The 70,682-nt window shown below is 49.1% G+C and overlaps 2 protein-coding genes and 1 pseudogene across 7 annotated transcripts; 1 reads left to right on the plus strand and 2 right to left on the minus strand.

The window, feature by feature from the left end:
- Window positions 1-921: 921 nt before the first annotated feature.
- On the minus strand, window positions 922-15,294 carry ZIM2 (zinc finger imprinted 2). Its single transcript, XM_087826972.1, has 7 exons — window positions 15,234-15,294; window positions 12,801-13,281; window positions 11,112-11,215; window positions 10,214-10,261; window positions 8,785-8,911; window positions 7,703-7,792; window positions 922-5,396 (listed from the first exon to the last, which is right to left on the minus strand). The coding sequence occupies exons 2-7, from the start codon at window positions 13,165-13,167 to the stop codon at window positions 4,435-4,437; spliced, it is 1,698 nt and encodes a 565-aa protein (XP_087683098.1). The 5' UTR covers window positions 13,168-13,281; window positions 15,234-15,294; the 3' UTR covers window positions 922-4,434.
- A 3,988-nt stretch (window positions 15,295-19,282) lies between these two features.
- Window positions 19,283-43,590, minus strand: PEG3 (paternally expressed 3). Of its 6 annotated transcripts, none has more exons than XM_087826957.1 (10): window positions 43,532-43,590; window positions 39,690-39,776; window positions 36,299-36,375; window positions 33,987-34,447; window positions 33,330-33,413; window positions 32,284-32,541; window positions 32,106-32,200; window positions 28,354-28,456; window positions 27,478-27,567; window positions 19,283-27,142 (listed from the first exon to the last, which is right to left on the minus strand). In XM_087826957.1, exons 4-10 carry the CDS (start codon window positions 34,360-34,362, stop codon window positions 22,728-22,730), a joined length of 5,421 nt encoding a protein of 1,806 aa, XP_087683083.1. In that variant the 5' UTR covers window positions 34,363-34,447; window positions 36,299-36,375; window positions 39,690-39,776; window positions 43,532-43,590; the 3' UTR covers window positions 19,283-22,727. The 6 variants fall into 6 exon arrangements, with proteins under 6 accessions (XP_087683083.1, XP_087683084.1, XP_087683085.1 ...); XM_087826958.1 differs by having other exon boundaries at window positions 43,472-43,549; XM_087826959.1 differs by lacking the exon at window positions 43,532-43,590 and adding an exon at window positions 39,865-40,897.
- A 20,368-nt stretch (window positions 43,591-63,958) lies between these two features.
- On the plus strand, window positions 63,959-64,603 carry LOC148091146 (10 kDa heat shock protein, mitochondrial pseudogene; annotated as a pseudogene).
- Window positions 64,604-70,682: the final 6,079 nt, after the last annotated feature.

A 70,682-nucleotide genomic window follows, 5' to 3' on the forward strand; every position in this document is an offset into this window, starting at 1 on the left:
AGGCAGCCGATCAGTGACTCTCTCATCACTGATGTTTCTCTCTCTCTCCCTTCCTCTCTCTGAAATCAATAAAGATATATTTAAAAAGTAAATGAAAAGTATGAACAGGGTGGGAACCAGGTGGAGGGGGGAAAAGGGGGGGACATCTGTAATATTCTCAACAATAAATATTTTTTTAAAAAGAAAAGTATACGAAAACATAGCATGAGTGCTTACTCTGTACTAGGCACTGTCGACTCTTCCACACAGATGCGCTCCAGGCCTTTCAGCAGTTCAGGGGGACACTGCTACCTCATTTCCTAGAAACCAAGGTCTAACCAACTTCTAAAAAGGGGCTGAGACTTGGTCTCAGGTCGGCCTGGCCCACACCCTCCCTTCTGCCTGTGAGCATGACTACATTTCTGGGCTTGGACTCAGTGTCTGAGACTACTGGGAAGTTTATTAGCCTTCTTTGCCTCCTAAAATTTCCACATGCTTACTAGTACTTGTTTAGTGAGGACCAGAAACCTATTAAAACTATGTTAAAATCAGGGTTCTAACAAACTACTTCATCAGCGGCTCTTTCCACGCCTGACTTCAGTCCTGGATTCACAGTGCAAGTTCTGTAAGAAGCGCTGGTGAGGAGAGCTGATAGCTTGATTGTTCCCTAGAGAGAAAATCAGCACAACTTTTAGACCTCGCTGGGATGAGGTCAAGAGTGTTTCCAAGGTCTTCAAGATACACATACTTCTTGGCCCAGAAATTCCACTGCTGGGATTTCCCTTAGGAAACACAATCATATGCAAAGACATTAGAGCAAATTGATAAGGGGAATGCTAAGGCCCAAGAGAGCAGGTGTAAACATACATGTAAGAGATAAATTAATAGCAACCTGTTTCCAAACCTCGAAGACTAGTGAAATAAAACACATCTACACACCTGAAAGATGAAAACTGAGGGGCATATTTATTGATATGAGAAGATATTCATGATATATTAGAATAAAAACAACTTTCAGAACAGCGTTAATGGTATGATATTATTTTATAAAAACATCTTTATCTTATTTACAAATCTATATTGATCTATGCAGAGGAAAAAATGGACAACTTTATACTCCTTTTAGCAGCAAGTGTATCTGGGACAGGGAAATACAAACATTCAAAGAAAAAACACATTTTCTAACCTTCAAGGAGTATGTATTACTTGCAGAATCACACAAAAATGCTTAAAACATGAGTATTTCTAAAGAAAAAAACCCCTGACTATAAGAGCAGTGCCCAAACTGTCAGGTATGTTAGGATCTGGGTTGGAAAGCAAGCAAGTGGAAAAGCATTATCGTGGGGAGTCTGCTGGAGCAGCAGCAAGAAAACAACGAAGCTGAAAGTCAAAGTAACAGGCCGGGTGTCCACCTCACAGTCAACTCAAGTGTAAAGTGTCGAGGCAGCATCTCCCACGTGTTCCAAACAGTCCAGGAGTGACAGGCGGAGTTAACTAACTATCCCTGTTGTCACTGCTGTCACTTGTCACATGAAAGAAGCATCAGAGTAAAGTTAGTCAAGGCCGATGTCTCCTGACTTTCTCCAGTTCAGGCTCAAGACACCTGAAGCCCTGGCCTAGTGTCCTCACACATACCCCTCAAGGAGTCTCTACCGCCTCTTAATTCAAGTGTCTGAAGACTGGCTGGAGTGATGGAGGAAGGAAGAGAAAGTCTAGACGAGGTAATGAAGAAGGGACTACAGCAGCTGGCCCAGGAAGAATCCAGGGATGGTGGGCACTGAAACCTCATTGCCTGGGACAGGCGCAGTGGCCTAGACGATGACCTAAAAGGCTGGGCCTCTGGGAAACGCCAACCCTGTGTTCCTCCTGATGGGATAGGACATAAAACACACAAAACTACCTATGAGGTGCTCTTGCCAAAAAGTTAAAGATAAATCTAAGTCTCCAGAGTTTAGAGCTACCTTCCATGGACAGAAAATACAGTAGAGAGAGGAACAAGCTTAAGGGCACCACAGAGAGCAAACAGATTTAGAACGGGGGACATTCTACAGGAATACTGGCCCGGTTCCTTCCAGTACTTGTATAATCACACAAAGCTTTGAAGGAAAAAATTGTGAGTGCTGGAATGACGGTTGCCATGGCTGGGGGAAGGGGGAAACGAGTTCTTGTTTAATGGATGGAAAGGTTTAATGCTGCAAGATAAAAAATTCCTGGGAGCCTGGCCGGGTGTGGCTCAGCAGTTGAGCATCGACCTAGAATCCAGGAGATCGCAGTTCGATCCCCGGTCAGGGCACATGCCCAGGTTGCGAGCTTGATCCAGTCCAGGGCGTGCAGGACGACTCTCTCATCGATGTTTCTCTCTCTCTCCCTCTCCCTTCCTCTCTCTGAAATCAATAAAGATATAGTTAAAAAAAAAAAAAAAGTCCTGGGGATCTGTTGCACAATGTGACTACACTTAACACTACTTAAAATGGTAAATATTTTTTGATAAATTTTATATATGTTTTCTCCACAATTTAAAATAAACTTATTTTAAAATGAGTACTTCTAAACTTAAAAATATTTAACTTGGATATTAGAAAAGTACCAAAACAGACATATCTGGAACTGGGTGTGAAGAGGAGGGAAGTGTATCTCTGCGTTATCCTTGGGGTCACACGAGGCATTAAAAAAAGTGAGAGATTGCTTTAGATTAACAGAGACTCAAGAGATCAGACAGGCAAATGCAATCTGTGCACCACGTTTGGATCTGGATTCAAACGAGCCAACTGCCAAAAAAAATCACCTCGGAGATCAGGGAAACCTGATTATGGCCTTGGTAAAACCTTTGAGGTGATTTAAAATTTTTTCTGTCTAAGCAGATGTCGTGAAATTTAAGAAAACAGAGATAAGGAAATTGAAAGAAAATGTAACGACCTAGAATGGAGATTTAGCAAAAATGGAGAAGGGAGAAATGAAATGACTGAGATGAATGAGGGCCTGAGTAAACCTAGGACCCTGCGGAAAGAAGTAGGCTTCACAAGGCAGTGATGAGGTAGAAACCATCCTGACGGCAGGAAGATGGGCTGTGTAGTGAGCACTCATCTGGCTGGGCGGTTCCGACAAGTCGTGTTTGTTCTTAATTTCATGACTTTGGAGCTGCCCATCGTAGGTCAGCCTCAGAAATGGTTGAATGAGAAGCAGGGCAGTGACGGCAACAGCAACAACCCGCCCTCCCGGGCACGGCATCAGTCAGGGACTCCAGGTCCAAGGTGTTTACCAAGTGTCTATGTACCTGGCCACCACGCAAGGCAGTGACGGAGAGCTTTCCACATTACAGCAACATGCTACGAAAGAGATTTTTAGTGCAACTGAGGGCTCCTATACCCAGCACAGGATTAGGATTTGTGGCGAGGTTGGTCATGCTGATGATGCCAGAGCCCAAGAAAGCAAAAATACTGCTTTCAAATGGGAATTTTAAAAAGGAGAGGAAAGGAAAGACCCCCTCAAAACAGACAATACAAGAAAACAAAACAAAATGAACTGTGATCAGTAACAGATTTACGATCGACAAGATCATGTTTAGCAAAAATATACTTCCCTGAATTAGTGTCTCAAAAAGTCATCATCTACACCTAAATCGTGGGAGAAATGGCTATCAGCATTTCACCCTAAGAAAGCTTTCAGACCTATGTGGTCAGTATAGTGCTGTACCTTCTATTTAGAGAGGATATGGCAGGAATAATAATAATAAAAACCTGGGTTGAGCATCAAGATATAAGTATCTCATGGAACCTCAAAAAAAAACAACAAAAAACCCAAAACCAACCAAACTATGACCCAGGTCAAGTCAACTGACAACTTGGGAGTTTCAGGTTTGCTTTATCTGTAAAACGGAATAAATACCCTCACTAGGGACACAGAACATTCCTTAAAAGATCAAATAAAATAATACACATGGCAATGTTTTGTATATTATGAGGTACTGTGTAAATATATTACCAATTGCACCAGTGGGTGAATCCATACAGGTACACCTCAAAAATCTTTCTACCGTGCCCTGTGCCGATACATCTGTATGGTGAAAATGTATGTAAACTTCTATAAAAATTCAGGCAACAGATTCCCTGTCTGGAGCCCAGCTGCTGGTCACAAGTGTTTTTTTGGTCAGAATGTCGGCTTCAAGGCTCCCTATTCTAGGAATACTGCCCGAGAAGGGTGAAATTAGCTTCTTTCCTATGCAACACAAATATTCTTTGTGAGTTTTTTGGCCTGTGTGACTACTGATGCATGTGTTGAAGTTCCTTGTGCAAAAAGATGGTTGTACATTCTTGCAACCGCTCCCTGTCTTTTGGGCACACGACGGTGAATTTTCGAGTTGTTCTCAAAATGTGAGGGCTGGCAGAAGGCGTTCTCATTCAGAGGGCCTCTCTCCAGGATGAAGCCAGAGATGCTGGGAATGTTCTGAGGGTTTTTTCAATAGCAGTTGCACTCACCGGGCTTCTCCAGAGAATGGGTCTGATAGTGCTGCGTGAGTTGTGAGGGTCGGCTGAAGCATCTCCCACACAGCCGGCACTGGAAAGGCCTCTCCAGAGCGTGGATCCGATAGTGTGAGATGAGATGCGAGCTCTGACTGAAGGCTCTGCTGCAGTCGCAGCACTGGTGGGCTCTCTCCCCAACATAGTCGTGCCTCTGCTGATATCGAATCAGATGCGTCCTGTTGCTGGGCAACACAGGTGGAAGGGCCTTAGCAGCCTCGTGGGCTTGGAGATGCTGAAAAAGATGCACATCCTGGACAAAAGCTCTGCCGCACTGGACACACTCATAGTAGCCCTCCTGACTGTGGATCCTCTCAGGGACACTTGGGTGCTCGGTGAATGACTTTCCAGGCGACTCGTCATCGGAAGGTGACCCCAGACGTCTGGTGAGTCCCGGCAGGAGGCAGAGGGCTTCTGCGCATTGCTTACCTTTAAAGGATTTCTTCCTAGTATGGATCTGCTCGTGCCTCTTACGGGCCGCTTGGGTACAAAAGGTTCTTTGGCAAAATTCACATCTGTTAATTCTGGTTTCTTGGAGGGAAGGTTTGCTGACTATCGGCGGGGGACTGGTGCAAGCCCCAGGAGCAGCATGATCCTGGGGAGCCATTCCTAGAGGCCCCTCTGATTGTTCAGGAAGATTTGAACTTCTCTCAAATTCATCACTGTTGAGGCTTCCTTCCTGAGCGAGGGTCTTGGGCTCACTCTCTGTTACAGGGCTCAGAGGTTTCTCCTTGTTGACCCGACTTGAATCCAGTGGGCCATCAGAAGGCTCTACCGTGTGTCCCACGTGCCAGAAGTTACCTCCTTCCAGATCCTCCACTCCTGCCCCCAAGGATGGTTTTTCTACAGGCGGGCTTTGCTTTGGAGTTAGATCTTTGGTTTCAGGTCCTTTCTCCCAATCTAAAAGAAATGCAGAAGTTCCTCTACTCTTGTTACTCACAGAGACACATTATTATAGCAGAAACAGGAGAAAGGGACCAAAAATAACAGGACCGATCTCATGGAGATTGGGAGGGATTTAAATGTTTTGCTAAAAGTTTGGGTTTTCTTTTGAGGAATTAAGAAGCCGGTCAAAAGTTCGTGCTTTATAAAGGCAACTCCCTGGGTGGGAAAGAGACTGAAGCCAAGGAAACCAAGTGTAAGATTGTAGGCCAGAAGAGACAATAATGAACACAGTGCTTGCATCCTGGCGGACACTCAAAATCCCTGAGCAGAGTGCAGGTGAAACAGCCGAGCAAGGAAACAGACCTAGGAGTCATCAGGAGAAGAGGGTAACGGACCCACCAGAGTGGATTCAATTTTTGGAAATGGTCTTTGAAGAAGTACTTACTGACTCCTGTTTCCTTTCCTGCTGTACGACCAACGTCTCAGCACGTTCCGCCAGGTCCCCTCTCAGAGAACACTGCAGTCCCGAGCACTTGGCGACCACCACTGCAGCCTCCATCCACTCTGGCCTGCCAGGCCTCAGCAGCCTCCCTACTGGTTCCTCTGCTGGTCTCTCTACAGCCCGTTTTCCTTAGAACAGCCAGAGGGAGCTTTCTAGAGCAGAGGTGCCCAACAGGATGCCCTGCAGTAATGTAAATGGTCTATATCTTTGCTGTCAGATACAGTAGCTACTGGTCACATGTAGCTAATGAGCACCTGAAATGTGGCTGCTGTAATTTTAAATTTTATGTAATTTTGATTACTGTAAATTTAAGTAGCTTCATGTGGCTAGCAGCTGCCACACTGGACAGCACAGTTCTAAGGTGTCATTAATACCTCATTTCCTGGCTTGAAACCTCCGAATACCTTTTCCACATCTAACTTGGGATGAAACCCACATTCCTTAATACATCCCCACGAGGGCTGGCCCGTATCTCTCTGCAACCTCCTCCCCTATCCCCTCCACTTCACTCAGGCATGTCACTCTCCTTCCTGTTTCTGGAAGACCCAAGCTCCTTCCAACCTCAGGGCCTCTGTATACGCTGTTGCCCCTGATGGGGCCTGGCGCACCACAGCAGCTCAATAAATACTGTGGAATGACGGAAAGAATCAGAGAATGAATGAACAAATTAAAGACGCAAAGACAAGGAAGGAAACAAGAGGCAGGTAGAGGAGTCCCCTATGTCGTCTCTGAATTTTGTCTGGAGGGAAGGGACACCCACTTCTCCGCCCAAACAGGAAAAGGCAGGAGGGCTGTGTCGATTAGCACGACACTGGGCACACCTACAGGTTCAGTAATGGGTTGTGGCCCAAAATGAGGGGGGTGTGTTAACAGCTTCTAGGACAGAAGCTTCCTGGTTCTTAAGAATGCTTCTTGGTTGGACACGCCTCCCAGGACAGGAACGAAAGAGCACTTCTAGGACTCGTTGGCAAAGTGAAAAAACAAAATGAAACTATGTCTGATAACACCACGGAGCAAGCCCCTAAGTCCAACCATCCCTGAAGCCCAATCAATGACCAGTACTGAAGCTAATAACCCCTCGATGACTTATGCCAGTTTGGGTGTGGTTTTCTGTTAGCCACTGAATGATCCTGGCTGACACACATTCACAGGAGAGCATTTTGTAAAGATGGAAAATGTTATCACACTGTAGCCATAGGGCTTGGAGAAGGTAAGGTCTAGAAAGTTCTTCTCCTTGAGCCACAGAAGGATGTCAGTGGGGATGTTGGGGGTAGTTAGTTGTACAGTGAGTGAGAGGGAGAGAGAGAGCAATGGCAGAGGTAGGGGATGGAAACCAGGCTGTGGGGTTAAGGAGGGAAGCCGGAGGAAGCCTCTGGGTGTTAACAAGCCTGAGGAGCTGGCATGAGAGAAAACAGGAGACAGCTGGAAAGACAAGTGGAATCAGCCCATGGTTTCCTGCTCATGTCGCTGAAAGAGGAAAAACCTGAGATTTCTAGCTGCAAGAGCAAAGGCACAGATGAGTGGAGAGTTTGGGGCACTAGAGAAAAGGAAACTGGCCTCCTTGGAGCTGGGCAGGAGTGGAACTTGAACTGTAGGAAGAGATGAGCTTCAGAGATGAGATGAAAGGAAGCACTGAGCACGAATGAGGTGGCGACTCCTCTTGAGCCTGAGGTGAGAGCACCTACCAGCTTTTTCCCTGACCTGAGTGGGCTTTGCAGACTGTTCCCTGACCAACAGCTCCCAGCCCCATACCAGACTGACTGGGTGGGGTGGTTGTCCCGTGATTTCAGTCTCCACAGGCTTACCCCTCCCTACTCACCTTGACCTGTCTTTGTATCACCATCTGCCTCCATCTCGCATGACTCCTTTTCCAGCTGTGATATAATGTCGGGTTTAGAGAACTGGTACCCTGTTAAAGAAAAAGACTCGTGACTTGGGGGTTCTGTCCTGAACACACGGCACCTCCCAGGCTGGGCTCTAAAGGCTGATAGTAAGGGAGATGCTAATTAACACAGAAGAGGCCCAGCCGGTGTGGCTCAGTGGTTGAGCGTTGTCCCATGCACCAAGATGTCACTGGTTCAATTCCCAATTAGGGCACCTGCCTGGGTTTCAGGCTCAATCTGCAGTCGGGGGCATGCAAGAGGCAGCCAATCAGTGACAACTCTCTCATCATTGATGTTTCTCTCTCTCTCTCTCTCTCTCTCTCTCTCTCCCCCTTCCTCTCTCTGAAATCAATAAAGATATATTAAAAAATAAAAGAAAAATGAAGCCTGTTTCTAACCAGTTTGCCCCCAGGAGGCCTTTGGCAATGTCTGCAGACATTTTTGTTTTCACAACTTTGGTGGGGAAAAGGGGTGCTACTGGTAGAGGCCAGGGATGCTGCTAATGTCCTGCAGTGCACAGGACGCCCCTACAACACAGAATGACCTGGCCCAAATGTCAATAGTGCTGAGGTTGAGAAACTCTGCTCTAAAGTGAAAACTGAAGAGGGGGCCTGAGGGCAGTGATCCAGGCTCTCTACTTCAGCACAGGATCTGATGTTGGAACTGCTGAAAAGGGAACAACATAGGGCTGTTTTCCCCCTGTGACAACCTTCATTCTATGACTCCGTTTCCTCATCTGTAAAATGGCCATAATGATAATGATAACAAGTGTATTTCCTCATAGGACTAGTATAAGAATTAAAGAAGTTAAGACATATAAGTTCCTATAAAGACTAATACCTGACACATAGTAACTGCCCAAAAAGTGCTAGCTATATTATGAGTGACAGTGAATTTGATAATAAAATATTGTCTCTGATCTGGGTTGAGACTCACTGACACGGTGAATCACTGTGACTCATGAGAGGACAGAAAAGAGTTGTAAACCATGCTGACTGCCACAGGGAGGCAGGCTTACCTAAGGAGACCAGGCTCCTGTAGTTCTCCAGCATCACCTCCCGGTGCAGGTTCCTCTGAGCAGCGCTCAGGGAGGTTAATTCCTCCAGGCTAAAGTCCACAAACACATCCTGGAAAGTCACAAACTCCTGAAACAACAAACACAATCACAAATGCTCAAAACCCAGAAATTACCCCAGGGGGGAAGGAGCCTGGCAAGAGACAACTGAACGTGAAGCTCATGTGCAGACCAGGAGGATGCTTCTAATCTGAGTATTCTAACTGGGGGTTACAGCGACCTGGCAATGTACCTCTGTCTTGTCCGAGAGAAGGGAAACATTTCTGAGACAGTTCCTGCTGCCAGTTACTACAAATTTGGGTTGGAGGAATGCCTCAGCCTCAGGACTCAGAGAGCTGGGTTGAAATCCTGGCTCTGGTTCACTTATAAGCTTTGTGAGTGTGGGTTAGGTGAAGCCTCAGTGACTCATCCGTAAAACACAAAGAGCTCAGGCCCTGGCCAGGTAGTTCAGTTAGTTAGAGCGTCATCCCAATGCAGTTGAGGTTATGGGTTCGATGTCAGGTCAGGGCGCATATAAGAATCAACCAATGGCCCTGGTGAGTGTGGTTCAGTGGTTAGAACGTCAGCTGGTGCACTGAAGGGTCTCGGGTTCAATCCCTGGCCTGGGTCAGGAAGCAACCAATTGATGTTTGTCTCTCTCTCTCTCCTCTCTCTCTCCCCCCCTCCCCCCACTCTCTAAATATCAATGGAAAAAATATCCTTGGGTGAGGGTTAACAACAACAACAAAAGATGTTAAGGAAATATAATTGGTAAACCACTCTGGACCCAGAAATTCTATTCCTAGGTATATTTGCTCACGTGTACTCAGAGACAGAGATGTTTATAATAGTGCTATTTGTAACATCCAAAACCTGGAAACAATCCAAACGTCTGTTTATAGTAGAAGAGATAAATATATTTTGGTACAGTCACACAACAGAATATCCCAGCAACACAAACTAATTAACTACAGTTCCACACAACAATCTGGGTAACCTAAGGTTGAACTTAAAAAGCAGGTATTAGAAGACTACATAAGACTATGACACCTGTTTTATTAATATTCACAGTTTGTGTTTTCAGGGAAACATGCAAATTAATGAACATGAAACTAGAGATCATGAACTGGCTGCCAAGCTCCTACAGAGGGGTTTATTTGGCTCACATGGGTATTTTAGTCATTTTTAAAAATTCATTGTTAGCTACCAACACAAAAAAATTGGTAGATTTAATATTATTTACTGGAGTTTTGGCTTCTCTTTAAAAAGTCGGAAGACCCACATTCTCACATGGCACCATGAACTGCAGCTCAATCATAGCTGCCCTCAGGTGGGGCAGGCACTCCCCGATTTCTCATAATCCACCCATTTATAAATTCCTCATTTATATTACCTGGGCAGTTCCTGTGGGCACCTCCACTTGGGATACTTGAGATGGACTCTGCAGGAACAAAGTGCTACTTTCAGAAGCATATCTTCCAGAACAATGTTTCTCTACCTTTTTCCCCTCTACCTCCCCATCAGGGAGCCATCTTAGACAATTTTTTGCTAATCACGCCCCCATGACTTATTTATGGTTCTAAAGGAAGAGCAATGTATTAATTTCATTGATTGTCTTTGAGGTTTCAAACTACAATTGAACAAGAACATTAAGGAGTGCATTTTTGAAAAAAAGAAAACCCCACAACAGCATCATATCCCCATACTAACTGCCATTTGTTGTGTATGTAAAAAGGAGCAGAATAGTGCAAGCCATAAAGGTTGCTTTGAATAAGCCAACACCAAAGATAAAACAAAATACTAAACAAACAAAAACATTAATTCAAGTAGAAAGAGGCCTTGGCCGGGTAGCCCAGTTGGATAGAGAGTCATCCCGATACAGGAGGTTGTGGGTTCGATCCCTGGTCAGGGCACATAAAAAAGTTAACCAATGAATGCTTATATAAATGGAACAACAAATCGATGTCTCTCTCTCTTTCTCTTCCTCTCTCCTTCCCTCCCTTCCCCTCTCTCTCTAAAATCAATAAGTAAAAAATTAAAAGAGAGGTAAAAAAATGTTAAAGATATACTATGTGGGATAGTGGTAAGTACAACAGAGAAAAATAAAGCCACAAAGGGGGATACAGGAGTCAGAAGAAAATTTTACACAGGTAAGCCAGGAAAAGGCACAGTTACGTGATAGTTATATGAAAACTTAAAGAGGATGTGGCTGATTAGATAGGGAAGGTTTGGAAACCAGGAAGGTGAGATCCCCCTCTTGGAGAACCAAGTCAGGGAAAAGCCTGACTCACCTGGCATCCAGCAGAGGGCAAATTGTCCAACGTGTTTGGTTCCACCTCTGGATGTTCTTTGGTGTTCCTCCCGTCTGCAAGGACAGAGCTCTGAGCAGGGAAACCTAGAAGAGAGAAAGAAATTACTCTGAAATTGAGTCTAGTCTGACAGCAACCACTGACAGAGAGAGGGGACTGCCACTCCCACAGCACCCTATCCTGCCATGGGAGGTTAGTGGCAGTCCTGGACTTATATATAAGAGAAAGACCATAGGAATTTCTCAGCTCAATATAGCAAGTTCTTAAAAAGCTGTCCAGTCACTTCCCAGCTCTAAACCCTTCAATGACTCCCCACTGCCTTCCAACTACAGTGGAAGTTCCCTCTATATCAGTGGTTCCCAGTCTCACTATACACTCAGAATCACCAGGGAACTCATTTCTCAAATAGGCATGAAGAACAATGGCAGCTCTTACTATTACACTTCCCCTACATCTTTTTAATTCCCTTATCTAGAAGACAGCTCACACCTTCCCGACAGAAACCTGAACCCTAAAGGCCTTTCTTGCCTGGATCGTCTTTCCAAGTGCACCTTGCATTAATGTTTCTTTCTCCTAGGAAGCTCTCTTTCCTTTCCCCAGAATTCCAGCTCCATCAATAACCCTGTCTTTGGCCAAGTTTTTAATCTCTCTGGGACAATATTCCCTGTGTCCACCAGAGGCAGTGAAACACTGTGATTAAAAGTGCAGATGCAGGAGCCTGCAGGAATCCTGACTGCCAATGACTAATCCTGGGGCCATGAGCAAGTTACTCAGCCTCTTTGTGCTTCTGTCTCCTTGTCTATAGAGCAAGAGTAATACCTATACCAAGAGCTATTAAGAGAAGCAAATAAATTACTATACATATAACACCTAGAATATAGTACACTGAAGCACTCAACATGTTCACTATCAGTATCTTCAAAATTATTTTAAGGAATGCAAGCACACAGAACTGGATTAATCTTAATTCTTCATTTGTTGATATATGACATCAGCATTGAGCCTTGCATGATTCTCATGTCTATTTTAAATTTATTCATTTATAGTTTTAACTATAAGGCCTACAAATTCACTACCCAACCCCAAAACAAGAACATTCCCAATTAATTTACATCTACCCATGTACTTTTTCCTGTCCACACACCAGCTCTCTCCAGAGATAGCTATGGTCTTCAATTCTAACTTACTGTTCTCTTGTCTTTCTCTCTCTCTCTCCCCTTCGCAATTTTATTCAAAGGACTATGAGGAGTAAACAGCATTCTTTTCTCATTATTGAAATGCCCTTCATTCAATCTAATAACTTGAGTGTCCAAGAGACCAATCAAATTTTAGCAGAGATTAAACTTCTAGGCATTATTTTCCACATTTTATACCCTGCTTTTTTGCATGGGTGTGCTTTTATTTCATGGTGATACTAAAGTTTAGGCTGGGTAAGAAGCTGGGGGGAGAGGACAAAGCTGGAGAGAGGGGTACTCTCAGAGAAATAATAAATATTACAAGCAAAGTCCAAACCAAAAAGCTTCTTCCCTGCCACAGGAGGCAGATTAGACGGGATTATAAAATTCATTGCTTCATTCATTCGGCACATTTCTATTCAGTTCCCATGACATGCCAGGCAAACAGCAAATATTCAATAAATGGAAATGGTCAGGTGCTTCCTTCCTCTCTCACCTTCCTCCCGACATGCTTGGATCAAGTTTGCCACCAAGGTTCCTGCCTCCTTGCTGTTCTTGGGTCGTCTTGATCTCACCCATGTCTGAACCTCCTCTGGCAGGGTGTTCAGAAACTGCTCCAGCACCAGTAGCTCCATCATCTGCTCCTTAGTGTGGGTCTCTGGCTGCAGCCACTGACAACAGAGCTCCCAGATTTGGCTCACAGCTCGGTGAGGCCCAGTCACAGATAGGGACTGAAAATGCATAAATTTTTCATGAGAAATTTTCAGAACCCCTGGATTTCTTATTGGAATGGCTTCTGGATCATGCATACAAAAGAGCTGAGGATTTCTCAAGATATCCAAAATGTTTGTCATGTGCGCCATCTTTACAGCTTGGTCCTTTGCAGGACGGAGATACTTGAAAAGGCAAGCTGCTCCAGAACACACTGTTGTGGAAGATTTGTATCAGAGGAAGAAAGAACACAGAAACCTCTGGACCTGCAGAAATTACACAGAGAGACTTATAAATGCTCTGCATAATTAGGACCTGACAGTGGGGTGGAGGTGATCTTAAGCAAAGGGAGTTAGCTCATTTCACACAAATATATAAGGTGTCCCAACAAATGTATACACCTTTAACAGCTGATAGCTCAATTGATGTTTCTTTTCAGATTTAACCCATTGGAATTAATAATTATTCAAAGTGTGTATATATTTTTGGGGGGACACCCTTATATTCACGGAGATTTACATATCTACAGACATCATGCTGCCTCAGTCCCTGGAAAAGAGACTTGAATCACAAACCACAATGAACTGAACTAATTTGATGAGCCATAGAATTTCATTTTGAAACATAATTTATGTTTTATACAGAATGAGGGAAGATTCTTCAAAGGACTGAATTCATATGCAAAATATATAAAGTACTCATACAAATCAGTACGAAGAAAGCAGACAAAATAAGAGCAAAAAGGTTACAAGATTTGAACAATAGGTATTGCACAAAGAAGATAACTAAATGGCAAATAAGCATATGAAACGGGGCCCAGCCTCATTAGTTTTCAGGGAGGAGACACAGAGAGGGGCAGGACTGAGGTAGAGGAGGACTGAGAGAAAGGAGGGGCGCAGCTGAGGGAGAGGAAGGGGCCCACAGAGGGACTGAGGGGAAGGACACAGAAGGGGTGGGACAGGTGGAGGGGGAGGAACAGGGTTGAGAGACAAGGAGCCGTAGGGCCAGGGGGAGAGACAGAGAGGAGGGAAGCGGCTGGGGTAGAGAAGGTGGAGCAGAGGGGCGGGATGGAAGAGGGAGGGGTCAGCAGAGGGGGGAACCACAGGACCAAGGTGCTGGATGAGCACTAGGCTTATGGCGCCATCATTTCCTAAGTTAGGTAAATGTCAAATCACTGTTGCGCACCTGACATCGGTGTAATATTATGTCAACTGTAATTGAAAAATGAATTTAAAAAGCTTTTAGTAAGTAATAAGTTTTTAAGAGGAGCAGAAAGGGGCGGTGCTGGGAGAGAAGAGCAGAGGGGGCGAGACAACCGAGAGCGGGGGTGGGGCCAGGAGCAGAGGGGCGGGGCAGGGTGAGGGGCGGGGCCAGGGGCCGAGGGGCGGGGCGGGAGAGGGCCGAGGGGCGGGGCCGAGATGAGGGGGAGGGGCCAGGAGCCGAGGGGCGGGGCCGCGGTGAGGGGGAGGGGCCAGGGGTCGAGGGGCAGGAGGGGGGAAGGGCAGGACGGGGCGGGGGGGGGGAGGGCAGGACGGGGCGGGATGAGGGGCGGGGAGCGGAGCAGGGACAGGGCCGAGAGATGTCAGAGCTGGGAACAGGCTCCGGTCCCGTCAGGGTGTCGGGTGCCCGGTGTCGGGGTCAGGGTGTCGGGGCGGAGCAGGTGGAGCTGCGGCGTCCAGGCCTAAGAGCAGGAGAACTGGGGCCTGAGGGGGCAGAAAGCGGCGGGAGGGAGGAGAGGTCGCCCCCGCGCGCCCTGCCCCCCCGTTCCCGGGGTCCTCGGCCCCGCACTGGGTCTGTGGAAGCCCCCCCCGCCCGCGCCCTGCCCCCCCGTTCCCGGGGCTCCCCGGCCCCCACACTCCACCTGGGAAGCCCCCCCGCCCGCGCCCTGCCCCCCAGTTCCCGGGGCTCCTCGGCCCCCACACTCCACCTGGGAAGCCCCCCCGCCCGCGCCCTGCCCCCCAGTTCCCGGGGCTCCTCGGCCCCCACACTCCACCTGGGAAGCCCCTCCGCCCGCGCGCGAACCTCCTTCCGGGTCGTTCCTCAGCCCCTGAGGCAACCCCGACCCCGCGCCTGTCACGCGTCCCCCTCCTCAGGGAGGCCCGCGCCGCGCCCCGCCGCCCCGGCTCCTCCCGCCCTGAAGGCGCCCCGCCCGGCCCCCCGCGAGCGCGCCCTCACCCTCGCGTCCCTCCCGCCCGCGCCCCGGCCCGCGCCCGCTCACCTCGTCCTCCGCACGGCCTCGCCCGACCGAGCTGCCGGCGCTCGGACTTCGCGCCAGAACTTGCGACGCGTGCGCCGTGCTGGGTCTGCGCGTGCGCCGGGGCCGGAGCGCCGGGCCGGGTTCCACTGGGGGGCGCTCGAGGCCGCGGCTGGAGCGGGGAGCGGGGGAGGGGTGGCAATGACGGTCCCAGGGCTTCCCTCGTTAAAATGCTGTACGGTTTCGATGGTTAATGAAATACTCAGGATTTTTAAAACTACTTTTCGGTTACCGTTGGCATGCAGTGTATCGCTGCCAGGCACACAGCACAGCGACTGGGCACCCACAGGCCTCACTTGTGTGCCGGACACAGTGGTCTCCGTCGGGCGGGCTAAAAACTTTAGGGAAACAGGGTTCAGTGAGAAGGCTTCTGGGGGCGTGTGTGTGCGCGTGCGCGCGTGTGTGCGTGTGTGCGTGTGCGTGTGTGCGTGCGCGCGTGTGTGCGTGTGTGTGCGCGTGCGTGCGCGTCATCCACCAAATTTTTATGCCGCCCAATTCCCCTTGGCTTTTCTATATGTAAATGTTTTAATTGCACATGCACGCAGGTAACCACTGTAATTATTTTGTGCCCTTTCGGTTTTTTTATGCCCGTATCAGAATATATAGATATATGCATGAATATCATTCACACGTGCATATTCCTACGTGTGTGATTATCATTGATCTATATTATGTACGTATATCTACACTATAAATATATATCCTGTATATAAGTGCATCTGTAATATGAATGTATTTTAAAATATAAAATGTTTTATAAATATATAACATTTTAAAGATGTGATGTAAGCTATAATACCACATTTATGTATACACTATGACATAAATGTAATATAAATGTAATTGTATAATACATAATATATTGTTAAAATACATATTCACTATTATAATTATATATTTGTACAAGTGTAATACAAGTATTTTGCTTTTGCTTAAATATTCGTATTCTCATTTCCTCTATTTTTTATACAAAAGGTGGCACACTTTACCCACTGTTCTGTGCCTTCATTTCTTTCTACTCACCAGTATATCTCAGAGAGCCTCTCATATCACTACAAAGAGAAATTTTTTCGTATCACTACAAAGAACCGATTTTGAACAGCTGTTTCCATTTTGTTGCATGGTTGTGATCTAATTTATTTAACCTGTTCCTCACTGCTGGGCCACTTAGGTGATTTCAGGCTTTTGCTGAGTGCATAACCTTGTCCTTCAGCAGTTCTGCTGGTGTGTACATTGTTGAGCTCAATCCCCTGAAGTGGAATTGCTGAGGCAAAGGGCAGGTGCGTGTCGTTTTGATAGATTTCTACATTGCCTTCCCTAGACATGTTGCATACTGGGCCCCCACCAGCGTCTGTGAGCATGCCTGCTTTCCCGCTATTATATTAGGCTTTTTAAAGTTTTCTAAAGCAAGGGCTGAGAGAAATGGTGTCTCAGGGTAGTTCTAGTTTACATTTCTCTCTCTCTTTTTAATCCTCACCTGAGTATATGCTTTTATTGATTTTAGGGAGGGGGGGGGGAGAGAGAGAGGCATCAATGTGAGACAGAAACATCAATTGGTTGCCTCCCATATGTGCCCTGACTGGGAATAGAAACTGTAATCAGTCAAGGCTACATTTCTCTTTTCCTGAGCAAGATAGAGCAAATCTTTCTATTTTTAGGAACCATTATATTTAACTAAAGCACATTTACTGAGGCCTCAAGATATATGAGGACGCTGTATAACTATAATGTAATGCCCCCTCCCCAAAGCCTTTTTAGGCAGGTAGTTATTATCAGCACCATTTTACAGATGACAAGACTGAGGCACGGAAGTGTTAAGCAACCAAGTAAATGGAGGCTCCAGAGGTTAACTGGTTGGCCCCCAGGAAGCACAGAACTGGCACTGCGAAGTCGAGGTTGGCAGGTGAAGTCAGGAGAAGGCTCAGACTCAAGTCTGTCCCTGACCATCCAGGGGCTCGGCCCAGGTGAGACAGGGAAGCCCTGGATAACCCAGGTCTGAGGCAGACCCCTGCCTTCCCCCTGGGGCACAGAATGAGTCCTGGCCTGGCTGCGGTGCACAGACATAGAAGCAAAGGCCCGCAGGAGCCAAGAACCCCTGCACTGATGAGTCTGACATCTTGGCCAGGGCTGGGTTCCTTTTCTTTCTTTTTCTTGCCTGATTGCAGTAGCATGTTAAAGAGATGTGTGTGAGAGTGGGAATCGAACTCACCTTTAGGTGAACCGGCGCTCAACAGAGCCACTTGGCCAAGGAGATACCACCATTCTGATTGCCAGGATCCTGTTTCCCTAGGGCCACCCAAGCTTTTCACAGTAGGAATAGGGGGAGGCCATGGTTTTGGCTGATATGTATTTGGCTGCAGGATCGAGGTGTTTTTAGATTCCCTTATACCTCAGGTCTAGACATTCTTTATAGTCTCTGCACTTGTCTCTGACAGCAGCTGTCAAGCTCTTCGCCCCAGGAACCAAATAATTACAGATAACTGACCACAGGCAATAATTAGATCTTTTACTGCCACATGCCTTGGTCTTCTAGTTGCCTATTCCAAGACCCAATATTTAAAGGATTTTATTTTTTAAAATATGTCTTCATTGAATTCAGAGAGGAAGGGAGGAGAGATAGAAACATCAATGATGCAAGTCACTGACCGGCTGCCTCCTGCTGGGAATCGAACCTGCAACCCGGGCATGTGCCCCGACTGGGAATCCAACCTTGATCTCCTGTATCACAGGTTGATGCTCAACCGCTGAGCCATGCTGGCCGGGCACACTTTCTTTTTTTTAATCTTTGTTGTTGAGTATTACAAATGTCCCCCCTTTTGTTCCCTTGCCTTCCACCCCCGGGTTCCTGCCCCACCCCAGGCCTTCGCCACCCTGTTGTCTGTGTTCATGGGTGATGCACATGTGCATGTCAGTTCTTTGGTTCACCTCTTCCCTCCCTCTCTCCACCCCCTTCCCTGAGATCTGTCAGTCTGTTCCATGTTTCTAGCCCTCTGGTCCTATTTTGTCAGTTTATTGTATTCATTAGATTCCACATGAGTGAGATCCTGTGATGCTTGTCTTTCTCTGACTGGCTTATTTCACTCACTATAATACTCTTCAAGTTCCTTCATGCCGTCCCAAAGGGTAAGAGATCCTTCTTTACAGCTATATAGTATTCTATTGGGTACCAGGTTTTTTATCCATTTATCTAAACTTTTCTGTCTTGAGTAGATTCCAGCCCAGCTGGGTGTGGCTCAGTGGTTGATTGTCAACCTAGGATCCAGGCGATCTGGGTTCTATTCCCAGTCAAGGGTGTGCAGGAGGCAGCCGATCGACTCTCTCATCATTGATGTTTCTATCTCTTTCTTTCCCTCTCTTTTCCTCTCTCTGAAATCAATACACATTTAAAAAAAAACCAGTAGATTCCAATCACGTGACATGCAGAGGATCAGAGGGATATTAAGTACATTACCATCCTTTGTGTCATGGAGTCAGGGACATTGGATATGGGGGCAACCCACAGCAGTGGCCCCAGTTAGCAACCTGGCTGAAAACCTCTGGTCATAATAGAATTACAGATTTTAAAATTACCTCCCAATTTACCTGCCGAGTTCCTGGTGGTGAGATCAGGCTTAAAGAAAAGGGAAATGACTCCTCAGGATAAACACTTTTTAACCCAGGGAAGATTTAGGAATACAAACTAAACCATGATACCTTCATTTTTATGTTATAGGACCATTGTTATTTGAATCTCATATTTAAATAAGATTAAAAATTTTAATGCCAACTCAAGTAACTGAAATCTACTTGTGGTTATCAAGCTTTAAAAAGCTATTAAAAGTGTTTTAACTGTATAAGTAGTTAAAAATGTGGAATCACGCAGTATTTAAAAATCCCTTAGAATTGAAATATACAATACTTAAAACTGAAATAAGAGTTTTAAGGCAAACTTTAAGGCCTATGAAGGCATTAAGTTTTCTGATTTATAATTTTAATCCCAGACACTTAAAATGGACAAAAGAGACTGAGAAATATTTTATTTTTAACTTTATTTTTATTGTTGACACTATTACAGATAGATATAACAACCACAACCATATTAACCAAAAACCTGTGCACAGAAACAAGATGAAACAATGTATCAAGATGTTAACCACAGCCTCTGGGTGATGAAAATACGGGTGAGTTTCTCTACATTTCTGCACCTTCCAAATTTCTATAAGGAGCATGTTCTGTGTTTACAATGGAAACACATGTAATGAAGTGGGTCACCAAAACACTATGATAAAGACCATTCAAGGAAACCAAGACAGAATAGTTAACCTTAATCCCACAACCACACAACTATTTCTTAATTGTTTTCCCAATTTCTCCCCATCTTTGACTCTAAGCATACTTATCATTAACGCCCCAACAATCACAGACTGCTGTACAAACAGGTGTTAATAGGAGCTGTTAGGTGCTGGGAATATGGGTGAATTTCTTCTTTTCGGAATTCCCCAAATTTTGCTATGAGTATGTATTATATTTGTAATGGGAAAGTACATACATAAGATTTAATACCAAAACACCAAAGATCATCCAAGGAATTAGAGACAAAATATTTAACCATAATCCCACAACGACAACACAGTTTTAACGATTTTCCATACTTTTCCTCACTGCAGACTGGATGCACACACTCAACACTCACCACCAGCTGTGCATGGAAACAGATGGAGGAAACAGACCAAGATGTCCACAGTTGTTGGGTCTTGGGAATATGAGTGATTACTTTCCTTTCTAAATTACTGTACTTTCCAATTTTTTTCTCTGGGTATGTATTATGCTTGTAACGTAAACACACATAATAAACTTTGTTTCCAGAACACTATTAAAAAGGAACGTTAGAAAACATTAAGATGAAGGTGTTTAACCGTAATTCCACAAAGATAACATTAACAGGAACTTTGAATACACCTTTTGACAGTTAGAATCATAAACCTGTGCACAGAAACAAGAAACAATATACTAAAGAGTGTTTCTGTCTTTGGATGGTGGGAATATGGGATTTTCTTCCTCCACTTTTATTTTCCAAGTGTCTGATGAGTTCAAATTATGTTCACAGTGGAGACATGACTATAGACTTTTTAGTAACACTACCATAAAGATCTCAAGAAATTTAAGAAAAATAATGCTCAGCTATAAGCCTACACCACCACAACAGCTGCTGACTATAAGCCTACATTTTAAACAGCTATAATTGTAGTATAAATATAATTCTGTGTCCTGCTTTTTCCACTTAATATTTTGTAAATATATTTCCACATCACTACATAATTCTTCATGATTATCATTTTTAAACAGCTGCGTAGGAATCACAGGTGCTCACTTAATCATCCTCCTACCATTTGGCATTGAAGTCATTTCTAATTTTTCACTAACACAAGGTTGGAACAGACACCCTGACATTTGGCAAGCTGCTTTCCAAGAGGGTTCTACCAATTGATGCTGCCAAGAGTGATGAATCGGAGTTCACCCCAACATCAGCAGTGGCTCCCTCCTCACGGGCCCTGCTCAGATACAGTGCCTCGCTGCCCCCATTTTCCCGGATGTCTGTTCCAACCTCTGGTCTTTCCATGCAGCTGGCCCTCACCTACACCATGCCACCCAAATGGCCCTTCTAAACTACCCAGGACATATTTTCAGTGACCTGGCCTTGCGATCCACTCCGGAAGTTTCCCACTGTCTGCTTCCTCCCCCTCCTAGGCCTGCTGCTGTGTTAGGGCTCCTTTCTTTGGCTTACTTGATTCTGCTCCATGCTCTCAGCCCAACCACCTCCTGGACTTTGGCATTCCCAGCAGCTGACACACTCTCCTCCAGTCCTAACCACACAGATCTAGGAGAGTGAGAGTTGGGCTCATTCCCCAAGACAATATTGTCATTTTCTTTCTCAAATGATCTGTTCTTATCTTTTGCTCACTTCTACAGATCCACTTTTTAAAATTTTTTTTAATTTTAAAATTATTTTTCCAGGCAACTCAAAGTAAAAAGAAAATGTCTCAATAGTCATTATGCAAGGGGAGGGGAAGCAAGAGGAGCACAGGTGTTCCACAGAACAAGACAGGAAACCGCAAGCTATGAGGTCGATCTGTAATTAATGGAAAACTGAGGCAACCAGACCAACGCGACTCTAACAGATAGCTCAGAAATACTTAGGAGGGCTGAGCTGAGAGGAAAGGACAGATGGTAACGAAACAAATTAAGGCTGCTGGGGAACCTGAGTCCATATTAAGCCTGGGTTGACTGTAAAGAAAGCTTTTCTTTTTTTGAAACGCAAGTTAGACATGGGGTTGAGGGTCAGGTGACAAGAATTAAGTTCAGCAATAGAAAGCTCTAACGATACTAGCTCCTGGGCGCCCAGGTGCAAACTACTTGTGGCAGTACATACTAATGAAGCCACGTTGCTACTTAAGGCAGGAAACACACACAAAGTGATGAAAGTTGTCACCTGCACCCTTATTTACAACATGAGAGCCTCTCCCTGCGGTTCTCAACCTTCATTAGGCACTGCCGTGATCTAGTGATGGTTGCAACCCACTCTTTTAAAGGCAAAGAAATAAGATTTACAGGGAAAAGCTTCAGCTTTTGTGAATTCACTACTGAACACACATTAAGTTGGTTAAACAAACAACAAAAAAAGTGTATTATTTCTGCATGAGAATCACTGCAAGGTGCAATATGGCAACGGATCAACTTGGGTCACAAAGGTCAATCCACATATTGCAGAGGCTTATACAGCCTTAGGCTCCAAAGTGTTGGTGTAGACAAGACACTGAAAAGGAAGCTCAAAGAACTTCTCTTTCCAAACAGCAGAGTAGGAGACACTTTATCTTCCATGCCCACACCTTTACAGGGATATTTAAGAGTCAGGGACAACACACAGTTACTCAAAAAGATGCCAAAGGGATTAAAATAATGCACAATAAATCTTTTACAGGACCTACACTGCTTACAAATATATTCTAATTTGGTGCTCATATTCTCTTCCAAAAAAAAAAGTCAAAAGTGTACCAGGAAGGTACAGTAAACTGTGACTATGCATCATTAAATCTAAGTGTGTGTGATTACTGTCTGCTATGCTTTGCTAGTTTACATACATCTCAGGAAAATTATCTATAGGTTACTGAAGTGTCCCTTACAGGTGGCTGGGGCTATTCTGCCATCTCAGGATCCCCTGGGGCTTTCCCTCGATAGGATTACTCGATCGGATTCCTGGGGTGAAAGGGAAGGATGTGCTGTGGCTTCCCCGCACGCACACTGGTGCACGATGGGGGAGTTAAGACCGACGGAACCTCCACCACCTTGTTCCTTTCCAGTCCAAATTGTCTCAGGTTAAAAGTCAGTATGTATATGCCAAGGTAAGTTTCCTTCTGACATTATTATGGGTTGGCATGAATTCTCTGGGAGGGTCAGGTTCCAACCTTTACACTTGTGTTCTCAGCCAGTATGGGTATTCTGGTGTCTAGCGAGGGACAGGCGGTCACTGAAGAGCTGCCCACAGACATCACACTTGAAGTACTTGTCGTCGGCCCTGTCGTTGTCACTAGTGCTGGTGCTGGCATGTCCAGTGTAGTGTGAGCTTTCCCCATAGACATTTCCAGGCTCAAATATTATTACCCTGGCATGGGTCTTCAGGTGCTCCCCGTAGGCTGAGTTGGCAGTGAAGGTTTCTCCGCACTCCCTGCAGTCATAGTACGGCTCTTCAACCTGAATCTCATGCTCATCTCCCTCTTCCTCAGGGTCTTCGATCCCTGCACCATCAGGCTCGTCAGCATCTCCCTCTGGCTCTTCAGCCTTTCCCTCTGGCTCTTCAGCTCTTTCTTCAGGGTCTTCAATCCCTGCACCGTCTGGCTCATCAGCATCCCCATTGGGCTGTTCAGCCTCCCCGTTGGGCTGTTCGGCCTCCCCATTTGGCTCTGCGGCCTCCCCATCTGGCCCTTCAGCCTCTCCATTGGGCTCAGCGGCCTCCACGTTGGGCTCAGCAGCCTCCACCTCCGGCTCTGCGGCCTCCACCTCCGGCTCAGCAGCCTCTACATTTGACCCCTGGATTCGCAGAACCTCTCGTGGAACAAGAACATTGGCTTCAACTTCCTGGGCTGCTGCCTCTTCCTCTTCAACGTGAAACTTCTGATGCTTAGTGAGAACTGTGTTATGAATGAAGGACTTCCCACAGTCCTTGCACTCAAAGAAAGGAGAATCTCCTTTGGGGGGCTCAGTAAGAAATGAGGTGTGAACAAAGGAAGCCCCATAATCGTAGGGCTCATCATCCTTCTCATGAATCCTCATGTGGTCCCTCAGGTCTGAGGGAGTGAGGAAGGACTCGCCACAAGCTTCACATTCATAGTGCTTCTCTTCCGTCTGACTTCTCTGCAACTCAGTGAGGGCTAAGCCTGCGCTGACAGCGCCCCCACTTCTCTGGCCCTGTTCCAGTGAATCTTCTCTCATGTGAAGTGCCAGATGCTCATTAAAGACAGAACCATGAATGAAGTCTTGTCCGCACAGATGGCACTGAAGATACATCCCTGTAGAAGGATTCTTCTGTGGGGCGTGAAATCTCTGTGGGTTAATGACAAAAGGATGCATAAAAGGCTCATCATACCTCCGATGGCCATAATATGGATCTTGCTCATGGACTTTCTGATGCTCAAAAAGGAATGAGCTATGAACAAAAGATTCCCCACAGGCTGGGCATTCAAAGAGCTGCTCTCCAGTGTTATCTCTCTGATATTCGCTGATGGAATGGGTGTGAATTACAGAATGTGTGTACTCACGAGTGTCGATGAGATACTCTCTGCCATGAACTTTCTGATGATCCTTAAGGTCTGCTCGATCGGCAAAGCCCAGACCACAGTCCTTACAGCCATAGATTGAGTCCTCAGCATCCTCCTCAGAATCCGCCTCATCTTGCTCAGGCTCTTCCTGCTCAGGCCTGTCAAGGCCTGCACCCTGAATAACAGAGCTCCCATGGAACTCATCTTGGATATAGATTTTCTGATGTGCACCAAGGTCTTCAATGGTAGCAAAGCATTGCCCACAGTCCTTACATTCTTGCTGCACTGGCTGTTGAGCATAACTTGTCTGAGCTGGCTGTTGAGCGTAACTAGTCTGGGCTGGCTGTTGAGCGTAACTAGTCTGGGCTGGCTGTTGAGCGTAACTTGTCTGGGCTGGCTGTTGAGCGTAACTAGTCTGGGCTGGCTGTTGAGCGTAACTAGTCTGGGCTGGCTGTTGAGTGTAACTAGTCTGGGCTGGCTGTTGAGCGTTACTTGTGCGGGCTGGCTGTTGAGCGTTACTTGTGCGGGCTGGCTGTTGAGCGTTACTTGTTCGGGTTGGCTGTTGAGCGTAACTTGTCTGAGCTGGCTGTTGAAAACAAGTCATCCCCACTGGCTCTTGAGAGTAATTCCTCTGCACTGGCTCTTCAACATAACTCATCTGCACTAGCTCATCAATAAAACTTGAATGCACTGGCTGTTGAATGCAAGTCATCCCCTCTGGCTCTTGAATGCAAGTCATCTTCACTGGCTCTTTAGCATAACTTGTGTGCGCTGGCTCTTGAATGCAAGTCATCCCCACTGGCTCTTGAGCGTAACTCGTCTGTGCTGGCTCTTCAACGTAACTCATCTGCATTAGCTCCTCAACAAAACTCATCTGCACTGGCTGTTGAATGCAAGTCATCCCCTCTGGCTCTTGAGCATAACTCGCCTGTGCTGGCTGCTCAGTGTAGCTTGTATGAGGGTCAGTGGAGGCTAAGCTGCGAATAACAGATAGTTCGTAGTTTTTGCTTCCAAAAGGCTTCTTTCTGTGGTGAATCTTCTGATGCTCAGTGAGGTCAGAGCTACGAACAAAGGACTCTCCACACTCTGGACATTCATAGAATTTCTCTCTAGGGCGAAATGTCTGAGGTTCACCAAAGCGTAGGGAGTGAATCACTGAGGTCTCGCAATTCCTGCGCTCAATGTTTTTCTTCTTAGCACGGGCCTTCTGATGTTCAGGGGCATTTGAGGTGGAAACAGATGATTGGCCATCCTTCTTAGACTCACTGGCTCCCTCTCCAGCAAGACTTCTTAGCGGTTTGGTACTGGATGCACTGCATATAACAGAGTCCTTGTAGCTGTTCTTACCCTCTTCAGTAGGAGTGGCCCTGGCAGTTTTCTGTAGCTTATCATGAAGGTCTGGGATGTAAATGGAGGATTCTCCCTTCTCATTCCATTCATTCCCACTGGGGCTTTTGGGAACTTTGAAAGTGGCTAAGCTATGGATAACGGACCTCTCATTTTTCTTCCCTTCAGCGGTCTTCTCTCCAGCATGGACATTCTGTTCAGTAACATCTGAGCTCTGAGTGGTAGACTCTGCAATCACATTTGGTTTATTGGACCCCACTGTATGACACTTCAGAGCTTCAGCTGAGGATAAGCTATGGATAACAGACCTCTCATTTGCTTTCCTCTCAAGGACATTTTCTTCAGTGGGAAGTTTCTGGCTGTCATCAGGATCAGGGTTAGAGCTAATGGTGAACGGCTTCTCGTCCTCATTTTCAGGTGGCCTGGTTATGGTGTGACTCTTCCGAGACTCAGTAAAGGGCCCACTATGAATGACAGACTTCCCATACCCCCTGCTTTCATAGAGGATCTTTCGAGAATAAACTTTGTGATGCTCACTGAGGTCTGAACTTGGCCTAAAAGCACCCCTACCATCTTTAAAGTCATAGAGCTTCCCCTTTGAGTAAACCTTCTGTTGCCTTTTAAGGTACTGACCAGGAATAAAGGTTTCCTCACATACTTTACCCTTGCTTTCAAATAGGTTTGCTCTAGTGTGAATCTTCTGATGTTCTTTCAGAGATAAGCTGTGACGGAAGGTCTCCCCACACACCTTACATTCATACATTTTCTCTTTAGCAAACATTTTATGAAGCTCATTAAAGGCTGGGCTGGGCTTAAAGGCATCCCCCTGTTCATCATCTTTGTCACCTCTCCCATGGGTTTTCTTCTGGTGCTCAATCAGGGCAGAACTATAAAGGAAGGTCTCCTTACACACCTTACACTGGTAGAATTTATCTTTCCCATATATTTTCTGAAGCTCACTGAAAGTGGGGCTAGGCATGAAGGGCTCCTCATATTCCTCATCATTACATTCAGTGAGAGACTGTCTAGAGTGAATTTTACCATGTTCAGCGAGAGAGGAACTCTTATCGAAGGTTTCCCCACACTCCTTACACTCAAAGCCTTTCCCTTGTGCCAGACTTTTCCGAACCTCACTGACAGCCACACTACGAATAAAGGATTCACCATACTCATAGAGATTCTCCCTAGTGTGCATGATCTGATGTTCGACAAACTCAGAAATCACACTGAAAGCCCTCCCACACTCATCACACACATAGGGCATTGCCCCCAAATCAAGTAGCTGTGACTCGGCGGAGGGGGAGCTAAGGCTGCTCATGCTCACGGCTTTTCTCATTCCACTACGTTCAAAGGGTCTCTTGCGTGGACAGCCTCTCTGATCCTGAATGGAGCCCTTCCCATCTGTGTCAAACTGATAGCGCCTTTTTCTTTCAAGAACTCTCTTTTTGGAAACAAGGTTTGAGTTACAATGAAGGCCTCCCCCAAAGGCATTCCCTCCATAGCCCCTCTCCTGAATCACTGACTCTCTCCTGTTGAAGGACACTTCTTTCCAATCACGGTCTGGCCTTCTGGGGAACCTCCGTAATCGGTCATTAGATTCCCTCACCCTCCCGGATTTGGAGTTTCTTGAAACATCCTTGATGAATTTTTCCATGATCATCCCGTGGGATGACTCATCTTCACAAATTCCCCGGCGATGGGTTGACTTTTTGGCTTCAGGCATAGTTTTCAAGCCTGAAAAGAAACACCAAATGTAAATACTCCCTAGTTCCTGTGCAAAATAACAGGTCTTCCATGGTGGTGGTGTGAATATAAACTGTTAAAGGTTTACCAGTACAGCAGGTCCTCGAGTAGTATCATTTTGTTCAATGTCGTTTCATTTTAACACTGATGAAATGCCATAAGAAGTTAACTATTTATATCAATTAGCCTATGGTAAAACTGGTTTCATCAGACGTTTCATGTAAAGTCGCAGAACCCATGGACATTAAGTGAGGACTCATTGTATATATATAGTGCCCATCTCATCTATTAAAGTGGCCACTACCCATGATCTGCCTAGTGCTTACCTCGACTGGTGCTGGGGTAGGCACTTCTCTTTGACCGTGAATGGCCTTGTGTCATGTGGGAGTGGCCATCATCTTCGGCAAGCTGAACCCCTGTTCACAATAATACAACAGCTCATACTCAAGTTGGGGACCAAGACTCATCACCATAAACTGATGTCTTTCTCTCAGCCACTAAGTATGAAGTAGCCCATAGCCAAACCTTTGGATGTCTCCTACTTGCAGTCTCATCTCCTTAGTACCATTCCTTAGCTCATTCAATTCTGAATTTTAATCAATCTTCCTGACTCCACCTACAAATTTGTACAGAGACCTTCCCGTGTCCCTAAATTCAGTGCATCCTTTTGGGTTTCACCTTCTCATAACCACCTCCTAAACCTTAATATCCTTTTTCAATGGCCTCCAGGATTTTCCTCCTACCTCTTGACTCTCTTTCCCCACCACTCTGCAAACACTGGAGGTCCTCAGGGCTCTACTACCTTACACAGCACTCTCAGCACAGCTCTGTCTTCATAGCACTAGTCAACTGCCTGCTACGACCCAGCTAGGTGTCTTCTAGGAGAGTCTAAACTGGAACTCGGGGTACCATTATTCTAAGTGTGCATTTTAAAATCTCTGCTGTCATTACTCTATAAAAAGTATCAGCTCTTGTGGCAGGAGCCATCTCCTTGTTCCCCCCACCCTGTACAATATGGTATTCACCCAGAACAAGAGTAGTTTCTTAAAAACATAAATCTCTTCATTTACTTTTCTGCTTAAGATCTTTCAAAGGCTTTTTACTACCCTTGAAGTCCAGATATATTAACATGGACTCTAATACCCTGCAATTGGAAAGAATAAGGTGACAGTGCTCCAGTGACGAGAGCAGCAGCAGCTTACCCAGCGAAAGCAGCTTCCTGTAGTTCTCCATGTTGTCCTGAATTGAGTTCTGGGTCTTCCTGTCCCTGGTGAAATCCAACACGTCCTGGTATGTCACTGTATCCTAAAACAGCAAACAAAGGCCTCTCAATGGAGTCTGTCCCCATGGCATCCAGAAAGGAATGCTGGCGACATGGGAGCAACACACACACAGAGGTATGAGGAGTGCTCACAGCGCTTGGGGTTCTGAGTGGTCCAAGTCAAATTTTACTAGGGACCTACTTTGTACCTACCTTGTTGCTATACTCTGAGGAAGATCCAAAAGACGTATGACACACATTCCTTGCCCTCATGCAGCTTATAATTTGGTTGGAGAGAAAAGACTCATGAAAGAATTAGAGAACAGTAAACAGTAAGGTGGGTACAGATCATCAGTGCTCAACGGGCTCAGGAGAGGGACAGTTCAGGGTGGGCTGGACCAGTGAGTAACGCTTTTGTAGAGAGCCTTGGGTGGGGCCTTCAGGGGTGGGCAGGATTTTAACACTGGAGGGGCGGGGCTGGTAGGAAAGCTTCAACAGGCTAAGTATCAACTATGCATGGCATACACAGGGAACAGAAAGAAAATGTATTTCAGCAGACACCTGGTCAGACGCATGACTTAAGCCTACCTCCTCCATCCCGCCCCACCCCACCTCACCTTCTGGCCCCCACCCCGTGTCTTGCACACACATGCTTTGTACAACTTGGCTACACTGTGGGCTACTCTAGGTGTACAGAGGTTCCAAATAACCCAGGAGTAACTTTAAGCACTGAGTGCTTTCATTTCATAGCTGCCTTTTCTATTTCAATGGATACTGTCCTAGAAAGAATTTTTAAGTTCCCTGCATTACTCAGGCAAGTGTTCTATGCAGAATCTTCCAAAACCTTTCCTTACTGCTGCACTAGAACATGACTGCTTTCAGAGGGTGGTGGTCCTGGGAAGTACAGGTTTCAGAGCCAGAGAAAACTAGGGTTAAAAGAGGATTGCAGCATTTCTGAGCCATGCAACCTTGGGATCAGAAATCTTTCTGAGTCTCAGGTTCATCTGTAAAATGGAGAGAAGGGCATCAGCCCACCTTGCAGTATTGTGGGTGAGGCTGTCCTGCAATGTGACGTGTGGTTTAAATATTAGGAAAAATTATGTAAACAAAACATATTATTATTACTCCAAACTTCTACGTAAAATACTTTGATGATTGATTACAGTTTCATTGCTGGAAAGTAGCATGGACATTATAGCCCCATGGAAATGCAGCAAAAAACCTGTTTGCACAATTAGGTACATCTCTACTGAGAAAGATAAATAAGCACATGCACTGGGTTTTAGGAGGACAGCAACTGTCCATGTCCAGTAATTAAACAGCAGAAACCACCAAAACTAAGCAGAGCTTCAAAAATAAAACTCTAGGTTGGGGTGAGAACTTTTAGGACAACAAACGAGCTATAAAAGCTCAGGAGACATTGCAAAATCAGTATAGCTAAGTCGCATCACTTGATCAGATAGCAAGGTTGAGAGCGAGAGCTCCGCTGTGCTCAGGTTTGCAACATCGGTGCTTCCTCAGGTCTCAGCACTGGTTTGTTACCATAAAGATGCATCTGTGAGACAAGGAGGAGACCAGCGCTCCTAGTGGGGGGCTGGCAGAGAACAGATGAGGTCAAGAACTCGGGGGGCTGAAGGAGAAGGGTCACCGTCTCTGGTGTTGACAGACCCCAAGGGCAATGGCAAAAGGGAAGGAGCATTTTTCCTCTTTGTCTCCATTTGCCTGGCTTGAGTAAAATAAATGTACATTAGATTTTGAATGACAATGTTCCTATGAAAAAAAACCTGATGCTTCGGTCTAAAACTGTTCATCTATCACAAGTGGGCAGCTCTGAAGCAGTTGCTCGCTCTGCATTTGTAATCAACAAGGGTACCAAGAGCTGCACAAGCCGCACTCAAGTCCTCCCTGAATGGATGCAATCTGGAGAGCACCATTTCAATTTCACCTGACCCACACACATGGAACATTAAGAGATTTACACACTGTGCTAAAAGATGATGAGAAATTCCTGTTCTGTACACCCCCAAAGTGTAGTTTAAATCTTCAGTAGCTGCTATCTCTAGCACACTGAGTTAGCAGGAATCAGGGGCTTTCAGATTTCTGGACCACGCAGGCATGGGGACAATTTCTTAGTGTCATGCAGGGCATCTGAAGAGCAGCCCAAGACAAAACCCAACTATCACCTTCATTTCCATAAAAGAGTATTTTAACACCCCCAAAATAAAGACATTTGCATTTCCCATTTCCCCACAGATGACTGAAAACTCTGTCACCGGCTCACAGAAAAGTCAGAAACCACTGAATGGCCTTCACAGGTAGCACATGTGTACCTGGGGAGGCTTCTTTTTCAAAACCGAGCTTAAGGGAATTTCTACAATTAATATCTTTATGTGGATCCCTAAAATTCTGGTCAGTCTGGTTTCTCTGAGTAAGAAATCAAAACCTGTGACAAGCTAAGTGCATTGCCAACAGAGGGTACTTCCAGGAGGCAGACGTGACCCACACTGAGGCTGGAGGGCGTGAGACAGACCCAAGCGCTTTGCTGGGCTCCAGGGCACAGGGCATCAGGAATCAGGCCAGCCCACGCTTACAGCCAATCTAGCCTGTGTCTGGTTCCTACCTGAAGGCCTCTACCTGGGCTCCCCTCACCCGGCGCTTCATCTGGCCAAGAGCTTCCCATCCTTCACATGCAGAGTGCTCCTGCCTTCAAAACATTTCCTTTCAAATCCAAATTGAGACCCTTGTGCCAATTTCTCATTAACTTTCTTTTCTGAGAGCACTCTGACCAATCAGCAGTCACAGACACTATTTACCTGGAGATTTGTGCTGTTATGAGACTGAAAGCCTCCAGGGCAAGGACCCTGTCTTGCTCACCCCTATACTCCCCAGGGCTGACCTAGGCAGGTGCTGAAATGTGAAAGGAGATGCGGGCTGTGCACTGGGCTCCTTCTTCCTTTCAAAGCCCTGTCGGTGCTATGGCCCTCCTCCACACTGCCGAGTCACATGTGACCGACCTTCCTTCCTCTCTAAAGGTCAGTTCAGCTCAAATCCGATGTCCTTTTCCCATCACCAATTTCCCTAGCACACTGCCTCTTACCACGACTGCTCGCATCAAGCATATGCCTGCCATGTGCCAGGCACTGTACTAGGCAATTCACGTGCATGTATGAAACTCGCTCATTCCTCACAGCGGCCCTGGGGAGGCCATCACTGCACCCATTTTACAGATGAGGGAACTGAGGTTCAGCTTAGTTAGGTAACTGATCCAAGGCCACACAGCTAGCAAGTGGCAGAGCTGAACTTCAAACCCAGCTCTGGTCAGCTCCAGAGCCTCTGCTCTCTCTTGCCAGTCTGCTCTATGGACTTGCAACTCCCCTGGCTTCCTAATGAGGGCAGGAAGTTCTGCAGCTTCACTCTGGGGTAAGCCAGCATGACCAACCCACTGACACAAATGAGTGCTGAGTGGGAAAGAGTCCCTCTAACTACACTGATGTGTCATGAAATAGGTAGGAGTAACCCTGGCCACTCGTCACCTCTGGAGGCAGGCCTGGGATCCTTTCAGGAGTAACTGGGGCTCCTGAAAGGAGGGATTTTAGGGGGCAAATGAACACACACATCCTCTCTTGGGAGAGAAAGGCACCTCTGCCATGAAACAAAGACGGCCTTTCCAGGAAGAGAGGAACTGAAGCATACCTCACACTCCATCATGAAGCTCCTACGTCTGCGCTCTCTTTCCATGGCAAAAGCTTTATCCATCACAGGAAGGGAAAGATCCCGGTGAGGAAATCCTGGGGAGAGAGGTACCATGAAGGAAAAGGCCATGGCCAGCCTCGCGAGTACATCGGGGAACAGATTGGAACGCAGGACTTACTGCCTCTGAGACTTCTGTTGTACGGCCAGCGCTCTCGGAGCCCAAGTTCCCTGCTTCTGCCCCTCCGCTCACGCTCCTGCATCCGGGCTCGCTCCCAGGCCCGGCCCCGGTCCCAGGCTCGGTCCCAGGCTCGATCCCAGGCTCGCTCCCAGGCTCGGTCTCGATCCCGGTCCCAGTCCTGGTCCCAGTCTCGGTCATGACCCCAATCCCGGTCTCGGTCTCGTTCCCAGTCCTGGTCCCAGTCCCGGTCCCGGTCTCCTGAGAAAGCCAGACATTGGAGGCATGAACACAGCACTCTGACACACCTGTTTTCCTCCATGTGCACCCCCCCTTCAGACAGGAGCATGATCCCTGTTCCTACCTTGAGGAAACAGATCCCAAATCAAGGTTTCCAGCCACCCAAGGGCGATTGTGACTATTCCCAACACCTTAGATGTAGGACAGTATCTAAAGGCTTCTCCTAAGTGGGAGGCTTGCTTTAAAGCAAGTTCCAACCCTTAGTTTAGATGCTTGGCCCCCCCCTTCAGACACTGCTGCTGGTTTTCTGCTTCCTACTAAGGCAAGTCCACACAACCAGTAGGATGGACGCCAGCCCCTCTACTGCCTGGCTTACCCTGGCCTCTCTAATGTGCACGTTCCTCTACTTACAAAGCACATACCCTCCCCAAGAGCAATGTTCCTTTTAAAAGTTCACTGAGGAAGCTTTAACAAGTGAAATAGCTTTAGAGGCAAAGGTGTGATGAGCTCTGCTCCTCCTGGGAAGGCTATGGACACCACTTGAAAGAGCCTACTGCAAATTTCCAACAGTGAGTGCTTCCGTCGTTAAAAACATATGCATTGTATTTTGCTCTGTAAACTAATGTCTACTTTGATGTAAAACTGTCTCATCTGTGATCAATTAACCTCGTCTCACTCAGGTCTCTGAGTAGCAGCTGCTGCCCTGGGGGAAGGTCTCGATACACACTGAGCGCCTGCACACAATGGGCACACTGGGCTGAAGTTTGGCAACACGCGCCACGGGTGGCATAACCTGACTGGTTACTCACTGTAGAAATAGGCGGCGTGTGGCGGGGGGGACTCTGCCCCCATCCGGCTCATGCTGTCTTCGCTCTGGATGTCACTGCAGTTGTCTGAGAGGACACCAGACATCAAGTTAGTGCTTGGCCATTTCCTGCCTATTCTCTCTCATTTCCCCACATAATCACGTGGTCTATCCTGCCCCCCAGCGCACAATCCCACCTCCATGAGAAGCTGGAGTGTTCCAGGCCTATCGCGCCTTAGTTCCCTGCCACTCTGGGAATGTGGCTGTGTTCGCTCCTACTTCACCCCCAACAACCGCAGCCACGTATGACTTCCTGGGGCACCACACCCTTAGGTCTACAAAAGGGAACTGGAGCCAGGGCATGAGGCCTGTGCAGGCTCCTCATGGAGCCCCTGACCTGAAGTGTCCTCTCTCTCTCAGGTGGTGTTGGGGGTTCTTGACTGGGGTGATTCTGCTCCCCTGGGACAGTAGGCACGTCACAGGTTTGGTTGTCACAGCTGGGGGAGAGGTGCAACTGGAATCTTGTGGGTGGAGAGAAGCGGGTGCCACCACACACCCTATGACAGGACAGCCCTCCCACAGAGAATGGCGTGGCCCCACATCTGCAGTGCTGAGGCTCAGCAGCCCTGGGAGCCACAGCCTCCATCATCCTCAGTCTCACCTTCTGGCTCATACATCTCCTTGTAAGTTTCCAGCAGAGCAACAAGCTTCTCACAGGTCTGTGGCCTTCTGGCTTGCACCCAAGGCTTGACCCTTTCTGGGAGGATGGTCAGGTACTGCTCAAGGACCAAGAGCTCAACAATCTCCTCCTTGGTGTGAGTCTCCGGCTGCAACCAGTCAAGGCAGAGGTTTCGGAGTTTGATCAGGGTCTTCCGAGGCCCAACAAATTCCACGTAGAGGTAATTCCGAAACTTCTGATGAAAGAATTCAGAGTCAATGGCATCCGGGTCCTGAGTCAAGTCACTGTCTAGCTCATACAGATCTGGGGCCCAAGACTTCTTGGGTCTGCTGTCGTAAAAGCACTTTGGAGGCAGCATTTCTCTAAGTAAAATTTTCAGTGGAGCAACCAAAATGAGTCAACAGGAAAGATGCAGCAGCCTGTGACAGTCAGTACTCGGGGACCTGCAGATCGTAAGGAGATATACACATGGCCCACAAGTTGAGGACTCAACAGTGGTATAGGGCTGCCCTACGAGGGGCATCAACAATGTTTTTGTGAACAGGCCAAGGGGGGGAGAGAAGCATAAATCCCCCAAGACACAGACACAGGACGCAAGTTACAGGCGTGACTTCTGGGCACCACACAGACTGAAGGAGTTAGCTCCACTACTAACTAGTTTTGTGACCCTGGGCAACTTACTCAGCATCCTGGAGCCTGTCCCCATAACTACAGATAAGGAACAGACCCACCTCCCTTTCAGAACTGAACTTTCCATAAGCTAATATACCTAAAAGCCCTCACTACCCACACCGTGTTAGTGCGCAGCTCCACGGAACGGGATGGCAGGCACCATCATCTTCTCTTTGCTGACCAATTTCTCTGCACTTGTGCTGCTGTGACACTGTGACCAAATTAAAATTCAATAAATTAAAAATTGAGCTCGTCGCAGTAACCATACCTCAAGTGGCAGTGGCTCCTGTACTGGGCAGCAGGCAACATCTCCACTGTCGTGGAAGTTCCATCTGCCAGAGTGACTATGCAGTGCCGAGGACATGGGCAAACCCATGTTAAAAATCATCTTTGGCCAATGGCCTGCGGAAGCACAGCAGTACCCAGGGAGAGGGAACATCCTGGCTTCACCTCTATGCCACTGTGTCCAAAGTGTATTCTGGGGTCACTCCCCCATCCCACTTTACACCTGCCCCTTCCTGGACAACCACTTGGGAAAGCACTGGTAGGTTTTACAACAGGGCCTCCTGCACTGGGGGAGAATTAAGTTAAGTACTGGTGAGTCCACAGGAGCCCCACACAGGTGCTAATGTGACGAATGGACCAACAGGCCCCTTCATGCTACTACACCTGCCTTTGCCTCGATCAGTCCTGCAAAGATCTACCTTATCTATCTTGAAAGAACCAGCTTTTGCCTTTGGTAACCTTCTCCGCTGTTCCATTTATTTATGAGTTGGGTTTACTTTTAACACTAAGGACTCTTCTACTTCTCAGACAGTGTAGAGCTGACTTCCTATCCTTTTTTACTCTCACACAACCAAGGAAGACTATGCGTTTCCCACTGACACCACTTTACTTGCACGTAAATTTTATTATGTAGCCTTTTTACTACTGGCCAGCCACAATTGGTGCTAAGTAGGCAACATATAAAAACAAATATTTCTTCTTCTAGAGAAGAAAAATCACATGCAGCAAAACCACCTGCTTTTGTTTTGAAAAGAAAGCGAAGAGTCTAAAGTTAAGTTGTTTTTTAAACATCTAAAGAGAAAAAAGGGTGTTTTAATTATTCAGAGTCTCAAATTAGACTTTAACATTTGGGAATAAATGCTGTAAATTCAGTCCCACACTCTCCTTGCTCAGAGGGCTGCACTCCGCTCCCATGCAGAGTGTCCTCTCATTGTCTCCCCTAGAGCTTCAGCACCAACCTGGTAACCTGATCCCCTCTCCCTGCCTGCCCTGCCCTCCTTCAGGAAGAGGTGTGAGGGTAGAGAGGAGGGCACTAGATGACACCCTGCAGGGCAGAAGAATTACAGAGCAGGAGAAAAGGGCATGGGTCCCGGCTCTAGAACACTATAGTGACATTTTGGACAACAGCACAATTTTACCCCGGACTTGGCTCAGAGAGATGGCCCCTGACAAGAGTGGAGTCCTCAAAAGCCGGTATGCCTCCACAGGAAAGAGGGGAGAGCACAGAGCCCATGCCTGCCCTGTGGCATCCAGATTCAAGAGAAAATTCAGGTCTCCTACATGACACCAGCCCAACCTCTCAGAGGCAACAGGACACGCTCAGGTACGTAAATCACCTGTTTGGGAACAGGATCCTTTCTGAAACTTCAGAACAAGCCACTATGCACAGGAACAGAGTCAAAATGCCAGGGACCTGCAGACATTTTAAAGAAAGAAATAAGTGACAATAAAACAGAAGAAATGTAAAAAGAATGTCAGAGAATTCTCTCTCGAAATGGCTGTGGGTATCATTAGGGGTGAGGCCTTTCATATCATCTTCAAGAAAAGGCCAATTCCCATGTCACATAGACAAACCAACCAAACAAAAAGCTTTCAATTTTTTTTTTATGAAACCAGAATTCAAAAACACAAAACGAAGATTAGCACTAACAATCTGCCAACCAAATTCACTTATGAAAGCAGGCGGAAAAGTGTGAACACTATTATTACTGAACATCATTCTAGAGTTCTAACCAATCACAAGAAAAGAAAAACAAATCTGAGGCATAAAGAAAGGCATAAAACTATTACTCTCTTATGTGGAAGACTGTGCACTCAGATATTATGAACCAATGGAGACAGATCTTACTAATTTAATAACTACTTGTAATAGACTCCTTAAATATGCATCAAACAGAAATAAAAACAAAATTTTTAATAGAATGTTATGTTTTATGTCTCCAAGAAATTTTGTAGCTTTATTTTCTGATTACAAATACAAAAGATAGTACAACATTCAAACGTTACAGAATATTTAATGCAGGGGCAAATGTGTTGTTCTCAATGAAATGAGACCACCCTAGGAGTTCCACTGTGTTTATTTCCATATGTACTGGTATGGGAAGGCAGTAATTTATGATGGCTTCGTTCCATACCAGTACATACGGATTTACATCACTCTTCCTAAAGGCCTCTCAGTATCCCAGTCTCTGGATACACTGATTTATTTAAATGCAATGGTGGAAACAGCTAAGGTTTAAAAAAACGGTTAAAACATCACTTCCTGAATACCCTCTCGGGCCAGGGCACCACTGACGGGACTGCAGATCCTCACCTCACTGACAGCTGTTCTGTCTCCTAGTTCATGCAGAATTCTGGCCACATGGCAAACCCATCACCTTCATTTCAGGGAATGGGGGGGGCTCTCACACCCCAAGTTACTAAAGCTTCCACACCCCTCTGATCCCTTTGGAGCAGAAATTCTAGTGAGAGTCAAGTAGCCACCACGGGCAGGATTTTAAAAAGTCTGACTATATTTGGGGGACAAAGGTGGGGACACACAGGGACCCAGTCCAACCCTGGTCCTAATGGCCAAGAGAGGCCATTGATTCCAAAGGGAGGAAAGGAAAGAAGACAAATGATGGGCAGCAGTAATGAAGTCTCTCTCTCTCTACATGGGCAGGGGTTGCAGTTTCTCAATATTCTTCTGTGGTGTGTGGTATATGCACTGCATGTAGCGTCACACACGCGCTGGACGTCTGGGAGCCTCGGGACGGTATCACTGCCCGCTGGAAACAGGGTTGCCACTGTGGTTTATGGGGTGGTCCTTATACCATTTGAATACTTTATTACACTCCATTTCTATTTCATAACAGTGAGAAAACAAAAGCATGGGTTTCACAAGAAAGATGGAATTCATCAAGCATCCCTGTCACCAGGGGGTCAAGGCTGAAGCCTCAACTGAACTGGGAAGAACTCCATTAAGGGACACGAGTCCAAGGTGGCAAGCGTGGCTGGGACGTGTGAGGAGAGACAGAGAAAGTCCGTGACCCACTGCCTGACAGACCTCAAGCTCCCATGTCCCATCAGTGGTGAGAGACAAGCTCCCATGTCCCATCAGTGGTGAGAGACATTCCTTGGTATCTCCTGTAGCCCGGTTTCTACTTCCTTACTCTGGTCCCTCATCATGGTGCCCCTGGACTTGCCCCTCACTCCTTCTACCTACCTCATCAAAGGGACTGAAACACAGGCAGTTACTGTACTGTCTTAGTTTTCTCAGAGACAGCATGGTGTGAGGTCTTTTCTCTCTCCCGGTTTGTACCTTTCTGCCTCTCTGCAGACTACACACGAAGGAAATGGTGACCAGCTGCAGTCCTACATCACATCCCAGGGTAGGAATCGACAGTGCCGGGCTAATCAGTCAGTCCCTCCATACACCCACACTCCCCAAGTCTCTGAGTGCACACCACAGCCCCACTCCTTCCAGGGCAGTGGCCTCACACTTGGGGATGACTTCAGCACTTAGGAGAACTGCACATGCCTTTCCAGTATGACAACATAGAAGGCTGGTGGTTCCCCAGGGAAGAGCCATTCCAACAAACACTCCAGGAGCTGTATGTACTGTGAGAACCACTGCTCCAGGCTTAGGTGTCACCTGGTCCAATCAACTATGGACAGGCACATATGGATAAGAGGGGCTGTTGGGGTAACAATCTTATGTGGGAATGTGAGCAAATAGTAAATGACCACTGCCCAACCACACTAGCCACAGCCTCCACCCTCTGGTCTGTGAGGCAGCTCCTCACTCTGGACTCACTTCTACCACTTAAGCTTAGCACTTACTACACCACAGAAAAACTTCCTTATTTTTCTCCATTCCTGACGTGTTTCCCTGAATAGACCTAATATGAATGGGTTGGGGACACCACCCACTACCTTGCAGGCCAGTGCTATTAAGGTTTGTCCAAGTGCCCTTGTTCTGATTCCATACTCACCAAGCAACCTTCTCATTATGGTTTCATTTCCTATGTAGGTCTGCCTACAGGGAGAGGATATGCTGATCGTACATACTTTTGAGTATCTGGGTGTCTGCTATAGTGATCTCCCACCATAAATCAATAAGCCAAAATTGAGTGCGCTGTTTTTCCACATAAACTATTATGTCAGTATGGCAATGTAAGTCCCATGAGTTTCATGAATGGGGATCTATCAACATGAGTCCTTAGGCAAAGGTTTCTGAGTCTCCACAGGCTTGAGCACTAGACACTGTATACTTGGAGCTTAACATCTGTCCCTGGCTTTCTCAGGGAGGCCCTATATGCCTCTCCTACACTAAGATAATGGCCGGTAGTGAATGTTCTCTTTGAAGACATACGACGTCTCACAATTACTTTTTCAAAGTCTTTCATTACTCAGTACACTATGGGTTCCAGGGAAGCACTTCCTTTCCCACTTGGGGCCATGTCTAATAAATGAATAATGAATCTCCCATGCTTCTTTAATCACCCAGTAAAAAAGAAAAAGTGGATCTGAGGTAGTAGCTGAGTGTTGGGAAAAGAGTTAGGACCCTGAAAAGGATGGGATGAGGCCACGGAGAGCTGCTGGTAAACAAAGGATCATCAGAAGAATCCATAAATTCTCAGAGAAAACAGTGTATGGCCGTAAGGATGGAATGTGTGCGCCAGGACAAGGAAGGATGTGCTCACTCCAAGGATGAGTGTAGCACTGTGAGAAGGGAATTCAGCTCACCTGGACTCAGCCACCTAGCGTTTGGACCTAGTCCCTTTTTCTCTTGCCAGTCCTCTCCAAAAGGGGTAGAAGTTCGAGAAGGCAGAGCTGGAGAAGGAAAGGAAAACATGAGACACTACATCTACTTTGCAATTCTCGATTCCTCCAGCTGGAAATGACCCCACAACAGCTGTACCTTTATTTCCTACACGGGCACAGGTCAAAGGAGAGGAGGAAAAACAGCTTTCCCTCCCAGGACAGCAGGGCCACATGGGCATTGCTCTTGGAGGCCCATGTTATACCCTGGGCTGTAATCATAGCCTTTCCCAGTGAGGCTATGCCAATGGGTGTGCAATCTCCAGAGGTCTTAGAAGCTTCTCTAATAAGCAAAGAAAACTAATAAGACACGGGGCTTTGGATTATATCAATTTAAGAATATCACTTTCCACTTATAAGCTACATGGCACTGGCCACTCTCTAAAGGCAAGGGACACATGTTGCAGGTTAAAAACTGGAGAGAAAATGGCCAAGAAAGTACTATTATTTACTGCTAGTCACATGCTCAGTCCAGCACTTAGCACCTTACGTTTATTGTCTCTGTTGGTCATCACCATAGCAGTATTCATTTTCTAGCTCTCATTTCAAAGAAAAGCAACAGAGGCTCTGAGAACTCAATCTCAGAGCTCATGCAAACTACTATAGATAAACCTAATGTCATTTTGAAAAAAACAGTACACCTACTGGTATTTCCCAGGGACACCGTATGGAATAATGACATAGGTATCCCTTAGAAAAGTGAGGTGAAGCTCCAGCTCTGCCCTTTAATAGGCTGTCACCCAGGGTCAGAAATTTAACTCTACTGCAAATGTAAGTACTATGAAGAGACCAGCTTCTATTAGGACCTTAATGCTAGTTTCACCGTTATTAAGTAATGGTATCATCACTTAACATTTTATAGGTTCTCAACATGCTCCCAGTGGATTAACGTTTCTCATTTCAAGTCCCTCTGTCTCAGAGCATGCATTCCAGCAGAGGCCCCTGGGGAAAGCGCAGTCGTGCTATGGCTCTGGCTTATGTTAATGTTATCAGTCATCAGCGGATGTATAATTTAAAATAAAATCAGAGTCGGAAACTGCAGTCCTCTGGAGGACCACGGAGAGCGCCAGGAGGGCTCTGCGCAGGCGTGGCCTCTGCCCCCGCCCCTCCCAGCAGCGAGCCCCGCCCCCGAAAGCAGGCCCCGCCCCCAGCTGCTGAGAGCCCCGCGCCCCGCCCCCGAGGGCAGGACCCCCCACCCCTCCCAGCATCGAGCCCCGCCCCCAGCCGCAGAGAGCCGGCTCCCCGCACGCCCCCGCCGTGCCCCCTGGTGGCCATCCTCAGCTCCACATTCTGTCCCACGGGATCCAGGCCCTGTCCTTCCTACACTGTCCCGCGAGCCCTCAAACCGCAGATCCCACAGCTCGCGCCTCCTCTGTTTTCTCAGCTTAAGAGCCTGCCTTTCCTCAAAGCTATTAAAATCCTTAAGTCCTGAACCCTAGTTCTCTCCTAAATGACCCCAGAACTGCGGAGTTGAATCTGGTCCCCACATTCCCGGACACGGCTCTGGCGCCCCCCGGAGGAGACAAGGCGCCTGCCACCACGTGGCGGGCCGCCCAAGATGGCGCCGCTGCGGCGGGCGCACCGGGCCGGCCCTCTCGGCGCCTGCGCAGTAGCCAGCAGAGCCCGCCGTGCCCCGGGAAACCAAACCCCCGCCCGCCCCCACAGCCCGGCTGCCCCTCGAGAAGGCGCCTGCGTAGGGAGCCTTGGCTGCAGGCCGCCGCTGGCACTCAAGACGGAGCCTGCACTGTAAGCGCCGGGGCGAGCGCGGGTCTTCCGCCCCATCCGTCCCTCAGGACAGGGCAGCCCCGCCCCTGCAGGCAGCAGGGCCGTCATTCAAGATGGCGCCTGCGCAGAAAGCCTCGGACAGCGTGGTACTGGAGTGGGCGGGGCTCCAGTGGCCCCGCCCCCACGGCCGGCCCCTGCAGCTCCACCGCCATTCATCTTGATGCCCCACCCGTCAGCCTCAGCTGCGGCCTGTAGGCCAGTACAGGGCTCGAGTGGGCAGAGGGGGTGCCCCCCCCCGTCAGTCACTCGGGATAGGCAGCCCCACCTGTGGGCCTACCCCCTGCAGGCCCACGGCCGTGCAAGATGGCGCCTGCACAGTACGCCTCAGATGCCACCTATTGGCCAACAAACACCGCAAGATGGGCTGGGGTCTGTACCCCCCACCATCGGTCACTCAAACTACGTCATCCTCTCCCTCGGGCCCGCCCCTGGCAGCTCCAACATCACTCAAGATGGCTCCTGCATCCTAAGCCTCCGCGGCCGCTGGTCAGCCCACATAGCCCTGGAGGAAGCGAGGGGCTGCAGCCCTCCACCGGTCACGCAAGACACCCCGCACTCCCTTGGCTCAGCCCCTGGGCCAGCCGTGCAGTCATTCAAGGCGGCGCCTGCGCAGTAGTCTCTGCTGCTACCTGTTGGCCAACACAGAGCTGGCCAGGGTGGGCGGGGCTCAGGAGCCCCTCCCGCAGGCCCGCCCCTGCACCCCACCGTCACTCACGAGGGCGCCTTCGCAACGAGCCTCGGCTGCCACCTACCGGCCAGCATGCATGGCTACAGAGTGGGAGGGGCTCTGCGGGGCTGCACGCGGCCACCCGTGCAGCGCACCTTGGCGGCTCCCACGCCCCAGCACCCCTACCAACCAAAACACGCAGCCAGACACACCCCAGCGTGAAAACAGTCCTAAGGAGACAGCCACAAGGGATGGAGCGAGCCTCGGAAGGCCCCCAACCCCGGGCACACGGACAGCCTGTAGCCCTGTCCCTCCAGACAGACATTCCGCAGCGGCGACAGCTACGGGCAACTCCAGGGTGGTGCCCGGCTTTACCAGATGCCACGTGGCGCTGGCCGATAAACCAGGCCACGAGCCGAGGTCCAACCTCAGGAGTCAGAGCTCAGACCCCATCCTAGTCCGCGTGGGGCCGACACGGAAAGCCTCTGTAGCCAAACATACCACCGGAAAAACAAGGTACGGTATGGGCGGGACCCCGCAGCCCTCAATCACTGCAAAGAGCGCCCGCCGCCCGCCCCGCCCCGCCCCTGCGCGGCCCGCCAGCCAAACCGCGCCTGCGCGCGGCAAACCTCAGCGGCGCCCACCGAAGATGGCGCCCTAGTAGGCGGGGCCGGCTGGCTGACGACAGCCCTCGGCTCCGCCCCAGCCCGCAGCCAACCAATCAGGAGCGCGCCCGCACACCAAACCCTACCGCCCTCGTTTATCAGGGCGCCAGGGTAGGCGGGGCTCCCCAGCCCAAGGCCACCTAGAGAAAATACCCCGAAGGCTCATCTTTTGGCCCCACCCTTGCAGCCCTCAGCTCCTCCCACCGCCACTGCGGCAAAACAAGAGCCACCCCCAAACACGGCGAGGCTGTGGGGCTACCCATGGACCCAGCCAACCAGGGACCTCGTGGGATGAGCGTCTAGTTCTGCAGCCCCCAGCCCAGGGAAGCACGGGGCCCAGAGGCCTCGCCACCCCTCCTCGGCAAGGGCCGGCCATTCGGACGCCCACCCTGGCGGGTTGGCGGCCACAGGAACCCGCGACCACTGCGGTCACCGCGCCCTTGTCCCCCACCTCCTCCGCGGCAAGTGGCGCGGCAGCCCCCCGACTCCGCGGCCGCCTCCACTCGCTGCCGCGCAAGATGGCGCCGCCGTGGCGAGCGCGGCAAAACCTGCCGCCCGCTGAGGACCCCCGCCCGCCGAGGGTACCACACCTGCGGCGTGTGGCCGACGCGCCTGCCTGGCACGGAGGCGCGGGCGGCGGCCGGACTCACCTCACCGCACCGCGCGCACGCAAGGCCCCCGGCCCGGCGGCCCCGGGGTGCAGCCCGCGCCCCGGCTAGCGCGCCCACACGGCCCCCGGCGCCCGGCGGCGCCACCAGCCCAAGGTGGACATCTCCGCTGCTCCGCTGCGACCCGCTCCTCCGGCTCCCGGGCTTCTGCGGCGAGCCGCTGCCCGCGCCTCCTTGTGAAGCTCTCCGCAGAGGCGGGGCGCGGGCGCGGGCCAATCAGCGGGAGCGCGCCACCCTGGGGCCCCCCGCCTTGCCCCGCGCCCTGCCAATCAGGACACAGTTGCCGTAGCGACCGCTTGGCGCCAGGGCCGGAGGTTGACGTCAACCGAGCCCACGCGAGGGGCCCAAAGAGGGGTCTGGACGGAGGGGCGGGGGGCTGTGCGACCCCAAACAAAGAAAGGGGGGGACGCGGAGGGAGGCCCGCTAACGACTGCGGAATACAAAAGGATCGAAGAAAAAGAGTAAAAAACACATGTACGTCTTAAAATTTTTAAATCATGTAAATTTTAAAACAGCTAAAAACACGTATGTTGAATTCTAAAGACAAACAAGAAAGCGAGAGACGAGACTTCTCCGCCCGGGACACGCGAAAGGCATGGGGCTCGCTGGTCAGTAAGCGAAGAGCTGGACACCGGGCACGTACAGACCGGACCAAACCAGAAAAGGGGCCGGCGGGGAGGAAGCGCAGCCCACAGGAGTCGCCGACGGCCGGCGGGCCGAAGGGACCGGGACCCGGCTCGGCCGGACGCGCGGCGCGACCCCGGCGGGCGCGGCGCCCGGCACCGCCCGCGGTCTGGGGCAGCGCCGGGCACCGCAGGCGCTGAGCGGCGCGGGGACCTCGCCAGCTAGAACCGACTAGTCAGGACCAGTGACCGCGGTAGTTAGTGAAATGCACACGCTGGTGAAGTTTGTAGAAATGAACTGGTAAGTGTTTTCGTTCGTCCGTTAGGCACGAACACCGAAGGCAGGTTAAGTTTCTGGAAAAGTATACAGCAAGCTGTTAATTTCTAGAGAAAAGGGAAAGGGTGGGGAGCAGGGTGAGGGCGGCGTTTTCCCCCTCCAGTCCATGCGGCTTGAACGTCCCTGCCAAAAACCTGTATTTTGTTTTCTCATAGTAAAATCAATGAATTATAAAAAGCTCATTTATGTAGCCTCTGATCCAATTATTCCCTCTCAAGGATCGAAAGCGAAGGAAATAAGTAGAGATGCACAAAAGATTAAATACAAGCATATTCAGGGATCATTTTTATTTGAAAAATGTGCTCTGCAGAAGAATTAAATTGTATCTTCATAAATCCATACATTGCAGTTTTATGTGGCCAATAAGAATTTTAAAGGAAAAAATTCACAAGATACAATTAATTACAAAAAGCAGATTACTGAAGAGCATATAGAATATGATACCCCAAGTCACAATTTATATTTAGTAAGTTTTAAGTGAATATAAAGTAAAATTTATATTTAGTAAGTATAAAGATAAACCCGTAGTTGCTTGCTACATTAAGAAGCTCCTGGCTTGCGGTGGGGGGTGTTTTAAACTCCAGTCTTCAACAGTCTCTTCTCACCCAGCAGTGCCACAGACATTTTAGAGGCACCCCTAAAAGTGAATGTGGCACTTCCCTTAGGGCAGAGGTTTTCATTTCTGGCTACACATCAGAATAACCTGGGGAGCTGTTAATCACTGTGGACACCCAGTATCCCCCAGAGGTGTTTGTTTGGGCCATACTAAATATCTGGTCATGGGTTTGGGGGTGATTTTAACACATTCTATAGACCCCACCTTCTCCCTCTCCTTTCCAAAGGCATCTTCTGCGATACAAGTTTCTCTCTGGATCCTGGGTCCTCTATTCCTATCAGATACCACATGCTCTCAGAGCTCCTCTAGCTACTACCCCCTTTTCTCAGCACTGTACCCCATCCCAAATAAAAACTTTCTTGGTAGAGTCGTCTTGTGTCACTGATTCAACAGCCTTACAGCACATTCTCTCCCTACTGTGCCATGTGGGCCTCCATCCGTTCCACATGCGGGTCAATTTCAGCAATTCTCTATGAGGCTGGGAAATTTGTTCTTAATCTCATTTTGATCTTTCAGTAACATTCAACATCATCATTAAAACAAGCAATGATAACTCAAACCCATGCTATTTTATTTTTGGTGATACTACACTGTCCTGGCCATCCGACCGGCCGTCCCGTCCCCTGTCCCGTCCACCCCCAGCCCCATGTCCGTGGCCTCTTCCTTGTTATCTTAGCTGGCTTCTACTCTGTTCAACCTCTAAATACTCAGAACTCAGTGACTGGACTTCTCCATCAACACCCACTGCCGGGTCGCAGTCGCACCTGGTCACACGGCTCAACCACCACCTACATGCCACTAGCTCTCAAATTTAAACCCTCTGCCACTGAACTCCCCACAGAAGCCCAGTCTCTTATGTCCAAACTGTCTGCCACAATGACAAACTGTGAAAATGTAACCAACATATTGTCTTATAGATGAGAAATCCACAGCTCAGAGAGGATGTCATCAACTCAAAGTCATAATCTAACTGGTAGAGAAAGCCAGGATTCAAAGCTAGGTCTGTCTACACTGCTTACTATGTACTTCCCAACACAATCCTATACAAATACAATGAAAATCTTTAAGAAATCTTTAAGTTCATTTTTTTGAGAAAAAATAAACTATGAATAACAGGCTCATGAAGGCAATTTCTTAAGAACCAGTAATTACTAAATACTATTAAGCATTCCAAAGCTAGAATAAGACGGAAGGCTGCCCATGTAAGAACCTAGCAAATGGTTTTCAATCTCAAATGGGTCTTACTTTAAGAGTGCCCTAGAGGATAATAAAATAGCTTTCATTTATTAAACTTTTACAGCTGGCCACGCCTGGCACCAAGCACTTTATGGGCATTATGTTTGATCCTCATAACAACTCTATGAGGCAGATACTATTATTATCCAAGTTTTATAGATCAGAGGCAAGCCTCAGGAGGCTAGTGTCTCTTCCCAGGTTGCATGCCAGTAGGTTGTAAGTCAGGAATCAAACCCAAATCGGTCAGACGCCTGAGCTCTCAACCACCACTGGGTACATTTTTAGGCTATTAAATTTGAAAGCCATAATGAAATGGATCATTCTTGAAAGGAAGACAGATAATAAAAACTTGGCAAATGTCAAGGGAGTGCTTTCTTCAAGAAGTGCTCTAAGCCCTTGCCATTTATGGGCAATTTTCTTCACACTTTCAAGGAACAAATAATTCCTAAGGTTTATAAACTGTACCACTTCAGCAAAGAAACAGAAGTCTTTGATTTTAACACCATGGCACAGAGGTTTTCAACCCCAAATATATCTTATTGTGAAATAATAACAGCTAATGTTAAGAATGTATATGTGCCAGTGACTTTTCTAAGCCCTTTACAAAGTGCTGCCTATTTAATCTTCAAGACAACTGTCTGAAATAGGTACTATTATAATCCCTATTCTAGGGATGAGGGAAGAGAGGCAAAAAGAAGTTGAGTGACCAGCCCAAAGTTACATGGCTAATAAGTAGCCAGGATTTAAATCCAGGTCATCTATTTCCACCCTCTAGCACTTATTCTATTTGACTAACTCTCGAAAAAGAATTGAGATAGCTAGTGTATGATTCACTAGGCTCTCAACAGTGTGCGAGGGCTTTCACATGTGTTATCGCAACCTAACAAGCTGGGGAAGGTAGGTGTGTTAGCATAATGCCTGTTTGCAACATGAAGAACACGAGGCTCAGAGCACTGGGTAAACTCCCCAAATACATCCAATTAACACCTTGCTGACTGGTCACAAGCATACACGTGTTTCTGTGTCCGAACATTGCTGACCAGTCATGAGATCACTTGTGTCTGCACTTACATTATTTAAGTAATTTTAAACACTTTGCTGACCAAAGTGGCTGCCCAGGCGAGTTCTGACTCAAAACAGCTAGTCAGCAAGGTTTTTAATATATATCAGAACCAATTTTTCTGACTCCACATCACATTGCTAGTTTCTATGTCATAAAATTCTATGATAGGCATCAGCAAACTACAGCCTGCAGGCCAAATCCAGCCCAAGGTCTGTTTTTTGTATAGTCCACAGACAAAACAGTTCAGTTAAAAGTGGTTAAATGGTTGAAAAAAATCAAAAAAATATTTTCATGACACAAAAATTACAAAAAAATCCAAATTTCAATGTCCGTAAATAAAGTTTCACTGGACAAGCCACAACCACATTCACATACTATGCTGCCTTCACACTGCAACAGCTGAGTAATTTCAACGCCATATTTCCCACAAAACCTGAACTAGTTTACTCTTTGGCCGTTTACAGAAAAGGTTAACTGACCCCTGTTAGTATTAAATTTAAAACTCTTAGTGAAATGGAAGGAGAGTATATAAAAAGTATCCCCCAAAAGGAAGAAAAAGCATGGCTTTAAAGCAGGAGTGGGGAAACTTTTTCCTGCCAAGGGCCACTTGGATATTTACAACATTATTGTCGGGGCCATACAAAATTATCAACTTAATAATTAGCTATGAAAAAAGCTCCTAGACTTACTGAATTTCCAGTCCCGCCTGTGGGGTTGCTTTGGCAGGGCCAGACTGAATGATTTCGAGGGCCATGTATGGTTCGCGGGCCAAACATTCCCCACCCCTGCTTTAAAGGGTGACTGGAGTAGGAATGGAAACCTCCGTCAAACTTTCAAGGAACAAATAATTTCTCTGTTCCATAATGTGTTCCAAGGCCTAGAAAACAGTGGAGGGCTTCCCAGTTCCTTTTAGTTAACTGGTTCATAGAGGTTTACAATCCCTAAGCTATTTTAATTGGCAAGAACTCTACATAATGAAAATAACAGCTGACAGTTATGGAACTTTCCCTATGTTGCCAGGTGCTGTGCTAAGTAAAAGATTTCCATTTAATCCTCTCGACAACCAGGGAAGGTAATTGGCCCTCAATTCTGTGGGTGAAATTGGGGCCTTAGGAGGTTAAGCACATTCCCCAAAGCACCAAAGTTGGTTAGAGCTCAGGTCTCTAACCCTTGTTTCTGCCTTCAAAGACTAGATTCTTAACAACACACCATTTAATTTTAACCTAATGAATCTGCAAATATTAAGGAAATGCCTAATTTCCTGAGAAAATGTACCAAAACTATTAAAATAATCTTGGGGGGGGGTGGAGCTTATAAACTTCCTACCAACTCCCAGGGAGCAAATAATTATGTCCCACAAATTGATACGGGTCATAAAAAGCAGGCTTCTTAACAAATTTTATACAGAGTTGGGGTCCAGTAGGTTACAACAGCATCCATCTCTTAACTCATCACCCTCTCTCCCGCCCAAAAAGAATCCCTGTAAGATAATGAAGGCTAACATTTTTAGCCGGACTATGTGCCAGGCACTATTCTAAGACTTTCCATGCAGTAACTCATCTAAGTTAACAACATTTATCCCCTGGAAACTGAGAGAAGTCGAAGGGTTATCCAAAGCCTCACAACTAGCAGGCGAGAGGACCTCCATCCAAAGCCTGAAGCCAGGCAGCAAACAAAGTCCGCATCCTTAACACGCTCCCTACGAGTCCACGGTAATAACCCTGAAAATCCCAATTCAGCGTGCTGGGCCCAGAAACAGACAAAACCGAGCCAAAGCATTCCTCGTTCCTCCAGAACACAGTCAGCAGTCTCCGCAATGCGCCAGTTCACCCAACCTCCTGGCAGAGCAGTTCTGAGCCCAAACCACCACCCTTTAGGAGACGCGGGACCCAACTCCTGCTAAAAACGCCGCAACACCCGGGAGCCTCAAAAGCATGACGCCAACTGTAAGCATCCAGCCGCAAAATCATCACATATTTTTCTGGCCCGTGTTCATGGAGCGTCCAGAAAAGGGAACTCTAAAGGGAACATAAAACACATTAGTAGTTGCTTGGGGTTGGGAGCCACCACGACTGCAAAGGGGCGTCAGGGAATTGGGGGGGCAGGAGAGGAAGGGGGCGATGGAAACCTTCCAAACGGGGATTGAGGCGAGGGCTGCATGAGTGTGCTAAAAGAATAAATAAAACATGAAACACCGCCGAGCTGCACATCACGGTGGGTGAGCTCCAGAGGCGGCTGGTTATTGCGAGGGCCCACAGCGTTTCCGACGGGGCGGTGCGCCGCTCAGCCGCCTCCGGGCCCAACCGATGCCCGTCACAACAGTTCCGACCTCTCCAGTGTGCGCACCACGCGGGGGGGGGGGGGGGGGGGAACACGGCCCGAGACTTCAGCACCCGTTTCTGGAAGCGCCCAGGTCTCCTCACTTTTTGAAAGACCCCGGAGGCGGCCCCGCAGCCCGGAGACCCTCAGCGAGGGGAGTACGGTTGTGAGGTCACTGGCAGACGCCCGTCTTCCGAAGGGCGACGCCTGACGGGGACGTCGGGCCTGCGGCCTGGAGGTCGCCCGAGGGAGAGACGCAGGAAGAGCTAGAAAGCCCGTGTCCCGTGTCCCGAGGAGGCCCCGCGACGTCCATCGACTTGGCCGGCATGTAGACGCCTCCACAATGGAGGCCGCGTCGCCTCCTGCGACGGCCCAAGATGGCGCCCGGCCCTGAGGGCGTCTGCGCATGCGCCACCGCCGGCCTTCCGGGGTAGGCCCAAGCCGGCGCCTCGAGCTCCCCGGCTCGCCCGGAGCTGTGAACTAGTCGCCCCCTCTGTCTGTAGAGAACGCTCAGTGGAACCCCTGCTTCTACTTAGCGCAGCGTTAGAGTCCCAGGTCTCCAAGTCGTGCCCCACTCCCAGAGGAGGACGGGGTGGGGCCCGGGAACAGGCATTTCCTGGCCAGCGAGTGTTCACAGGGTTCTCATGCCCCTGCGCAGGGGATCCTGGGAAACGGCCAAGAAAGGGAGACAAACCCTTTGTCTCCTCGAGGAGCTCAGCGCCGGAACCGGAAACGGGTCATGAGCGTCCGGACTAACGCAGGACGTCGGGTAGCTCCACGCAGCCATCTATTGCAGAGCTTGGTGCGCTGCGTGTGGCCGCGTTTAGTTTTATATTATGATTTAGGCAATGAGCTAGCTTTTTTTTTTTTTCTCGCTAGTTCTTCAAAAATAAGTTTCACTGCTTGGAGGACTTACTGACAGTATTTGGCACAAACACCCGAGGATCGCAAAATATATACGTGTAGCGTAATACGCGTTCAGAAATCTGATTTGTTCTTGGGCTGGGCTCGTGGCATGGACTGGGAGGTTCTTTTAAATCATTAGATATTAAGCTGACCATCTCTTCTATTAAATTACAGTCAAGGTACTATTCCTTTGAGATGGAGCCTTGACTCCCTTTGAGAGTTTTCAGCGTCGGTTGGCTGAGCTTCAGGCTTTACCACGTTTATCCTTGTGTAGAGGTCATCTGCACAGGCCACCGGGGACATGGACACCTGTATGAAACGGGGGAAACTTTTTAAAATTTAGGAAATACAGCTTATTAAAGTAAAATTATTGGATTTCATTTCCCCACGTCAAAAAAAAAAAAGTTTTGGTTTTAGAATTCTATTAAGCCATATTTTTACTAGATTTCATTATGTTCTGGGGAAAAGATAGCTGATTCTCTGACAAGCATGAAAGCAAGTGCCGAGAGGGCGGGCACCTGTTGGTGCAGTAGCCACTGTGCCTGTAAAGGTGCCCGGCACAGAATGGATGATGCATGAATATTTTTCAAGTGATTGACTGAAGTCTTTAAAAGGGGGTACTATGTCCAAAGTTATAGTTACTGTTAAAGTGAATCATCTGCCAGATTAGCGGATAAAATCAACTTTTCATTTATCACAAAGTAGCCTAGTGTGAGAAGTAGGATTGCCAGATTTAGCAAGTAAAAATAAAGGATAACCCAGTTAAATTTGAATTTCAGATTAACAAATAATTTTTTATCGATTGATTTTAGAGAGAGGAAGGAAGAGAGAAACGTCGACTTGTTGGTCCACTTATTTATGCATTCATTGGTTGATTTTTGTATGTGCCCTAACTGGCATTCAAACCCGCAACCTTGGCATATCAGGATGACACTCTGAGCAATCTGGCCAGGGCCAAAAAATAATTTTCTTTAGCATTAGTATGTCTCAGGGCGTACTGAGTTTCCTATATTTTATCTGGCACTCTAATGAGAAGGCAATGTGTTGAGGTGGGGAGGAAAGATGATTTCATTCCTCTTAGAAAGAGAACTGGAGAGTGGGGGGAAATGGTACCTGGAATTAATAAATAAGTAACCTCCAAACAATTCTGAAGCAGGTCTGAAGACCACAGGAGAAATTTTGATTTATAAAGTACCTCACCCCATGCCAAGGATTGTATTTACATTATTTCAATAGAAACCTGTGAAGTAGGATAATTACTATTTTTCTTTTACAAATGAGAAAAGTGACTCAGAGATAGGAGGTCACTTATTCAAGTTTCCACATTTTCATTTAGTCACCCCCAAAATATTTATTGAGAACTGACTGTGTGCCGGTCTGGTCTTTTGATTCCACACACAGTCTGCCTCCAGAGCTGGAAAATTCCAGTCTCTGCCCATTCCTCAGCTTCCCTGTCCTTCCCCATTGCCGCTGCGGTTTCCGTGGTAACACATTGAACCTGCTTTCTATAGCTAACAAGAGTTAAGAGCACTTGTGGAGGAACAAGCCAGAACCATTAGCATTGACCTAGCCTGGCTGGGGGTTGGGGAGGACTGCCTGAAGCCCTAAAGCCTTCGCCATCAGTGGTTTATGCAAGTGTGAAAATCTGATGGGGCCTCTGTAGAACAGAAAGTTTCGGGTGCTCTTCCCTCCCGGTTGAAGGGGTGCGGGAGGCAGCCAGTGGATGTGTCTCTCTCACATCGATGTTTCTCTCCCTTTCTCTCTCTCCCCTCCCTTCCACTCTCTCTGAAAAAAGGCAATGGAAAAAGTATCCTCAGGTAAGAATTAACAACAAAATTCATGGCCTGTCGGGGAGGAGGAAGTTTTTTTTATCTAGCCCTGGCCGGGTAGCTCAGTGTTGTTAGTGATTTACACAGGGAGCAATGAGAAGAGATTAGTTTAGGGACCATAGGGACCAGAAGACTGCGGTTTTGTTGACCACTTGTAAATAAAGGTAAATCAGGAGGTTTCTGGGAAAACAGGGAATGAAAGTGAATGGAGGTGCCCAGTGTAGAGAAATGTTTCCTCCAGGCCATGGTGAAGTTCTATCAGCTATCTAGGATTCACTGCAAAATACCGTTCCCTGGATTCAGAATGCTTGGGCCAACCCATTCAAACTTTCACTGATACTCTCTTAGTACATTCAGGTTGCTGTAACAAAGACACCATAAACTGGGTGGCTTACAAACTACAAACTATTTCTCACAGGTCTGTAGGCTGCGAATGCCAAGGTCATGGTGGCAGCAAATTCAGCGTCTGGTGAGGGCCCTCTTCCTGGCTCATCGCTGGCTGTCTTTTTGCTTTCCTCACATGGACGAAGGGGTAAGGGAACCTCTCTGGGACCTCTTTTAAATATTTCTTTTAAATTGATTTTATGAGAGTGAGGCAGAAGGTGGCTAGACCTACAGGCGAAGCGACGTGGAAGTGGGTGCAGGGTGCATTCAGCGGGCAATTTGTCGAGGACTCACCCACCCCTGATTCTGACCTTTGGGAATTGCTCACCCACCTCGTGTTAGGATAGGAAGGAGAAACACCTGGCTTCCTCCCGGGCCCCGCCCAGGGCATGATACATCACTCTGGATCCAACAGGAGGAGAGACCCAGCCGACAGTGGGTTCTGCACGTGTGTCTGAATCATGGAGAGGACCCCCAATTGCCTGGGAGGGTCTGCATTCACCCCACAACTATCCTTGTACCCTAGGGGGCACGGCATTAATTAGCAAAGGAAAGAGCAAGGAAAGAGCCTAGTATCTTCGTGCCTTCAGTGCACAGTCTGTTATGTTTTTGGAACAGGTTTCATTTTGCACTGAGTTCCATAAATAATGCAGCCAATCCTGCCTTCAGGAGTTAACCTCTTTCTTCCCGGAGGGTGAACACACGTGGCTCTGCCTTCTCCACGAGCTCCTCTGACCAGTCCTGGACGTGGAGACGCGACCCGGGCCTGCAGAGGACTCGCCACCCACACGCACTTAACTGTGACTCTTCCCGGGCCCAGGGTAGACACTTGATGCCCTTGTCAGCCTCCTGCACGCCTGACGTCGCCCATCCGTCACCAGCCCTTGCCCATTCTGCTTCCTGAAAGCTCTTTACTCAAACCTGGTCTCATTGTTTCGAATCCCGCCAAGGCCACCCCTGCCTCCGCTTGGATGCCGGCAACCGCATCCTGGCTCCTTGCGTTTCCACCCCCTCGAATCCATCGCCCGTGGCCTTTTAAAAATTAAAATCTGACTTTGTCATTCCTCAATCTAAAGTCCTCCCTGGCTCTGGCTGGGTAGTTTAGAGCATCGTCCCGATTACACCAAGGTCTCGGGTTCGATCCCCGGTCAGGCACATACAATGACGCATCAGTAAGTGGAACAGCAAATCGATGGTTCCCTCTCTCTCTCCCTCCCTCCCTCTCTCTCTCTCTAAAAGTCAATTTTCTAAAAAAACACTTTCTTCTATTGCCTTCTTTCAGGTATCGAAGCCGAATACATGCACATCCTCAGAGCTGGCCATCCCCATTTGAGAAACCTAGATGTCTCCTCTCATGGAATAATGATAATTTCCAGTGTTTACTGAGCGCCTACTCTGTGCCAGCCACGGATCACGTTCAAGTTACTGGGATTCATTTAGACGAGCAATTGAGATCACGGTGCTGTTTTCATGGAGCTGACAGCCTTGTGGGGCATCAGGTGTTAAACAAGTTGAGAACAAGAAAGTTCCCACAAGCTCAGGAAGAGACAGAATGGTCTCCAGCCAGAGAAACAAGCAGCCATCGGAATCCAATTTAAACCCGTTCAACGGATCAATGATGGCTCATCTCAGCCGACTCGAGCGCGTTTGCAAGCCAAGCAGTCAGCGTCAGCGCCTCGTGCTGGGAAGTCAGCGAACGAAGGAGCCCATCAAGGTGGACTCCCTGGGATGCACCTGCCTCTGGGCGCCAACCAGTCAACCAGGGTCTCACTCAGGAGGCCACCGTCCCCGAGGTGACGTCAGTCCATTTCCCTCTCCTTCGCCCATCATGAACCTTCGGCTACATCGTGCTCTGCCCTTTGCCGCAGCGTTAAGGGGCCCCGGGGAGTCGGGTCGTTTCTCCCTACGGGCCCTGTCCTCCCAGCTGAAAGTCAGAACCAGCCCTCGGCACTTCTCAGAGCATCAGGGTCTCGGCTCGGGGGAGGTGAGTCTCCCAAAGCTGAAGGAGGCACCAAAGGACTCAGCAACCAAGATAAATAATATTTCCAACCAGTGTTTCTAGAAATCACCATGAATGCAAAACAGCCCCCCCCAGGTACTTCAAGCCCCATAGGGTGGTGGCAGGAGCCCTGGCCCCTCTGTGACCCAGCCCCGGGTCACCCATCCAGGAGAAGTTTGTCCTTGGCCATTTCCGATCTGCTCCCCAAATCTGCCTCCTGGGAAAGGGGGCTTAGGCGGAGAGCAGTAAAAACGGCCTGAGCTGCGCCCAGACCCGTCCTGCTTGGGCCGGTCATCCTACGCGCGGAGTTGCTTCTTCTCAGGGAGCAAACCCCGGGCTGCTCGTTAACTCCCAAAGTCTCAGGGAATCAAAGTCCTCCATACTCTTCTCTTGGGGGAAGGGAAAAGCCCATCACAGTTGTGAGGCGGAAGCTCGGATGTGAACCCGAAGCCCGTCCACAGTCTCTGTGTCCCACGAGCCCCGGGCCCTGCCCCAAAGCAGCGCCTTCAGACCAGCTCTCCACCTCCTTGGCCGGTCCCCTGGCCTATCCCCCATCGCCTCGCCCCTGGGTCACCCCCACTGGGCTCCTGACGGCATCCTGCCCCCGTTCCTGCCCACCCTGCGGTCACCCCCCCACGCAAACAAGATTTCACCACTTATTCCAAAGCGACCAACGCTTTTCCATGGCTAATAGGGAAAAAAACGAAGCTCCTTCACTAAAAGCCATTAGCTTACAAGCTTTGGGAGCTCTAGACCTCCCTCGAAGCCCTGTTCGTACAGCTTTTCTGACACAACGGAATCCACTGAAGAACAGGCTATGGCTGTGGGTATTGCCGTGTGTGTCTACGTGTCCAGAACGCTGGGTCTGTCAGCCTCATGCTGCTCGTGTTTGGGCCCGCTCCATGCTGGGGGGCCCTTCTGAGGTGAGGCGCGTTGAGCAGCACCCCTGGCATCCACCCAGTAGATGCCAGTAGCACCACCCGCCCTCCGTGGCGCCCCCAAAATAGTCTCCAGACAGTTTTGCCAAATGTCCCCTGGGGGCCCAAATTGCTCACTGCCACAGAGTGAGGTGACCAAGTAGTAAAAGTGAAGCTGTTTCCATTGGTTTATAGTTACATTTGTGTTTTTCACTCCGCTCGAGAAGCATCCTTTGTGCCGGGCGATAGGCAAGGCCCTCGGTGCATTGGCAAGTGCGGGCGTCAGACGGCCCCACCCTGACTGCCGGGGGAGAACTTACTAAAGCCAGGAACCACGGGCACGGCTGCAAAGCAGACGGTTAGGGCTTCACACCTTTTCACGTTCTGTAAATGGGCACTTTCCGGGATACTGGGCACATTGTGCCCTTCCAAGAAAACAGGTCCCCCCATGAATTATTAGACATTGATGTAGACATAGCTCGGACTCCGGCCGGCAGTCAGCTCATGAATCAGGGGAAATTCCATGGAGGGATGTTGACCTAAAATTTTCACCTGGACACTGGGCCTTGTGTTCATGCTCTAGTGAGATTTCCAGGCATAACTTTCCCTCCCCGCTGTGTCTTTTCTATCCCTGCCATCACGATCGCCCTCAAATCTCCTGACCGCCCGCCTTCCCCGCCCTCCTGCCCTCCAGCCAGCTGCCTGGTCTCCCCCTTCCGCACCCCCAAGCCGCTCTCCAGCCAGCCATCGCAGGGACGGGAAAGCACAGGTGTGTCTCTATGTTAAAACCCTCCCAGGGCAGCACGGCCAGGGCCTCGGCTGGTTGGAGGTTGTCCTGTGCACCAAACCGGCCTCGGGTCCAATTCCCGGTCGGGGCGCATACCTAGGTTTCAGGTTTGGTCCCTTGTTGGGGGGCATGTATGGAAGGCCAGCGATGGATGTTTCTCTCTCACATCGACCTCTCTCTCTCTCTCTGTCCCTTCCTTTGTCTCTCTAAAATCAGTAAACACGTCCTGGAGTGAGAATTTTTTTAAAAAAACACCTTTCCGCAGCAACCCCTCACACCATCAGGATAGCTACCATCAAATCAAAACGACAGCAGAACCAATAACAAGAATCGACAAAGGCGTGGAGGAACTGGAACCCTTGGAAGGCCAGTCTCAGGAGGGCAGATGCCGTGTGGTCCCGTGTACATGAGACACGTAGAGTTGGATCTGAGAGCAAATCAGAACAGACCAGGGAGACTAGAACTTAGCTTTTAGTTGAGATCATTAAACTAGCTCCCTTAAGGGTTGTAACCGCCCTGGAATGTAGTCATGTCATGGGGCCCCGGGGGCCTCCCTGTTAAGCAAGTTTCAGGGAAGAGCATAAAAACATGCTTTGCTTAAGATAACCGAAGAATGTAGCCTTTTAAGCACAGGATGTATAGCCCTGTTTTTTTCTGCCCTTAAGATAACATCGCTGACTTACAATCCTCGAGATGCCTTGCAGGGCTCTGTAAGCGCAAAAGATGACCTGGCCACAGTCACAAACACCCTGGACAACGTGCCTCTAAGAAGCTAAATAAGTCAGAAGAAGGAAAACTGCTGAAGCCTGAACAGGAACCAATCAGTGGACACAGCCCAGGGCCCTGAGCCCCTTACTCACGATTATTCATGGGGGTTTTTTGACTTTAAAAAAGCACCCCTCCCCTCAGGCCAGGAAGAGATTAACCAAAGAACATTTATGCGTCTATATGCATAAGCCATGGACACCGGCAGCAGCCGGGAAAAGCCTGGGGTGGGGAGGGGGTTGGGTGGCCGGGCCAAAAAGCAAGAAAATGGGAGACATCTGTAATACTGTCAACAATAAAATGCATTTTTATTTTATTTTTAAAATATATCTTTATTGATTTCAGAGAGAGGAAGGGAGAGAAATATCAGCGATGAGAGGCATTGACCGGCTGCCTCTTACACAACCCCCACTGGGGACCCAGCCTGCACCCCGGGCCTGTGCCCCGACCGGGAATCGAACCCCGATCTCCTGGATCCTAGGCCGACACTCAACTGCTGAGCCACGCCGGCTGGCCTAAAATAATTTAAAAAACAACAACACCCCCTCCCTTATTGTGAGCCACTGGGGGGTCTGGGTTTTAAGCAAAAGCTCCCACTCTCCTGGCCTGGCTCCCACAACAAAGCCTCGCTCATTCCTCCCCTGCCATTGTCTGCGCTCAGGTCGGGCCCTGCCGTGCGCTGGGCGGAGGAAACGCTTTGTTTGGTTAATGGTGGCTGGTGGGTGCCAGGAAGGGCTGGGGAAGGAGACAATGGGGAGCTGTTGTTTCATGGGGACAGGGTTTCACTTTTACAAGATGAAGGGAGTTCTGGAGATGGCGGTGCTGATGGCTGCACAGTATTTAATACCGCTGAGCGGGACACTTAAAAACGGTTAAGGCGGGCCCTGGCCGGTTTGGCTCAGTGCTCAGAGCGTCGGCCTGCGGACATGAAGGGTCCTGGGTTCAATTTTGGCCAAGGGCTTGATCCCCGGAAACAACCAGTCCGTGTGTCTCTCTCACACTAATGTTTCTCTCTCTCCCTCCCACTCTCTCTGAAAAGCAATGGAAAAAATATCCTTGGGTGAGAATTACAAAAAAAAAAAAAAAAAAAGGTTACAGTGGTAACTTTGATATTATGTGTATTTTGCCACAATAACAAAAATGACAAGAAAAAGAGATGCTGGTCAAGGCTCCAGCCATCTGAAGGCTCAGCGAGGGTGGGAGACCCGCCTCTAGGACGGCTCACCCAAGTGCCTGGCAAGTGGGTGCTGGCTGTTGTCAGGGAGCCTCAGTTCCCCACGTTAGATGGGCCAAGTGCAGAAACCCAGGTACAGAGACCCAGGTACAGAGACCCAGGTACAGAGACCCGGGTGCAGAGACCCAGGTACAGAGACCCGGGTGCAGAGACCCGGGTACAGAGACCCGGGTACAGAGACCCGGGTGCAGAGACCCAGGTGCAGAGACCCGGGTACAGAGACCCAGGTGCAGAGACCCGGGTGCAGAGACCCAGGTACAGAGACCCGGGTGCAGAGACCCAGGTACAGAGACCCAGGTGCAGAGACCCGGGTGCAGAGACCCAGGTACAGAGACCCGGGTGCCCGGGTGCAGAGACCCAGGTACAGAGACCCAGGTGCAGAAACCCAGGTACAGAGACCTGGGGAAGGACACTCACCAGGGCAGGAAGCCCCGGATGCCTCGCAAGGGCCTAAACTGGGAAAACAAGAACCTTGTCCCCAGGGTCACCTTTCCTCCCCCAGCATGTTGCTGGTCATGAGGTTTAGGCCCCTGAGGGCTTCCTCCCTGAAGATAACATCCAGGCCTCAGTGGTATCTCAGCTCCAGGCCCAGAAAAGCAGCAAAACCAGACCAGTGACGCAGTGGCCGCCTCAGGACCAGCTTCACCGACTAAGGACCCCCTGCCCTGGCGCCCGCCAATGAGCGGAGACCAGGACCCTGAAAGGGCACCCCAGGGAAGCTGATGAATATTCTAGGGAGACCCTCCCCTGAAATCTCCCCTAAGATTCCCACCTGCAAGAGAGAGATAAATACGCCCGGGACAAAGGACCCAGGGAGCTCGCCAGCCCCATCTCCCTCCCCGCTTCTCCCCTCCTAGGAGACCCCACGAGATCTGCAAACAGGGGAGCAATGGCCAGCCGCAGCTTATCTCAGGTTTACCCCCAAAACCTGCCTCCGGGGTCCCCGTCTCTCTGATCTCTCTCCCCTGTCGCCTCCCTGCTCTTTCGTGTCTCACTGTCCCAAGTATATCTCTGCTGCCGCCATGGACCCAGGACCCGCTGGCTCGGTGCTGCGTAGCCTTCCCTTGGGACATCCCGTCCCCTTTTAATATAGAAAAAAACAAGGAGGGGCTAAATACCCCTAAACCTTAAGAGCAGTTAGCCCTCCGGTGTCTAGTTATGTCAAGAATCGTCAACGATGTCCTACTATTGACCAAAGGACCCTGCTCCTGGGGAGTCTTCCTGAGAAAGGGAGCAAATGGGAGGCCCCAAACCGTGCCCACACCCGAGGCGACAGTCCTGCTCTTTCTCACATTTATGAAAAAAAAAAAAACCCACTAGAAAAGAGCTGAACGTCCAATGATTTCTAAATGGCAAATACAGTTTGGTGTATCCCAAAGATGAAAATTTAAGCTGTTGTTACAAATTAAGTCTCTAAAGAATGCTTAGCCCTGGCCGGGTCGCTCAGCTGGTCAGAGCGTCAACCCCATACGCCAAGGTTGCGGGTTCGATCCCCGGTCAGGGCACATCCAAGAAGCAACCAGTGATGCAGACATAAGTGGAACAACAAACCGATGTTTCTTTCTCTCTCTCTCTCTCCCCCTCCTCTCTCTCTAAAATCAACTTTAAAAAAACGTTTCCTGTGAGTATGGGCTGCAGGGATGAGATCCTGTTCAATGAAAAACGGGGCATGCATATCACGCAGAATGCTCACCCCATAAAGGCGGGAACCTAGTCTGTATTGTTTGCTCCTGGATCCCTGGCACCTAAAATAATGCTTTGCACACAGTGGGCACTCAGTGAAAAATGAATGAATGAATGAATGGCATGCTCACAATTTCATTAAAAGTGGTTTTCATGATTATATTTGTATTGAAAAGAATGGATGAAAATACTCCACAATTTTTCCAGAACTACCTGGGCCTGCTTGCAGGTGATTTTAATTTTTTTTTTCACTTACTATATTTTTCTTTAATTTCTAAAGTGGCTCCAACGGGCATGGTTTCCTTCCAGCATGAGCGAGTAAAACAATCTTATCTCAAAGGGAGTGCTTGGTGGGGGACAGGCCAGCCCCGTGCCCTGTTCCTTTCAAAGCCAGAACAACTGGTGGATTAGGGATGGACTCTGTTACCTTAGTTCTTCCCGAGTCTTCCCGCCTGGAGCCCTCTCCACCCCCACAGCTGTCATTTGATCCAAGGACACTTTGCAGGGTCAGCAAACGGGGAAACGCGCGGGTGGCCCTCCCTGGAGGAGCTCTCTGCCCGGCAACAGCTACCCATTGGGCGGTTCCCCGGCCGTGCTGCTCGGCCTCCCACCCCCAGGTCCTCCATAGGCTGTTGTGACCTGTCTCATCCATGTTAAACTATAAACTTCGCCAAGGCGGGGCCGGCCTGCAGCTGGTGAGTGGTGGGGCCCCGTGTCGGGGACCTGCCTCCCTCTGCTCCCGGCCAGGGGATACTATCTGCTAAAGGACTCATCCTGCTCACGGGAGCCATAACTTCAGCCTGTCCCTCTGGAAGTCGACAATAATTACGACAGAAATAATCCTCCATCCCCCCAGCATGTACCTTCTCCCCACAGAGCGTCGCTCAACGTCTCATTCAGGTTTCGGCTTAAAGGTCACCTCTGTCGAGGGGCCTTTTCTGAGAACACCCCCCCAACACCCTCCAACAATGTCTGTCACCCCGTAGGTGGCCCCATCTCCATAATTAACACCCGTTCTTCGATGTGGATCACGGAGGTCTTCTCTAGGTTTTTCATACACCCATCAAACACGAATTCTTTGCTCCCCCCTCTCCCAGCCCCCAGCAACCATCCTTCTACTCTCTGGCTCTATGACTCTGACTATTATTCTAGGGACGTCCTTTACGCGGAATCATGGGCGTTTGTCTTTTTGTCACTGGGTTAAGTCACTTGGCATCATTCCTCCCAGGTTCATCCATGTGGTCGCCCGGGTCAGAATCTCCTTCCCTGTGAAAGGCTGAACGAAATCCCGCTGTGTGGATGGGCCACGTGTAGTTTATCCGGTCGCCCGCTGACGGACACTAGGGTTGCTTCTACCTCTGGCCATTGTGAACTGAGCTGCTACAAATAATATGGGCGTGCGGATGTCCCTTTGAGGCCCCGCTATGAATGCGTTTGGATGTGCACCCAGAAGCAGCGCGGCTGGGCCCTGCGGTGGCTCCGAGGACGCTCCACGCTGTTCTCCGCAGCAGTTGCCCCTCCGGTCACGCCACCCGCAGAGCCCAGGGCTCCCATCTACCCACAGCCTTGGCAACACTGACCTTTTCTGTGTGTTTGGTCTGTGGGGGTGGGGTGGTTGTTTTTAAACAGTGGCCATCCCATCCCCATGGACCAGAGGCAGTATCTCCTTGCGGTTTTTATTTGCATTTCTCTGATGACTAATGGTACTGGGCCCCCTTTCATGTGCTCTGGGCCATTTGTGTATCATCTTTGGAGGCATGTCTGTTGAAGCCCTTTGCCCATTTTTAAATCGGGTTTATTTGTTTGTGTTGTTGAGTTTGGGGGTTCTTTATATATTTTGAATGTTGACTCCTCGTCAGCTATATCATTTGCCGATATTTTCTTTCTTAGTTTTTTTTTCTAATTTTTACTTATTGATTTGAGAGAGAGAGAGAGAGGCAGGGGGAAGAGAAAGGGGGGGGGGGGAACCGTGGATTCCTCGCCCCATTCATCTATGCATTCACTGGTTGATTCTTGTATGTGCCCTGACAGGGGATCGAACCCGCAACCCTGGCATTTAGGGAAGATGCTCTAACCAACTGAGCTACCTGACCAGGGCTGCAAATATTTTTTTCCCATTTCACAGGCTGCCCTCTCGCTTCGTTGATGGTTTCCTTTCACGCACATTCGTTAATGAGATGCCCCGCTTGTCTGCCTTTTGCCTTTGTTGCTTGTTTTTGGTGTCACATCCAAGAAATCACTGCCTACCTCCAGTTATTTTAGAAAATTACTGCGTTAGGGCCCCCACTCCGGGAGAAAAGAAACATGGTTCCACGAGCTCTCAAGGCGCCCTAGACTTCAGCCCCGGGGGCGAGCTCACCAAACCCTTGAGTGAGCGCGCGTCCCACTGCTGGCGCCCCGGAGAATTTTATTCCCAGTTCACACCTGAATCTCCCAGGTGGGGCCTCTGAAATCCTCTGGTCGGCACCCTGGAGGGAGAACCCGGGCTTCCAGAGGTGACCCCCCTGTCCCTGTGCCTGTGCCTGTCCCACAATAAGGCGTCTAGGAAACAGTGCGGCTCCCGGCGCCCCAGGGGCTGGAGCGTGGGAGTCTCCTTGCTCTGCGATTGCGGGGTTAACGAGCTTACCCCGCGCCCTCCCTGCCCGCCCCCCTCCTCTGGTATGCAGAAACCGGGGGCCCCGGGGCCTCAGGGAAAGGCTGAGGCTGGTGGAGGCTGGAACAGGGGCCGTGAGCAGGGCCGGTTCTTGCCTGAATCTCTCTCGCTGCAGCTGGAGGCGGCTTTACTGGGTCACCTGCTCCAGAAGGGGGGGGGGGTGCAAGGGGAGGCAGGGTCTCCGTCCACCCCCTTCCTGGGCATGGAAACATTTGCAAGGTCTGCGCTTCCTCCCTTCGCGCACAGGGGTCAAGGCCTCCCCCACGCCTGGGTACCGGTGGAAACAGTAACACTTTCCCTCCCTCCCTCGCAACATTGTATCCCCCAGGCCTAGCTGCCGCCCGCTCTCGGCGGAGGCGCAGGGCGGAGGGGTCGGGGCCTCCCGCCCCAGCCGCAGGGATTAGGGCGCGGAGCTCCTGGCGTCCCGCAGTCTGGGGCGGCTGCCTGGAGCGTCCCCGGAGAGGCGAGGGGGCCAGAGGGCCGCAGGCTCCCAGATCAATCTGCGACCTGAAGGTCGGCTGAGCGGTGGCCTTCAAGTTAGGTCCCTGGGACCCCGGGGGCGGACGTGCCCGGCCCGGGCGGAAGAGAGGACGCTTGTTTACGAGAAGCGGCTTCCCAGAGAGGGGCCCCGTGGCTCCCCTTTCAGATGGGGCCCTCCGGCCGCTTTACAAATGAATAGATAGCACAGCGCTCCCCTTCCCCCTAATCCTAACCCGGCGCAGTGTCCTGGGGCGTAAAGGGGGGAAAAAAACACCCATCTCGGGATCCCCAAACCAGAGGCAGTTAGGGGGGAGTGAAAAGCCAGGACTCGCTTCTGGCCGGGAAGGTGAACACGTCCAGAGAAAGGAATATGTTGTCATAACGCAGGGTCTTCAGGTTTTCCAGGACGTGCAGGAGAAAGGCTTTCGCTAGTTTGTTTGTTTGTTTTTTGGTGAAAGACAAAAAAGATAATTGCGGGTCGTAGCTCCATCTTCGACATTCAATCAATATTCAGTTCACTGACAGTCGGCTCTCTGCTGGCTTATTCCCACCAAACATCATTTCAGGGGTCAACCGAAATGGGGGCCGCGTGTGGGTTCCACAGCAAGACTGCTGCAGAGCCTTAGTATTTGTTATTATGTAGAATATTGTTATACTTTTGTATCGTTATGTGTACGGTTAGTATATACAATGCATCGCCCGTGGACAGAGACAATAGTGGGGTGAGGGCCTGGGCTGGGGTGGGAGCCAGGTAGAGGGGGGACAAATGGGGGTGGGGGGGCAATGGGGGACATCTGTAATACCCTCAACAATAAAAATAAATTTTTTAAAAAAAGAGATGACATAGAAGTTCACTGTCCACCGCTGGGACTGCAGGTCTCAGCAGGAGAGCAGAGCAGGGACTGGGGTGGCCAGAGTCCTGGGGGGCGGCGGTTAGAAAGCTTCTTCCCCTCTCGGGCCGAGTCTTAGTTGAAAGGGGTGCTGTGGAAACTGTAAGCGGAGCAGGCAATATGCTTCCAGAAAATTCTCAAGGCAAAACAGTGCAAACAACAGGAGTAGCTGTTGGATCCGGCTCCAAAGGAAAGGGTGGAGAGGTTCCCCGCTGGCATGAAAAGTTGGAGATAAAAGTTCCTCCAGAAGCGCGAGGCCCCAAAGTAGTTCTAGAGGACAAGCGTTCTTTCTTACGTAGAGATGGCGACGTTTTTGGACAATGTGTGGACTGAAATAAATCTCTATTAAAATGGCATCAGGTGAAGCTGCCCATTCCACGGACGTCCTGAAATTGTTCACCATGTAAACAGTTTCTGAGTCTCTTTTACAATAAACATCCAAACCAATGACATCCAGTGTCTCTTAAATTTTTGTTTCGCTGTCTGGATATAAGCATTGCCAAATAAAAATATATGAATAAATGCTCCAAAAAAGATCAGTATATATAATATTGACTGCATACTTAATTATAAGTGTTATTTATGTTATTATAATAATCTGGACTATGTGAAGGATCTGTTTTTTGTAAGCCCTATACCTTCCTGATGACTTTCTTCTTGAATTTTATAGAATATTGTCTCATTCTCACAGTAAGTAACATTCGAAGGTAAGTACGTAAGCTAAGCATTCTCACAATGGGTTCTCACAATAACCCTTGGGTGGATACTTTCAGAGTTCCTTCCTTTTTAATGTAAGGAAACGAAATCATGAAGGGGGGAGGTAATCTGTGCAAAAGCTATTAGACCGCACAGCCAAGATTTGAACCCAGCTGGTTTGGGAACACTAGTCCTGGTTTGTTTTTGTTTTTTTCCATTGATTTTTTGAGAGAAGGGAAGCGGGGGGGGGGGGGGTAGAAAAAGAGAGACATGTATTTGCTGTCCACTTACTGATGCATCACTGGTTGATTCTTGTATGTGCTCTGACCAGGCACGGAACCCGCAACCCTGGCCTGTCGGGATGCGCTCTAACCACCTGCGCTACCCGGCCAGGGCCCACGCCCTCCTTAATAGAGCCAGGATGCAATGCAGATGGGCTTCACCTGACCTCCAGGACGACGCTCTCTTCCAGCCCTCTTCCTACCTCACTGTCCGTCACCCAGCCTCCAAGATGCCCCCCAATAACCCTCACCTCCTGGTACTCACTCCCTGGCAGCCTTGCGTGGATGGTGTGCCCATCCCTGAGACAATCTGCACCGCCCTCCTTGGCCACACCTGGGTCCGCTGCCCACTCCTGGAGTCAGCAGGGTGGGGACCAGCCCCACCTGAAACACGAAAAGGGAGTGAGAGTGGGGGTCGTCTCAGAAGAGACGAGGTGAGTGCTCGGCGGGTAAAGACTACATATGGGGTTGGATTCACGGAAGCTGTTGTAAGACAAGCGAGGAACGCAGATGAGCTCAGATACTGAAATACGCAGGTCGGCTTAATTCAGGTCCGCATTCCCGCTCCCTGTCTCCACGCACGTGCTTCCAGTGGAGCAGCAAATACGTCCGCCCGCTTCCTTCGCTTCCCCTTCAGCAAGCTGGGGCCAGTCGCAGTTCAGACTTGCTTGGGGCTGACTGAACGTGGGGCATGGCTTTGTGTATTTTGCACAGATTTTCTTACTTTATCCTCTTTGCAATCCTGTGAGGTCAAATTTTTTTATTTAAACTGTCACCTCTGCTTTACAAATGAAGAAACTGAGGTACAGAGATGTTCAGTGACTTGTTTACAGGCACGTAACAGGTCATCCACGGAGCCAGAACTGAGGCTGAGACAAAGTAACTGCAGAATCCAGGAGCCAGAACTGAGGTTGAGACAAAGTAACTGCAGAATCCAGGAGCCAGAACTGAGGTTGAGACAAAGTAACTGCAGAATCCAGGAGTCAGAACTGAGGCTGAGACAAAGTAACTGCAGAATCCAGGAGCCAGAACTGAGGTTGAGACAAAGTAACTGCAGAATCCACCCTCAATCGCCCTATGTTATGCTGTGTGTCTATGCTCATTGAAAGCAGAATTCTCACCCAGCCAGGCATCGGAAGGCGGATACGTCCCCTTACAGGTAACTCTCTCAAAGGGCAGCAATTCATACATTACGACCGATTTGGTCCTGGCTGGGCAGCTCAGTTGGTGAGAGCATCGTTTTTTTACGCCAAGGATGAGAGTTCGAAATCTGATCAGGACACATTCGAGAAGCAATTATTTGTGAATGCAAGTCTCTCTCCCCCTACCTTTTCTCTCTCTCAAATCAATTTTTTTTAAAAAAAGATTTGTATGAATGAAGGTGCATCACTGTGATGGTGGTTCCCTCGGGTGGTCCTACAGGACTCCCCTGGTTACAAGGGTAAGGAGCCCGATTTAGTTCACTTTAAGGCCTCCCACCCCCACCACACGAGAGTTTTCACTTGGCCCACGTGGCTACTCTGCAGAATGTCGGGGTGCAGCTGGTCATGGAGGGTTGCAAATGACAACTCAGGCTAGTTTAGGCAAAGAGGGGGAATGTCTTGGCTCCAGGACCAAATCCCTGGGAGGGAAGGAGTGAGGCTGTGCTCAGGGTGATGGGATGCAGCCAACAGCTGTCTCCCTACCACCTGGGTCGACGTGTTGGCCGTGTGCTGCCAAGCAAGGCTTCCCGTGGGGTCGGAACAGTGCTATTCCTGGGTTACCCACCCGCGAGGAGTCGTCTTGCTCTCCTCGTCCCAAGAAGAAGGTTCTTAACTGGCTTGGCTTTGGCTACACTGGTGGGAATACGGGCAGAGGAGAAGCCGTCCCCCAAAGGGATGGTTAATGTCCCCAAGGAAACGAGGAGGCGAGCTACACACATCAAACCATGACGCACCAGCAACAGAAGGTTAGGGGTGCTGACTGCTTGTTCTCTTGTCTTACCCCCCACACTTAGAAGAGTACCTGGCACATAGCCGACATTCTGATAGTATTTTGAATAAATCTAAAGCCCGGCTCCCTCCTGCTACACCAAAGCCCACAGCCCCTGTTGGGGGTTTTAAACGAAGAACCGCCGGAGTCGGCCAAGATCATGTGCGCATACGTGGGTCCAGGCAGCTGCGTCCAAGCACATGGCTCACTGCTAAGCCCCCGGATCTATGCATTACTTGGTCAGCACATTCTCTTCCCAGTTAAGCAGCTAAAAGCCGCCCGGGGATGTTTTGTAAGCCTTGCCCCACCCCATGTGAAACATGCTCTCGAATCATTTCAGTTTACGGATGGATTTGAGGCGCAGAGCTGGTGAGGACAGATCAAGGTTGGATGTGACAACCGCCTTGTTTTGCAGAGTGGATGGTGACCATGACCCAAAATAGGGAGCAAGAGAAGTCCACTGGCGGGTGGGGGGATGGAGGCCGTGACACGAGCGTCAGAGACCTGAGACCCACCCCCACCCCAGTCAGGGGTGTTAGGGGTGTTTCGGGGCTGGGCTGAGGGGAGAGATCTGGGCCGCGATGGGACCCGCTGTGGCCTTAGCCCAGTTATAGCGGAGGAAAGGTGAGGAAGGCAGGTGAGGACCCCCGCACCCTCCGCGAAATGCCGCCGTTCTTTCGGGAGGAGCATCGATCGGTTCAGGCTGATCTCGCCTGTGCCCCTGGGAGAAAGCGAGTGCGATGGCGAAATGCAATGAGGGATTTACTTTTCTTCCGTACCTGAGGAGGGACTGTGATGGCTCAGTGACGTCACTAAAGACCCCGGCTCCTTTTCTCTGCCTTCCTCGTGGTCACAAGACGGCTGGGACACTTCCAGGCATCACATCCACCTTCCGGGCAGAAAAAGAGTGGGAAAGGCCGTGCGCAGTCTTTTCACGGAGCCTCGCTTTTCGTTTGGGAATGAGTGCCAGGGTGATTTTTGCCATATCTCCTGGACGGAGCCTGCCCTGTTCATTCCGCTGCAGGGGATTCCTGAGGAGGTGGGTATTTTTTACCGTGCTGTGCTCAAAAAAATAAAAATAAAAAAATCAGAGTTTTGGTTTTGTTTTTTTTAAAAGAGTAGCATAGATATTGAGTAGGCAACCAGATTAAGAAAAAAACAAAATTCATAGACACCAGGAGGGTGATTTCCAGAGGGAAGGGGGGGGTGGAGGTAGCAGAAGGTAAAGGGGGGCTAAGTGGTGACGGAAGAAGCTTGACTTGGGGTGGCGAGCACACAACACGGTGAACAGGTGATGGATTATAGGGCTGGACACCTGAAACCTGTATAATTTCATTAACCGATGTCACCCTGATAAATTCAATTTAGAAAAGAAGAGATAAGCCCTGGCTGGGGAGCTCGGCTGGTTAGAGCATTGTTCTCACACACCAGGGTTTCGGGTTCAGTCCCAGGTCAGGGCACATACAAGCGGCAACCAACGGATGCAAAGGGTGCTTCCCTCTCTCCCTCCCTGAAAATCAATTAAAAATAGATTATAGATAGAGATAGATAGATAGATAGATGATAGATAGATAGATGATAGATAGATGATAGATAGATGATAGATAGATAGATAGATAGATAGATAGATAGATAGATAGATAGACAGATAGATAGATAGATAGACAGATAGATAGATAGATGATAGATAGATGATAGATAGATAGATAGATGATAGATAGATAGATAGATAGATAGATAGATAGATAGATAGATAGATAGATAGATGATAGATAGATGATAGATGCCAGGAGGACACAGACTATGCTCGTCCACTGGACTTGAGGTGCCAGAAAGTGAACCCGGCTCGCTCGCTCCCAGTGCACCGCCAGGCACGAGGTAGCAGGTGGTTTGTATCAAACGCCCCTTTCATCTCTCGCGGCCTCTGCACACACGTCGTTCCCCTATCTCGTCCCTGACAGGCGCGCGGCTTTGAAGTGAACAAGACGTATGGCCCCAGCCCCGGGACCGGAGCAGGGGAAGCCGGCCTGAGCTAGCCCGGGCGGCTGCAGGGCCGCCTGAGCCTTGACACATGGCCCGGCTTCCAGGGGCGGATTCGGCCGTCAGCCTACCCCGGGAATGTCCTCGGGGCCGAGAAGCCAGGCCTGATTCCAATAACTACATCCCGCGGAGCGTAATTAAGCGAGGGCACGGCGTTCCTGGAGCCACCGCGCCATGTGGTCAGCATTTGGGAGACGTCCACTTCCTGACAGTCGACAGATTGAAACACACCATCTGTTTTTTGCACTTATGTCCCTGGGCCTGCTTTCGGTCCGTTTCTCGCGCTGATTTTCAGGCTCCAACAACCTCGGGTTCACGTTACTGTCGTTTTCTTAAAACGACATAAACCAGTATTGGCTTTTAATTTTTTTTTCCCCCCCACGGACCAGGTTTGAGTTGTTGCGAGTTGATTTATATAACCTTCACGTGTCCCATAAAAGTAAAAATCAAGCCTTTTTTGGTTGGTTTTGTCATCAGTCACAATAAGAACTTACAAGAGGGTGGTTACCCTGTTTTAACGGGAGGAGGGTCACCTTTCCTTTCCTTTCTTTAGGTGGACACGGAAAAGGGCACCGGTGGGCAGGGAGGCGTGAACTGCGATGCCCACTCCAGGCCCTCGGAAAACCCCTCGGGGCACATTCTCCCGGAGGGTCACTTAGGGCGCGTCCGTGGCTGGAGTCGCGGCTTCTCTCCACCGTGGGCACCTCAGGGCGGAAAACACGGAGGCCCCCGCGGGCTCCCCGGGTTTGTCCCGTGAACGCGGGTGAGGCTCGCAGACGCTCACAAACCCTCGCCGCCGCGGAAAAGCTCGGCTTGGGGACACCACGCAGTGTCCTTCTGAAACTCAAGATGTTTATTTAGTTTCTCTTTTATGGTTTTTACTTTCCATTCTAAAAGTAGTAAGTGCCTTTTTGTTTAAGGAGAACCCGCCCCCTTCACCCTTCCGGGGAGACGGGAGGTGGGCGGCCTGCTGCGTTCTCTCGGGTCCCCCCTGCTCCGGCGGCCGCTGGCCTGGCTTTTCTGGTTACTCAGCCCTGCTCCCCATTCTCCGCCCAGCTTCCCCTTTTTTATTGTTGTTTTTGGTTTTTTTGTGAATCTTCACCGGAGGATATTTTTTCCATTGATTTTTAGAGAGGGAGGGAGAGAGAAAGAGGGAGAAACTGATGTGAGAGACACGTCGATTGGTTGCCTCCCACACGTGCCCCAACTGGGGCTGGGGATCGAACCCGAGGCCGCTTGGGGGGGGGGGTGAAGGCCGGCGCTCTAACCACTGAGCACACCGGCCAGGGCTCATTCCACACTTCTGGGGAGACCATTGCCTCCCCAAATGAACTCACTGAAAGCCGATTTTCCAAATGGTCAAATGTTTAAAACTCCCAGTTCACTGTGTTTCCCAAGCGTTTTCTCAGAAAATGAACTTGAAG

This window comes from Miniopterus natalensis, chromosome 18 (assembly GCF_054644295.1).
Source record: "Miniopterus natalensis isolate mMinNat1 chromosome 18, mMinNat1.hap1, whole genome shotgun sequence".
In the NCBI taxonomy this organism is placed as follows: Eukaryota; Metazoa; Chordata; class Mammalia; order Chiroptera; family Miniopteridae; genus Miniopterus; species Miniopterus natalensis.

Bases quoted from the DNA above. Each gene is read 5' to 3' on its own strand.
- ZIM2 (XM_087826972.1), bottom strand. From the start codon at position 13,167: ATGGCGCACATGACAAACATTTTGGATATCTTGAGAAATCCTCAGCTC. The intron at 11,216-12,800 runs GTGAGAGAGGAA...TCTCTCTTCTAG, and splicing joins CCAAGCATGTCGGGAGGAAG to GTTTCCCTGCTCAGAGCTCT. The intron at 10,262-11,111 runs GTGAGTCAGGCT...TTGTTCCTGCAG, and splicing joins TGCCCTCTGCTGGATGCCAG to AGTCCATCTCAAGTATCCCA.
- PEG3 (XM_087826957.1), bottom strand. From the start codon at position 34,362: ATGCTGCCTCCAAAGTGCTTTTACGACAGCAGACCCAAGAAGTCTTGG. The intron at 33,414-33,986 runs GTGAGACTGAGG...GTGTCCTCTCAG, and splicing joins GGAGATGTATGAGCCAGAAG to ACAACTGCAGTGACATCCAG. The intron at 32,542-33,329 runs GTGAGTAACCAG...TGGCTTTCTCAG, and splicing joins ACACGCCGCCTATTTCTACA to GAGACCGGGACCGGGACTGG.